The sequence below is a fragment of the Temnothorax nylanderi genome, unplaced genomic scaffold (genome assembly GCF_030848795.1).
Source record: "Temnothorax nylanderi isolate EJ_2023f unplaced genomic scaffold, tnyl_v1.0 TNYL_tig0130_pilon, whole genome shotgun sequence".
Taxonomy (NCBI): domain Eukaryota; kingdom Metazoa; phylum Arthropoda; class Insecta; order Hymenoptera; family Formicidae; genus Temnothorax; species Temnothorax nylanderi.
Window position 1 is genome coordinate 54,297 of NW_027249192.1, and position 63,204 is coordinate 117,500.

General features: G+C 38.6%; 5 protein-coding genes and 1 pseudogene across 22 annotated transcripts; 4 read left to right on the forward strand and 2 right to left on the reverse strand.

The window, feature by feature from the left end:
- The first annotated feature begins 18,658 nt into the window (after positions 1 to 18,658).
- LOC139776829 (transcription termination factor, mitochondrial-like) lies at positions 18,659 to 21,901 on the forward strand. Its single transcript, XM_071713799.1, has 5 exons — positions 18,659 to 19,869; positions 20,145 to 20,241; positions 20,338 to 20,491; positions 20,693 to 21,022; positions 21,114 to 21,901. The coding sequence occupies exons 1-5, from the start codon at positions 19,288 to 19,290 to the stop codon at positions 21,484 to 21,486; spliced, it is 1,536 nt and encodes a 511-aa protein (XP_071569900.1). The 5' UTR covers positions 18,659 to 19,287; the 3' UTR covers positions 21,487 to 21,901.
- A 16-nt stretch (positions 21,902 to 21,917) lies between these two features.
- On the reverse strand, positions 21,918 to 35,093 carry LOC139776828 (putative ATP-dependent RNA helicase TDRD12). 9 transcript variants are annotated; one of them, XM_071713789.1, is made up of 20 exons: positions 34,834 to 35,073; positions 34,628 to 34,748; positions 32,086 to 32,128; positions 31,799 to 31,989; positions 31,428 to 31,702; positions 31,154 to 31,356; positions 30,296 to 30,440; positions 30,129 to 30,213; positions 29,881 to 30,045; positions 29,273 to 29,428; positions 28,452 to 28,604; positions 28,135 to 28,378; positions 27,874 to 28,017; positions 27,576 to 27,757; positions 27,347 to 27,472; positions 27,123 to 27,271; positions 26,885 to 27,058; positions 23,770 to 23,938; positions 22,662 to 22,841; positions 21,918 to 22,587 (listed from the first exon to the last, which is right to left on the reverse strand). In XM_071713789.1, the coding sequence occupies exons 2-20, from the start codon at positions 34,673 to 34,675 to the stop codon at positions 22,366 to 22,368; spliced, it is 3,054 nt and encodes a 1,017-aa protein (XP_071569890.1). In that variant the 5' UTR covers positions 34,676 to 34,748; positions 34,834 to 35,073; the 3' UTR covers positions 21,918 to 22,365. The 9 variants fall into 9 exon arrangements, with proteins under 9 accessions (XP_071569890.1, XP_071569898.1, XP_071569892.1 ...); XM_071713797.1 differs by lacking the exons at positions 34,628 to 34,748; positions 34,834 to 35,073 and adding exons at positions 32,200 to 32,452; positions 32,996 to 33,244; XM_071713791.1 differs by lacking the exons at positions 34,628 to 34,748; positions 34,834 to 35,073 and adding exons at positions 32,666 to 32,867; positions 32,996 to 33,244.
- A 1,499-nt stretch (positions 35,094 to 36,592) lies between these two features.
- Positions 36,593 to 40,246, forward strand: LOC139776831 (probable ATP-dependent RNA helicase DHX37). 2 transcript variants are annotated; one of them, XM_071713803.1, is made up of 5 exons: positions 36,593 to 37,013; positions 37,090 to 37,291; positions 39,060 to 39,271; positions 39,351 to 39,448; positions 40,109 to 40,246. In XM_071713803.1, exons 3-5 carry the CDS (start codon positions 39,069 to 39,071, stop codon positions 40,171 to 40,173), a joined length of 366 nt encoding a protein of 121 aa, XP_071569904.1. In that variant the 5' UTR covers positions 36,593 to 37,013; positions 37,090 to 37,291; positions 39,060 to 39,068; the 3' UTR covers positions 40,174 to 40,246. The 2 variants fall into 2 exon arrangements, with proteins under 2 accessions (XP_071569904.1, XP_071569903.1); XM_071713802.1 differs by having other exon boundaries at positions 36,594 to 37,013; positions 40,094 to 40,246.
- Positions 39,455 to 43,803, reverse strand: LOC139776833 (probable ATP-dependent RNA helicase DHX37). 7 transcript variants are annotated; one of them, XM_071713809.1, is made up of 6 exons: positions 43,333 to 43,803; positions 43,162 to 43,282; positions 42,888 to 43,090; positions 42,616 to 42,824; positions 42,439 to 42,536; positions 39,455 to 41,910 (listed from the first exon to the last, which is right to left on the reverse strand). In XM_071713809.1, exons 4-6 carry the CDS (start codon positions 42,813 to 42,815, stop codon positions 41,834 to 41,836), a joined length of 375 nt encoding a protein of 124 aa, XP_071569910.1. In that variant the 5' UTR covers positions 42,816 to 42,824; positions 42,888 to 43,090; positions 43,162 to 43,282; positions 43,333 to 43,803; the 3' UTR covers positions 39,455 to 41,833. The 7 variants fall into 7 exon arrangements, with proteins under 7 accessions (XP_071569910.1, XP_071569911.1, XP_071569909.1 ...); XM_071713810.1 differs by having other exon boundaries at positions 43,172 to 43,282; positions 43,333 to 43,802; XM_071713808.1 differs by having other exon boundaries at positions 43,167 to 43,282; positions 43,333 to 43,796.
- A 3,266-nt stretch (positions 43,804 to 47,069) lies between these two features.
- Positions 47,070 to 49,870, forward strand: LOC139776830 (GTPase-activating protein and VPS9 domain-containing protein 1-like). Of its 3 annotated transcripts, XM_071713801.1 has the most exons (5): positions 47,108 to 47,321; positions 47,427 to 47,961; positions 48,439 to 48,650; positions 48,731 to 49,116; positions 49,186 to 49,870. In XM_071713801.1, the coding sequence occupies exons 2-4, from the start codon at positions 47,954 to 47,956 to the stop codon at positions 48,952 to 48,954; spliced, it is 444 nt and encodes a 147-aa protein (XP_071569902.1). In that variant the 5' UTR covers positions 47,108 to 47,321; positions 47,427 to 47,953; the 3' UTR covers positions 48,955 to 49,116; positions 49,186 to 49,870. The 3 variants fall into 3 exon arrangements, 2 of the variants coding, with proteins under 2 accessions (XP_071569902.1, XP_071569901.1); XR_011719201.1 differs by lacking the exons at positions 47,108 to 47,321; positions 47,427 to 47,961 and adding an exon at positions 47,070 to 47,084; XM_071713800.1 differs by having other exon boundaries at positions 47,108 to 47,961.
- A 2,538-nt stretch (positions 49,871 to 52,408) lies between these two features.
- LOC139776834 (uncharacterized) lies at positions 52,409 to 60,707 on the forward strand (annotated as a pseudogene).
- The last annotated feature ends 2,497 nt before the right edge of the window (positions 60,708 to 63,204 follow it).

The following is a 63,204-nucleotide window of genomic DNA, read 5'->3' on the forward strand; positions in this document are numbered from 1 at the left end:
ACTTTACTCCTGTAAAAGAATTTTGCGATCTATGAAGCCGTTTCAAAGAACGAGCTTTGACAGATATGTCGTACAGATGCCTCGTTAGACATTTTTAGATTTTTTTTAATTATCACTAATTTTTTTATATTCCCACTCTTTATTAGTACCTATACTTTACTCCTTTTTTTTTTTTTTTTTTTTTTTTTTACGCTGGAGAAATCTTTCACCACCGGGCCCGGCGGAGAAGGCCGGGACAACCAGTCACGACGCCCGATCAGGGGGCGCCCGCAGCAACCAGTCGCGGACCCTAGGATCCGGTCAGGGATGTTACGCAGCGGGCAACCAGTCACGAGCGCCGATCGTGGACTTACGTCCCGCCCCCGCGGGGACCCGGTGACCCCCCTTTCGGGGGGAAGACCCCCCACCCCCGGGGTGGGGCGGGGGAGTGTCGGATTCTACGGCCGCGCCCGTTCGATAAAGCGTGCGCGGCCATAGCCTACCGACTAAAACTCCAGCGAGTCGACCCTCCTTCGCGCTGTATGGGGGAGCCCTGGGAAACGCAATGATTACAGCCGCGAGCTCCCCCACGCGTTCGCTTCTAGCGAGAAATCTAACTTGTGGCGGTTGAGTGGTCGCTGCACTCAACCGTCCCCCTCCCTCCGGGGTTGCCATTACTGAGGCAATGGCAGCGGACGAGAGACTACCCCGGTCTCCCGCCCGCCCCCCGGGCGAGAAGAGGAGGAAAGCGACGTGCCGCGTCTCCTCTCCCCCCTCGCGCCCCACTAGGGGGTAGGCGGGCGCCGCCCCACGGTTGACGAGACCCGTCGGAGCCCCGCCACCGCGAGTCCGGCACCCTGCCCTCGCGGGCCGAGAGGAGCGCCTGTGGCGGAAACTCCGTGGAGAATCCGCCCGAGCCCCCCCCGGCACGCTCCCTCCACCGACCTCTCGGCGCCGGCAACTTCGGGAGGGGGGGAGTGCCTCCACCTCCGTAGAGGTTTCGGAGACACCCCCCCCACCCGACACCCACTCCCACTCTCTTCTAACGCGCCGCTTGACGGCGCCGGGGCTAATTGCCCCGTTGTTGTCCTCCTGTCGAAGGGTGACGGATCTTTTCTGCGATCCGCCCCCTCAATCACTGTCCGATTGAGGAGGGGCGGCTTCTCCCCTCCTCACCCGCTCATCCGCCTCCTTCTTTCGCAAGACCGCGCTAGCAAAGGAGGTGAAAGCCCTCCAATTATCTCTCCCTTCCTCTCCCGGCCTGACCAATTTGGCCACGACTGCCGGGAGGGAGAGATCCCCTCCTAACTGTGCCCGGAGGGCACGGCGCTCTTCTGTCCATTCCGGACAGATCTCCAGAGTATGTTGCGCCGTGTCCGCCCCCTCCGGGCAGTACCAGCAGCACGTGGTGCGCTCCTTCCCGATACTGTGCAGATATTTGCCGAAGCAACCGTGCCCCGACAGGATCTGCACAGCGTGGAAGGTCAAGTCGTGTGACTTGACACCCTCCACCCACTCCTCGAATACTGGCCGGACAGCCTCGGCGACTCTCCTTCCGTACTTGTGGCGGGGGTCCGCCACCCAAACCTTCCATCTGACCCTCAATGCCGCCGTGGCTTGGGCTCTCAGCGCCATCCTCATTTGCGGGGTAACTACCCCCACCCTGCCGCGGATCACGTATACGCTATCATACACTTCCGCGTACGATCGCGCGAGCAGGTGGACTGGGGGAATACCCGCGAGGATGGTCGCCCCCACGTGGGCGACGGTCCTGTACGCCCTCGCCACCCTGAGGGCGATCACGCGTTGCGCGCGTTCCAACTTGGCCCTCAGAGTGCGCGAGCTCTCCGCCTTGGCCCACCACACGGGCGCGGCGTACATAAGGATGGAATGGACCGTCGCCGTGTAGAGACGACGCACCCGACCTCCAGCCCCCCCCCCCCCCCGAGGTTTGGCAGTAGCCTGGACAGGTTGTTTGCGACCTGCCCGGCCCTCGGGGCTACGCTGTCGACGTGCGCGCCGAAGTCCCTTTCCGTGTCCAGCCACATACCCATATATTTCATCTGAGGAGTGGTCGGGATCTTCACTCCTCCCACGCGGAGGCTGAGTCCCGCAGGCGGTGGCCCCCGTTTCATCGGCCCCCTCCTATCGTAGAAGAGGGTCGCCTGCGTTTTCTGTGGGGCCACCTTGAGACCCAGCCTCTCTATGGAGCGCACCACGCTCGCTGCCGCCACATTTGCCAGCCTGAATAGCTCCCGCCATCCCCTCCCGCTGACTCCCAGGTATATGTCGTCCGCATATCCCGAGAGCCAGCATCCTATGGGGAGTGGTGTCCCGAGGACCAGGTCGTACGCGATGATCCACAGCAGGGGTCCTAAAACTGACCCCTGCGGGACCCCGCACTCCATTAACCTGACCCTCAGGACTCCGTCCCGGTCCGTGTACGTCAGTCCCCTCTCAACGAAGTAGTCCCTGACGACCATCACTAGATACAAGGGGACCCCGAAATCTAACAGAGCCCCCATTATAACCGGCCAAGAAAGGGAGTTGAAGGCGTTCCTAACATCGTAGCCTATACCCATGACAACTCCCCCCTCGGCTATCTCGGCCTCCGTCCGGGCGAGGACGCGCTTGATCGCGTCCACCGTCGATCTCCCGGCACGGAAGCCGAATTGGTCGTCAGAGAGACCTCTCCCCTCCTTTTGGAACAAGTGCTGGACGAGGCGCTCCGCGATGACTCGCTCCAGAATCTTCCCCACCTCGTCCAGCAGGCACACGGGCCGGTAGGAGGAGGGCATGTCCGGTGGTTTGCCCTCCTTCGGCAGGAGCACCAGGCTGGCCTCCTTCCATTTTTTGGGGAAACGACCGGTCTTCAGGCATGCGGTGAACACCTTTCGCATCCTGCCGGTCATTTCCCCTGCGGCCAAGGGCCATGCTCGCCCGGGGATCCCATCGGGAGCGGGGGCTTTGCCCCTTTTTACCCGCTTGAGCGCCCTCGATAGCTCCTCCTCTGTGACACCCCATTCTTCTCTCCATTCCGGCTCTGCTGCCGGGATGCCTATTTCTCCCCCGTTGCATCGGGGGAAGAGGGTGTCGACGACTTTCTCGACGAATGGGGGGTCAAGCGTCTCCGTTAGTGGGGGCGCCCAGGGTCTAAGCTTGGTTTGTAACAACTTGTACGGGCGCCCCCACGGATCCTCGTCCACGCCATCGAGGAGCTCGTCCCAGGCGAGCCCCTTGGCCTTGTGGATGGCTTTGGAGAGGTTCTGGCGGGCGGCTCGCCAGGCCTCTCCTGCCTCCTCTTCTGTCGGGCCGTTTCTGCCTTGACGGGCCCTCTGCCACGTCCTTCTGGCCCTTACCGAGGAGCGCCTTAAGGTGGTCAGCTCCTCGTTCCACCAATACACGCCTTTTCTAGGGGGGAGCGGATGGAGCCGGGGCATGGCCGCGTCGCACACTTTGACCATCGTGTCGACGAGCCCCCCGGCCTCCCGATCCACCCCCTCCCTTTCTATGGCTTCCTCTCTTTCCTTGCCCCAGTTAAGGGCCAGGGCCGCTGCGACAAACTTGTCGGCGTCTATCTTTTTTATGGCCCATCTCCGTCTGGACCTCGCAGCCCTGCGACGGCGGGCTAGCACCTCTGGGGGAACGACCCGGATTGACCACTCGATATATCGGTGGTCCGATAAGGTCTCCAGGTTCGTCATTACCCCCCAGTTGCGAATGTCACGGGCCACAGAGGGGGTGGCCCAAGTTAGGTCCACCACCGAAGAACCCCGTAGCCGCTCGCAGGAGCTTTCTCGACCCGAGTTAATCAGGTTCAGGCCGAGTCCCGCCGCCCAGGCCTCGGTGACGGGGCCCCTCCAGTTCGCTGGCGGGGGACAGTTCCACAACGCGGATCTCGCGTTAAAGTCCCCCGCCACGATCACCCGCCCCGACTAACAACCGCGAACGCAATCCTCCAACTCTGCCAACAGCTGCTCGTATTGGGGGCGGGTCCAGCTGGGAGGGGCATACACCGCCACCACGGAGATGGGCCCGCAGTCGACCGCGACATAACCTGTGCCGACCTTTCTCGTCGTGCACGATGGCGATGTCTCCGTCGCTCTCCATGTTATCGCGACGGAGCCCCCGCGATCCCCCACCCAGTTTCCTCGGGGGACGCAGTAAGGCTCCGCCGCGATTCCCAAGCCACACCCGCGCTCTGCCAGGGTCTGGCAAAAGAGATCCTGGGCCGCGCGGGCGTGGTTCAAATTAGACTGCAGGATCCGGAGGGACATAACCAATGTATCCTGGTCCTAAGTCCTCCGATCCTTCCTCTACGCTGGCGGTCTCTGCCTGCGGGGAGGTATCTCCCGTTCCCTCTTGATCCACCTTCGCCATTTCCGCGATTTCCTCCTTGTCCGTTATCTTGAGTGGATCTGGCGAAAGGGTTTCCGCTTCCTCCTGCAAGTCCATAGGCACCGTGGTGTCTGTTGGCTTATCCAGGGCCTTATCTCCCTCTTTCTTCCTCTTCGGGGGCCTTTGTTCTTTCGGTGGCTCCTCTTGAGTCACCGCCCCGATTATCCTGAGAGCATCAGACTTGACGAGTATCTTTGTGCCCTCCGGTTTTCTCTTTTGAAGCCTTTTATCCTTGGGAGGGTCCTGTGTGGTCACCTCTCCGGCTATCAATTTGTTCCCGTCTCTAACCTCAAAGTTCCTGACCTCCAGGTTTGACGTTATTTTGGGCTTCTTCCCACTACTCTTGTTTTTTGTGGGTTCCTCTCCCTTCTTTCCTGCCTCTTCTGTCTTTCCCCTCTTTCCCGGCTTGCATCCCTTGCAGGTGGGTCCCCCAACGCGGTGATCGTAAGGGAGCCCTTTATCCTTGCACACGGTGCATTGCACAGGAGCTCGACACTCTCTGGCCGGGTGACCGAGTTCCCCGCACCTGTAACAGGCCCCGGTTCGATCTTTTTCGCTGCTGCATTGAGCGCGCGTGTGTCCCACCTCCATGCATTTATAGCACTGAAGTGGCCGTTTGTCTAGTAACTCCACTTTCGTGGGCGACCACCCCAGTGCTATTTTTCCCTCCTTCACAAGGCTGTTGGCCACTGCCAACTCGTTAGTCATTTTCCTTATGGGTCCAACCTTGAAGTTGATGAGGCCGGTATTTCCTTTCCTCTCCAAGGCCTCGCCAATCTCCTCTCCACTCATTGATTCCTCGAATCCGACAAGTCTTATGTCAGCCGTTATCATCGGTCGGCTCACTCTCACTCCCTCTCTGCCGGCTAGTATCTCACTTATTTTACCGGCAAGGGCATCAGCTTTTCCGGCGTTGCCTTGCCCCGCTATCTCAAGGCTCATTGCCCCGGTGGCGGTACGCCTAACATTTGAGAGTTTTGTTATTCCCAGACTCTCCAGTTGTATCTTCCTCCTAACCTCTCCCATGCACTCCGCGTACTCCCCTTCGGGGCAGGTCAAGGTAACTGCTGCTGTGCGCGGTACTCTCCTTTTCTTTCCTTTCTGTGAGGGTGCAGGGGGCGGTTGTGTGTTTTTTCCCCCTGGCTTTCCCCCCTGTCCCGTCTTCCTCTCGGCATCCTTCTTCCCGGTATTCCTATCCGTTGATTTCCGTGATTGGGCCCGGGTCTGAGGTTTGGCCTGTGTTGGCTTCCCCCCGCTTTTTCTGCCTCTGGCTTTCACCTGGGTCCATTCCTCCTGTTTCAATGTCCCAGCGGTGGCGACCTGTGTTGTCTCGTTCCTTGCCCGTGAATGCACATCCCCCGCTTTCTTTATGAGAGTGGGGGCGGGCGATGACGTGGGCTCGGGAGTCGCTTTCTGTCCTAGTACCTGCGACCAGGGGTCTCTGCTCCCGGTCGATGTGGGATTGGACGGCGCTGGGTCCCCTTTCCGTCCTGGTACCTGCGACCGGTGGCCTTTGCCCTCGGTCGATGTGAGATCGGACGGTGCGGGATCCTCATCTCGTCCTAGTACCTGCGATCGGAGGCCTTTGCCCCCGGTCGATGTGGGATCGGATGTTATCTTCCCCTTCGCACCCTTTCCCTTTCCTGCTGCTTTCCTATTCGTCGCGGCGGGTGTCTCCTTCCTGTCGGGGGGGAGATCCTCTGATCTTTGTTTTCCTCCTTCCTTGGGATCAGTTGGATCAGATCTGCTCGTAGCTTCTCTTCCATTTTTTCCACTGTTTCCCTCACGCAGGTGACCAGCATAGTTGCCAGTCTACTCTCCATGCCGGGCGCGTTGTTCGCCTCCACATGGGGGGTTGGCTCCGCTGGTGCTACAGGTGGCCTCGCAGAGTCTATGATCGCCTGTTTCCCCTGTATGGGAGGTCTCTTGGCCTCTGGCATTCCCTCCCTTCGTATTTCCTCCAAGATCCTATTCCTCGAGTTCTTGGTCGTTCCCTCCTTTCCCGCCACGGGCTCCACTTCCATCTCCATTTCCATCTTCTCGTTGTATCCCGTGCGTTCTGTGGTATTATTATTCGTATATTGTGGTTGGTAAAACTAGCTAGTTAGTTATGTTGATTTTTCAAGTTTGACACCACTGATAATAAGCGACCTGCACGCCTCTCGTGTTAGATCGCATGGGCTACTTGCATAGATAGATACCTAAGTTGTTTTGTACCGCTACTGGATTTTCTGTTTGTAAAAGCCTTAATAAAGAAGGTTATTTTCACACTACAATTTTACAAACAGTAATAGATAAACGCGCGGTGACAGTATGGATAAATTCTTGAAGCCAGAAAGATTCGACGTGGAACCAACCTCAATCTCGGCGGATCAGAAATGGTCACACTGGAAACGAACGTTCTCAAATTTCTTAAGCCATATCAAAGACGTTCCAGAAGCAAGTAAATGTCAACTATTAATTAATCATATAGCCCCAAATGTGTACCAGTATATTAGCGAAGCGAGCACGTTCGCAGCAGCCATAGACATCCTAGATTCATTATATATAAAACCTAGAAACGAGATTTATGCCAGGCATTGTTTAGCCACTAGACGACAGCACGCCGGCGAATCGGTAGATCAGTATCTACAGGTCTTGAAACAAATGAGCAAGGACTGTAATTTTAAGAACGTCACGGCAGAACAAAATAAGAATGAATATATTAGAGACGCGTTTATTAGTGGTTTGATCTGTTCTCGTATACGGCAAAGGTTGCTGGAAAATCCAACGCTTACTATGGATGCTGCCTTTGACCAAGCCCGAGCGCTGGAACTGGCTGAACAACATTCGGCTTCCTACTCCGGACCTCTCACTACTGTGGTCGCGGCTATTAATGATGCAGTGAAACCCGACTCAGTAACGCCTGATGCAACGGTGGCAGGCGTGTCGAAGACTGAAAAGTGCTACTTCTGCGGGGAGAGTCGTCACCCTAGGACGTCGTGCCCGGCGAGGAACGCTGTATGTAGACTATGTAGCAAGAAAGGACACTACCAGCGAGTATGTAAATCAAAATTTTACCAGCCGGCATCGAATACTACTGCATCTGCCGACAGTGCTGGCACACTTGCATCTGTTTCTGCTGCTACTCTAAATTGTCTTAAGAAATCGATAGTAGATATAAAAATCAATGGAGTTAAGTTAAAGGCTTTAATAGATACCGGAAGCTCTCTAAGTTTTATCAACCACTCTTTTATGAAGAAATGTAACATCAAGGTACTACCGTATTTTGCCAAGATTACAATGGCCAACTCTTCTTTATCCACGGAAATAACAGGCCAATGCAAGGTTAATTTTGAAATGAAAGGCTGCTCATACAATAATATTGTAATGCTGGTAATGAAAGATCTTTGCGCCGATGTCATAATTGGTCATGATGTACTGCAGTCTCACTCCGCGGTAAGCATAGCTTTCTCCGGTAAACGACCAACACTCAACATTTGCAGTGTAGCAGTTGCGAAAGTGCCTCCAGTGTCGCTCTTTGCTAATCTTATTCCAGATTGCACTCCAATAGCAACTAAAACTATGAAACATTCCAAAGAAGACAGTCAATTTATAGCTTCAGAAATTAAAAGACTATTACAAGATAAAATAATAGAGCCTAGCAATTCACCATGGCGTGCTCAGGCTTTCGTGGTAAGAGAAGAAAATCACAAAGATAGGATGGTCATTAATTACTCCCAGACTATTAATAGGTTCACAATGCTAGACGCTTACCCTGCCCCGAGTATTCAAGATGTAATTGCTAAAGTTTCTGAGAATGAGGTATTCAGCACTATAGACCTCAAGAACGCCTATCATCAAGTGCCAATTTTAGAATCGGAAAGAAAATATACTGCTTTTGAAGCCAACGGAAAATTATACCAATTCCTGTGTATTCCTTTCGGGCCTACGAATGGAGTGGCCTGTTTCCAAAGAGCAATGGACGAGATTGTTGAAGAAGAAAAGCTTGAGGGTACGTATCCATACCTGGATGATATTACAATTGGTGGAAGGACTCAGGCGGAACATGATCGTAACCTAAAGAATTTCCTAGCTGCCGCTGAGAAGTACAACCTGACACTGAACAAAGACAAATGCAAGTTTTCTGTCAGATCTATCACCTTACTCGGGTACGTAATTTCCAACAAAACTATTAAGCCCGATCCTAAGCGTCTCCAACCTCTTATGGATTTACCAATTCCTGAAGATGCGGCCTCCTTACGGCGAGCTTTAGGCATGCTCTCACATTATTCTAAATGGATACCTAGGTTTTCAGAGAGAGTACGTCCTTTACTGGGGAAGAATCCATTCCCACTGTCGGATGAAGCGGCCTCAGCTTTCAAGAGCCTGAAAAACGACGTGGCCAAGGCGTCGATAGCTGCTATACAAAATAATGTACCACTCAGGGTAGAAACTGATGCTTCTGATTTCGCCATAGCCGCTACTCTAAGCCAAACAGGTCGACCCGTTGCATTCTTTTCTAGAACACTAAATAAATCCGAACAACAACACTCATCTATAGAGAAAGAAGCTTATGCAATTGTGGAATCATTACGTTATTGGCGACATTATCTAATTGGTCGTCACTTCGAAGTCATTACGGACCAACGCTCGGTTTCATTCATGTTTAACCAACAACACTCCAGCAAGATAAAGAATGAGAAAATATTAAGGTGGCGTCTCGAGCTCGCATGTTTTAAATTTAGTATAATCTATCGTCCTGGGAGTGAAAACGCTTCGGCAGATGCCTTCTCAAGAATAAATGCGGCTATGACCACCAATATAGACCTCGGGACATTACATGTTGCGCTTTGTCATCCAGGTATCACCCGATTGAATCATTGGGTCCGTGTCAAGAATCTACCCTTTTCTATGGAAGATGTTAAGAAAGTCACAAACTCATGCCAAATTTGTGCTGAATTGAAACCACGTTTTCACAAGTTTGAAGGAAAACTAATAAAAGCCACTTCGCCGTTTGAGAGATTAAATCTGGATTTCAAAGGACCCCTACCTACGAGGACAAGAAACCAGTATATTTTGACTATCGTCGACGAATTTTCAAGATTTCCGTTTGCTGTACCATGTGCGGATGTCTCAGCCGCCACAGTGATAAAACACTTGAAGCATCTTTTCTCCATTTTTGGAACGCCTGCATATGTACATTCAGACAGAGGAGCATCATTCATGTCGCAAGAAGTGAGATCATTTTTGACATCCCAAGGCATCGCAACTAGTCGAACAACTCCTTACAACCCTAGAGGGAATGGTCAAGTGGAAAGATACAATGGAATAATATGGAAAACTATCACGCTTGCACTTAAATCAAACAACAGGAAAACTGAGCAGTGGGAAGAGGTACTGGACTCTGCATTACACTCTATTCGTTCTCTTCTCTGTACGGTGACAAATGTCACACCACATGAGCGGATGTTTAATCACTCTAGGCGATCATTCAATGGGAATTCTACACCAACATGGTTAACTGAGCCTGGACCAGTTTTAATGAAGAAATATGTTCGTACCAGTAAATATGACCCGTTAGTGGAAGAGGTAGAACTAATAGAAGCAAACCCGGAATACGCTTACGTCAGATTCCCGGATGGTCGAGAAACTACGGTATCAACTAGATATCTTGCGCCTCGAGGAGAAATCCAAATAAAAACCGAAGACGAGAATGAAGTGGAATCACCTGAACATCAAGCAATCGTTTTCCAAGAGGAAAAGCCTGAAGAAGCAAAGAATGATGAACAACTACGGTCTTCAGAGATTTTGGACAGAGCACAACGTCCTGTTCGTTCAAAACACCCGCCCGCATATTTATCCGATTATGTAACAGATTTATAGAAGGGAGGGGTGAATGTGGTATTATTATTCGTATATTGTGGTTGGTAAAACTAGCTAGTTAGTTATGTAGATTTTTCAAGTTTGACACCACTGATAATAAGCGACCTGCACGCCTCTCGTGTTAGATCGCATGGGCTACTTGCATAGATAGATACCTAATAGCGTTTTTCACTGGCAGAGCTGGTGCGCACTCAGTGCACATTAAAGCCGTCGTACACAAACCAACGTAAAGTATATGTTTAATATAAACGGATTAAATCATGAAATCCTCAATATTCTTTATTGCACTATTTGGTAAAATATGTACTGGGTATTTTATCAGTCAAAATATTTGCATTTTACTTTAAATATTAGACATTAAATCAGTGTACAACGGCTTTAATGTGCACTGAGTGCGCACCAGCTCTGCCAGTGAAAAACGCTATAAGTTGTTTTGTACCGCTACTGGATTTTCTGTTTGTAAAAGCCTTAATAAAGAAGGTTATTTTCACACTACACGTTCCTCCTTCTCTCTCTCATAAGCATCTTCCTCGGAAGATGATGACGATTGAGTCAGGGGTAAAAGTTGTTTCCTTTTGCCACCTCTCTCTCTTATGTGCGCCGCTCGTATCTTCATGTCCCTCTCTGCTTTCAGTACTGTGACTTGTTCCTGCAGTTCCCCTGCTGAAAATGACCGATTGAATCCGATTGGTTCCGCATTAAACTTGGTGAAATTGAATCGGAATGAATGCGTTTTCAATCTGGTTAATCGGATGCCCGATTGGAAGTGAATCGGTTTTAATAACAAATCAATCGGAATCGTTTTTAATTCGGCATTTCCGGATTGATCTGAATCCGCCGTTATCGGTTTTAATCGTATTAATGCCAATTCATTTTAATCGGGTGAATAAATAAGACCACACGAATCGTATTGAATCCGCATCAATCGTAAAATTTTAATACAACGCCGGAATCGGATTTAATGCGATATTTCCGGATTCATCTGAATCCGACTCAATCGGTTTCAATCGTATCTGCGCTTAATCCATTTAAATCGAGTAATTAAAGTAGCTATGTGAATCGGATTAAATCCGCTTTAATCATTAAAATTGTATATAACACATAATTTTTACGTAATAGCCCGGGAAAAAATGATTAGATATAATCATATATAATTATATCTGGTATATATATAATTATATATAATTATATATGTTTTTATATGGGGTCATATCTAATTATACATGGCCACATGTGCAATCAGTGGTCCCATATACAACCAGATATAGCACCATATCTACTTGTATATAAATGTATATAATTTTATGTGAAGCCAGATATAATGATATGTGAGTAGTGCACTCTACATATAATTAGATATAGTATTATATACAACTATATATGCAGTCATATATTGCCAGATATATTAATATGACTAATCTGGCGCTATATACAACCAGATATAGCACCATATCTAATCGTATATAAATGTATGTGAAGCCAGATATGTTGATATGTGAGTACTGCACCCGACATATAACTAGATATAGTATTATATACAACTATATATGCAGTCATATATAGCCGGATATATTAATATGACTAATCTTGTCCTATGTACAACCAGATATAGCACCATATCTAATCGTATATAAATGTATGTGAAGCCAGATAAAATGATATATGAGTAGTGCACCCTACATATAACTAGATATAGCATTATATACAACTATATATGCAGTCATATATAGCCAGATATATTAATGTGACTAATTTGGCGCTATATACAACCAGATATAGCACCATATCTAATCGTATATAAATGTATGTGAAGCCAGATATAATGATATATAATGATATATGAGTAGTGCACCCTACATATAACTAGATATAGCATTATATACAACTATATATGAAGTCATATATAGCCAGATATATTAATGTGACTAATCTTGTCCTATGTACAACCAGATATAGCACTATATCTGTATAGATATAGATTCGCAAGTCATCATATATGCTGCAGATATTTAATCCTAAATTTAAAAATTTATTTGAATCGTTTTTATATATATTATAGATATTAAATTCAAAAATTCGTTACATAATATTATATAATTCAGTATTATAAAATAATATTGCAGGTCATGTGTGCGTATGGAACTTGCCCGGGAAAAGAAAATTATATATAATTATATATAAATATATATGATTATATATAATGCAATTATATATGAATTTTGTCTCTATATGATTATATATAATTATATATAATCATATATAATCATATATGACCATATATAGTCAATATATATTGGAAAAGAACTGTTAACTTCGATAATAAAGCATTGATAAATTAAGATGTATATTTTTTCAAAGGCTATAGAATCAAAAGTAAAATAATTTATTCCATATATTACAACTTGGCACTGCTTGACATGAGACAGTGCCATGTCTCTTGATACCGTTTTTATACCACTGTCCGTCAAATTTTAAATACGAGAAACGAATCCTATCGAATATATATATTATATAAAAAGTTTCACATACATTTTGACATGATTATATATAAGTTCATATAATTTATATATAAAGTATATATATAAGAATTAAGCATTTATCCATGTAGATTATATATGATTATATATAACCATATATAAACTTAAATTCGGATTATCCGATAGATGGCATCCGATAGGATTTATTTCTCGTATTTAAAATTTGACAAACAATGGTATAAGAATGATATCAAGAGACACGGCAGTATCTCACGCCAAGCAGCGCCAAGTTATATGTAAATCATTTCACTTTTGATTCTAGCTTTTGAAAAAATATACACTAAATTTATCAATGTTTTATTCCTTAATCGAAGTTAACAAAATTCTTTTTTAATATATATAAAATATTTATTATGTTAGATATAATCACATCTGATTATATATAAAATCGACATTAGATATAATTAGATATAAAAAATGGCCCGATATAATTGTATATAATTACATATAACCACATACAATTATATATAACCATATATGGTTATATAATTATATGTGGTTATATATAATTATATACAATTATATACAATTATATCGGGCCATTTTTTATATCTAATTATATCTAATGTCGATTTTATATAATCATATGTGATTATATCTAATCATTTTTTCTCGGGAGAGTTCTTACTACAGAATTTCCTTTTGGTAAAGTTATGAGTTCTATATTTGCAAAACTGTAAAATGTTTTTATTTAAATAAATACTGCACATTGTAATAAATTTGTAGTACAAAGAATGGAATTATAATAAAGTAGTAAATAATCCTGTTTATATATCCGGAATTCACGGATTCTATCAGTTTGAATCGGTCAGTCAATCCGTATAAATCATTATAATTTCGTGATTTCGGGGTTCACGAAATCATAACGATTTAAACGATTGACTAACAACCGATTCAAACCGATAGAAACGAGTGAAATTACATCCTTGAGTACGAATCCGTTTCAATCGTTTCCAATCGGTCTAATCGTTATGAAATCATGACGATTCAAACCGATAGGAACCGATTGAAATTACATCGTTAATTGATTACGAATCCGTTTCAATCGGTTTTGATCGGTGTAATCGTTACGAAATCATAACGATTCAAACCGATAGGAACCGATTAAAATTACATCGTTGAATACCAATCCGTTTCAATCGTTTTCAATCAGTGTAATCGTTTATAAAATCATAACGATTCAAATCGATAGAATCCGATTGAAATTACATCCTTGAATACCAATCCGTTTCAATCGTTTTCAGTCGGTGTAATCGTTATAAATCCGTGATTTCCGGATCAAGAATCCAGATTCATGCGGATTCAAAATTTTTAATCGGATTCAATCGGTCATTTTTAGCAGGGTCTTGCAGCTGTCGTTGCATCTGCGAGTTTTGGACTTTGACCTGATTAAGGGTCAACAGATCTTTCTCCTGGGCCGCTAGCTTTTCGCGAAGCAGTTCCATCTCGGCGTCTCTTTCCCGTCCGGTAACGGGATGCTCGTATCTTTCTACGAGCAGAGTCAGGGCGGCTTTGATTGTGCCCGCAGATTTATTGAGTCTGCCCCTGTGCTCTCCTTTTATCGTGTTGGCCTTTTCCAACACCAAGTCAACGCCGTTGACTGCCTCCATCATCACTACCGGCAGGATTTCCGCCGGAGCGTCTCTCAGCTCTTGCATAGCCAGCTTCTCCTCAATCCGCCTATTATGGGAGAGGGTCGCCGGGACTGCTGCATCCCTCAGGATTTTTATCTCCTGAGCCTTTTCCGTCAACTCCTTGCACGCCTTCTGGAGCTGTTTTAGGTAATAGCTCCCAGTTTCTGCTGGGCGGCCTCGTCCTCCTTCTTTTCTGGTACGCGACGACAGGGATGGGCAATCGTCCTTCACGCCCAGCTGTTTTATCGTAGCCTCCGTTTCCGCCATCATGCTCCTGACTTGACCCAGCTCTTCCTTCTCCACCCGCGTGGGTCTTTCCTCTTCCTTATTCACTATGATGACGTCTGCCTCGTCCTCGGGCTCGGTTTCGGTTACCTCCGAATCCCGATCCGTATCCCTCTTCGATCGTGGATGCGAACGTGTGTGGGACCCCTCCTCAGAGTCAGAGCTTGGAATGTTTCTGCCTCTGTGTTTCCTGCCATCAAGACTGGTCGCTCTTTTTGATCCGTCCTTCTTTCCGGGGGCGTCATTTCCCTTTCTTTGGGCTTGTTTCCCCTTTCCCTTACTAGGGGCTTTGATAGTACCACTCCTTGTGGTCATGCCCTCCTTGATGGCGATTCCTCTCCCGTCCTCTTCTCCCTCCGATTCACCGCCTCTTCCCTCCGTGTATTTCCTGGCGACGTTGGTTGTTCGGTCGTTTAGGGAGGACTCTGATCCTGCCCTCGTCAAGCCTCCCCCTCCGGAGGTTGTAGCACCCTTGTTTGCGGAAGATCGGGACGCTCTGTCCCTCTCTCTCTCCCGCCGAGCGATCGTATGTTCCTCGGTGCTACCCTTCCCAGCGCTCCCCGCACTCTCCGGCGCTGTACCTATACTTTACTCCTGTAAAAGGATTTTGCGATCTATGAAGCCGTTTCAAAGAACGAGCTTTGACAGATATGTCGTACAGATGCCTCGTTAGGCATTTTTACATTTTTTTCAATTATTACTAATTTTTTTATATTCCCACTCTTTATTAGTACCTATACTTTACTCCTGTAAAAGAATTTTGCGATCTATGAAGCCGTTTCAAAGAACGAGTTTAGACAGATATGTCGTTGAGTTCATCTTATCAACACTCTGCGTTGATTGGTTGGTTCTAAAAGTAAGAGCCAATCACGTTCGACTGCTACTCAGCGGCTTGGTCTGCTGAACGCGCCTAACGAGGCATCTGTACGACATATCTGTCAAAGCTCGTTCTTTGAAACGGCTTTATAGATCGCAAAATCCTTTTACAGGAGTAAAGTATAGGTACTAATGAAGAGTGGGAATATAAAAAAATTAGTAATAATTGAAAAAAATGTAAAAATGCGTAACGAGGCATCTGTACGACATATCTGTCAAAGCTCGTTCTTTGAAACGGCTCCATAGATCGCAAAATCCTTTTACAGAAGTAAATTATAGGTACTAATAAAGAGTGGGAATATAAAAAAATTAGTAATAATTGAAAAAGATGTAAAAATGCCTAACAAGATATTTGTACCACATGGGCCCGATTCTCTAACGAGAAACGTATGCGCAAACACTGCTCTAACAGAAAGGCTGCAAATTGATTGGCTATCGCACAGTTTTTAGCCAATAAGCTTGCAGCTTTTTTGTTAAAGCAGAGTTTACGCATACGTTTGTAGATAGAGAATCGGGCCCCATATCTGTCAAAGCTCGTTCTTTGAAACGGCTTCATAGATCGCAAAATCCTTTTACAGGAGTAAAGTTTAGGTACTAATGAAGGGTGGGATTGTAAAATAATTAGTAATAATTTAAACAAATGTAAAAATGCCTAACGAGATATCTGTATCATATATCTGTCCTGGTTCGATTGCTGTGTAGGAACCAGACAATGCAGCCAACCCCGAAACTGCCCACAGCTGCGTGCGCCATCGCGCCATCTCTCGCAAGATCCGTGAACTACTGCTGTGACATGATTGCTGCTCTGCGTGAATATTTTTGTGAAAAATATACACGATCGTTTCAAAGCTCTCATTTTTATTCCAGGCTTTCAATCTCAATTTCAAAGGTATGTACGTTATTGTTTGTGCACGTTTTCTGAAGGGTGGGAAAGTTTAATTTCGTACATATTACGTATACAACTGTTTATATTAGAAAATAAGGTTATGAGGTGACAGCATTTAAAAATGTTTTTCAATTATTACTAATTATTTGACAATCCCACCCTTCATTAGTACCTCTACTTTACTCCTGTAAAAGGATTTTGCGATCTATAAAGCCGTTTCAAAGAACGAGCTTTGACTGTAATTGTCGGTAATTTGAGTCACTTTAGCATCCCCTTAAGGGGATCCTGGAGTGACAGCGACAAGGCATAATCGGTCTAAGCAATATCTTTGAATTGGCTGAACAGAATGGAAAATCCTTTTACACGATTAAAGTACGCACAAAAATGTAGAGGGCTGTACATGATTTTTTCTAATAAACTAAAAAAAAAATTTATTTTTATAAATATTGTTTTCACCTGACGACAATATTTGCTTTATACAAAAATTCTGCAGTTTTTCTATAGAAAATAGTGATGCAGCCCTTTACAAAAAACTGTCAGGAATAATATCGTGCAATTAGAAGTAAGATTTGAAGCCTAAAAAAAAAGATATTACTTAGACCAGTGGAAGATGCAAGGTTAGGTGCTATCCTTGTCTATATCCTTGTCTATGCAAGGACAGATATAGTCGGTGAGCACTTCTTTATCGACGCTGATCGAGTTCGCCTGCGGCTCCAGCATCCCCTTAAGACGGTCTTGAAACAAGATCTGATTATGAATACCGGCCTTAGATTGGTTAACAGATGACGCGACGCGTGACGCGCACAGTGGAAACTCAGCCTAACGTCAATAAAGGCTCATGCACAATGCCGACAGGTAGCGGCGACGTCACTTGTGAAATGATCAATTTGTTAATTTTTTAATAAAAATGCAATAAATCATTAAAGTAATGATGGAGCAACGCGTAGCAATTAAGGAGCAACCGTTTTATGTTGGATATACTTGCAGAAGACTGTGAGATCGAAATGTATTTTTCCAAGAAAATGAACAGTTCTTTGTTAAAATATCATACAAAATTAATTATACGAATGGAGCAATTTAATATCCCAATAGAGCAAGCGAGAAACAGTTTTTCTACCAAAAATCAATAGGAAATGTTGATTAAACTCTTTGAGATATAGTTATAAACGATAGAGCTGTTATATTACGTTTGAATATTTCCGCCAATGGCTGCCGAGCCATATAGTTACAATAGGCGGCCAATAGATGGCGGTGGAGTCACTTGTGAAATGATCAAATTGTTAATTTTTTAATAAAAATGCAATAAATCATTAAGGTAATGATGGAGCAACGCGTAGCAATTAAGGAGCAATCGTTTTATGTTGGATATACTTGCAGAAGACTGTGAGAAATGTATTTTTTCAAGAAAATGAACAGTTCTTTGCTAAAATATCATACACAATTAATTATACGAATGGAGCAATTGAATATCCCAATAGAGCAAGCGAGAAACAGTTTTTCTACCAAAAATCAATAGAAAATGTTGATTAAACTCTTTGAGATATAGTTATAAACGATAGAGCTGTTATATTACGTTTGAATAGTTCCGCCAATGGCTGCCGAGCCATATAGTTACAATAGGCGGCCAATAGATGGGGGCGGCGTCACTTGTGAAATGATCAAATTGTTAATTTTTTAATAAAAATGCAATAAATCATTAAGGTAGTGTTGGAGCAACGCGTAGTAATTAAGGAGCAATTGTTTTATGTTGGATATACTTGCAGAAGACTGTGAGAAATGTATTTTTTCAAGAAAATGAACAGTTCTTTGCTAAAATATCATACAAAATTAATTATACGAATGGAGCAATTGAATATCCCAATAGATCAAGCGAGAAACAGTTATTCTACCAAAAATCAATAGGAAATGTTGATTAAACTCTTTGAGATATAGGCTGCGGTCCACTTGATGCTACAAATGCTTCGAAGCATTCCTCTTCTCCTTTCTTTCAATAAAGAAAGAAGGAGAAGAAGAACGCTTCAAAGCAATTGTAGCGTCAAGTGGACCACAGCCATAGTTATAAACGATAGAGCTGTTATATTACGTTTGAATATTTTCGCCAATGGCTGCCGAGCCATATAGTTACAATAGGCGGCCAATAGATGGCGGCGGCGTCACTTGCGAAATGATTAATTTGTTATTTTTTCAATAAAAATGCAATAAATCATTAAAATAATGATGGAGCAATAAGGAGCAATTAAGGAGCAATCGTTCTATGCCGGATTTAGTTGCATAGAGTTATTAGAAATATGTTTTTGAGTGAAAATTATAAATTTTACGTTTTTTTTTTAAATATCTTAAAAAATAATAATTTTAAAAGGGGAGCAATTGTTGATTCTGAGGGAGCTATTAGGGAGCAATCGTTTGAGCTATAGTTTATTAAAAAATATGAACTTCCAGCGCCAACTTATTTCCGGTGATATTTTCGTCTTTCGATTTGGATGTAAGATGATATGGAAAGTGATGGGAAGTAGCAGCAGATAGTTGCATATGTGGTATGCGCAAATTAAATTAATTGCTAAATTACGAACTGTATCAATCTGTCTAAATTCACTTGCGAATACATGTTACGCATGATTCACTGTAATATTTCTAAAAAGAGCAAGATACTCCGTTTCTTCGATATACATAGGTTATGAGTGCTTAGCAAAAAATTATGATTAACAAAAGTATTAAGATTAACAAATGCGACAGTAAACGTTCTGTAACATTTTCTACGAAAAATATTCAATGAAAGAGCATCTTATGATAAAGACGAGGTACACAAAGTATTTTAAGACAGAAGATTATGGCTAGGCAACTGATGCAACGGATGAGTCTTTTACTGAAACCTCAGCCTCACCAGTCACAGGTTTTGAAACCGGCTCTGTCATGTTATGTGAATTCGTTCTTCGTCAAGTCTGTTGCGCAAAGTAGAATGTTCTGCAAGCATGTGGACATAGTGGATCACACCTGCAAGATATCGAACTACGATGAATATCTCATGAACTACAAACCTGTTCAACGGATCTTGAAGAACACCCTCGTGGAGATCCTTGGTATATCAAGAATGGAAATTAACAAAATTGTTGAGGACTATCCGCAGCTAAAAAAGAGATCTAGGGCAAATATTCTGAATAATTATTACAATCTGATAGAGGCTGGGGTGCAAAAAAGTACTATCATAAACAATGTCTGGTTACTGGCGCATGAAAACAATAAACTCATTGATAAGCTTGATTGTCTCGAAGTTCTTAATATGGACAATAACCAGCTTGTACCATGGCTATGCTTGACTCAGGAGGAATTAGCAAATTATGTACTTTATACTCAACAGGATATGGATTCTTATACATATAACAGAATGGAATATCTTTCTCATAAATTAGAGGTACAAATAAAACTAATATAAGAGATATTGGGTTGTCAATTATGATTATATACAAATTGCATAATATTCTTAGTAAATAATATGTTGTAAATTGTTTTTGAGACATTCTATAGAAGATAATTCTTCCTTGTAAGAAAACTAACATTTCTTAAAATATAGAAGATAGAAGTTTGGTCGTTTGTGGGAAAAAACTTGAATTAAAATAGAATTTGTTAGATAATAATATATTATGTTTTATGTTATAATATATGCTATAAAATTGTATCTCTTTTCAGTGCAGCATACAACGGTTATGTGAAGTGACAGTACTGAATTCATTCTTGATGAAAATTCCAGTTTCCTCTATAGATAAGAAGTTGAACATATTGCATGGTAAGTTAATGTGTGATTAAATAATAAGCATATATATTTGAAATTGATAAAATCTGTAAAAAAGACTAATTTTAAGTAATCTCTCTGCTTTTGCAGAATATAATGTAAGCAATAACGATATACTAAAAGATGTATGGGTACTTCGATATAGCGAAAATCATATACGTCACAGATGTGAGTTGTATAAAGATACAGGACAGTTAAAGATAAAAACGTGGGCTATACGATGTCCGCTTAAAGTTATATCAAGGTAGATTTGATAATAAAATAAGATATAAAAAATTCGTATTTATAATTTTCCATTATATTTTGTTATGATATTCCTACATATCTTTTCATATTTATTTATTCTTTAATTTAAATAAAATTAAAAAAATTTGCATGAACATACTGTTATGCAAAATAAATGGATTTAAAAATAGAGTACAAAATATTATTTGTTCACGTATAGGGCCATTCAAAAGAATAAGGTAGAACGTAGCTTAATGCAACAATGTGAAAATGTTAGCGAATATTTGCAAAATAAATTGAAGGTTGACGAAGAAACACTCAATTCGGCTGCCAAGAAAGTGCCAGGTATTTTTCGAGTAAATATAGCGAAATTGGATCAGTTAATCAATATACTACATCAGAATGGAATTACTAGCGATGAAATATTACGGCATGCACGAGTCTTCTATTTCAATATAGAAACTGTGCAGAATCGAATTGAGATGTTAAAGAAGGAAGGTCTTCTTCCAAATCTTGCTGTGTTAACACAAGCTGAGCGAGTGTTTGAACAGTATGTAGAAATTATAAAAACAATAAATATATAGAAACTTAGTGTATAATATAAAAATAATTCAATTATTGACTATTTATTTTGTATACAGCCATATAGAGATGAGTAACCTACGGCGGAAACTATTGCAAGAACACGGAAGTGTTAAAAATTTCTTACTCGATCAATTAGATGTGGACAAAAAGCTCCTTGAAGAAGTAATTACAAAACATCCGTCTATCTTACGAGTAAAGTTTAAAAAAGTAATTGAATTGATCGATGTACTGCGACAAAATGGTATAACGGGTAACGACATAATAACACATCCAAGAGTTTTTTACTTTAATACTGAAACACTGCGTAAGCGAATTGAAATACTAAAAGAAGCCGGTATACCGCTAAGAATCAGTTTAATACTGCGTAATCGAAGAACATTAGATCGATATAAACTCAGATCACAAAATTCAAAGAACATTAATACATAAAAATTAATGTTTAGTATTTCTTCAATATTAACTATTTTTATAATGTACAAACTTGCAAAAAAACAGAAATATATCTATATGTATATATATATATATATATACATATATATATTTCTGTTTTTTTGTCTATATATATATATATATATATATATATGTCTATATATATATATATATAATTTCAACTACACAGCTAATATGAAATAAAAAGAATGAGAGAAAATCTGTTTACCTATGTTATTAATACAAACTTCGAATATATCGAATAAAGTGCGATTAATCATTGTTTATATCAATAATAGCATTTTTGTGTTTTGGATATACTTCACATATCCAAAGGTAGTACTCGAGTTCAGTTATTTCTTATATTCATTATTTGTGATCAATTTAAAGATTAAAACAGATAGTTTTGCATCCATTTTTTGAATTAATACTTATTTTCATTCACACTTGATACTTTATTTTTATTCACATTTATTAAGTTTTAATTAATACACAGAAATCTCAAAAAATTTACCCTCAACTGTGGATGTAAAATCCCTGGAATTCCTATTTATTTTGATCAATATTTCTTTTTTTCTAAAGAAATATAATTTGATTCTACACACAATACTGAAAAATATAAGAAAATAGAACAGCAAGTACGCATACAGAGAGAATGGAGACCAATTATATTTATTTCCCTTTATTTTTCACATCTAAAAGTTTATACCTAAAAGGAATCCCTAGAACTCTACATCCACCAGTATGCAATGTCCGCAGTTAAAAGAAATACAAAACAGACGAAAATATTGTATCAATCTTTTCTTATAAATATACGTTAAGAAAACGATTGACTTCCCGAAGTCACCCAATTTTTACAAATGATAGTAAAAGTCTGCTTCATTTGTGTGCAGCACTTATGTCGTGACCATTGATTTCTGTCAACCCACAGTTTCTGCAAAGTTTCAGCAGGCTCGATAAATGATTGTTGTTCCAAACTGCAAAATTCCCTAAGAGTAATTCCTTTTTTAAAGAAGATCCTATCAAGTCGGGGTGACCAATTAACTTAGTTCCAATTTTCAAATCGTCTAACCATATTGTATTTCCAAGGTGAAGGCAAATCTGCGAATAATTCATTCATCATATATTTCCCTTCTCTCGTATATTTTTCTCTTACTAATCTGACAAACTCTTACTTTTCCAATAATATAAGACCTTCCATCAAAATTTTCTGCGAACCACTTGTGCACCTGTTCGTTAGTATATTGATTCCACATATATTCCTCGTCCCATGGTACTACACCAGCTAAAAATATTTCGACAACATGCGTTGGAAGATTTAATAATTCCTCTGGGATGTGCATTAATTTACGTACCTAAAATAGCAAACAATTCGTTTATAACAAGAAGAAAGATTATAAATAACATACTTAGATCTACATAATCATATTTCATATTTAAGGGGTAACACCACACTAGCGCCCGGAAATTTTGACAATTTTTTATGGGAATATAGTGAATGGAATACAAAATCTGTTTAAAGGCCTTTATTGTACATACTTTAAAGTGTGTTCACAATTTTTTTCAATTTTTGTTTTTACAAAATGGCGGCGCCAGAGCTCAGCAAAGGAAGCCTCTAGTGTTCTGCGGCCGGAAAGATTTCTCCTCCAATTTTTGACCTGGAACAAAAAACCAAAAATTTTTTAGTTTTATATAAGATTAGCTCGAGAAGGACGTACGGAAATTAAAAAATATCATTTTTTGTAAAAATGGTGCACGTTTGAACAAAAATAAAACGTTTTTAAAAATGAAACGTTTTGTTCAAACGTGCACCATTTTTACAAAAAATGATATTTTTTTAATTTCCGTACGTCCTTCTCGAGCTAATCTTATATAAAACTAAAAAATTTTTGGTTTTTTGTTCCAGGTCAAAAATTGGAGGAGAAATCTTTCCGGCCGCAGAACACTAGAGGCTTCCTTTGCTGAGCTCTGGCGCCGCTATTTTGTAAAAACAAAAATTGAAAAAAATTGTGAACACACTTTAAAGTATGTACAATAAAGGCTTTTAAACAGATTTTGTATTCCATTCACTATATTCCCATAAAAAATTGTCAAAATTTCCGGGCGCTAGTGTGGTGTTACCCCTTAATATAAAACGTGATCATTTATATTATTTTTTGAGAAATATTCATGTTATTGAAAGAAAATGTTGAATGCAAAACTCGAACATAATATTAAATAATATTAAATAATATATATATTATATATATATATATATATATATATATATATATATAATCTTACATCAATATATTCGTGTATAATACCACTGTCGATACATCTCACATCTACGAATTTTTCATCTGAATAATTTCTGTCACATCTGACACGTCTAATCTGTACTCGTTTAAACGTGTCAATAGTTTCCTCCAAAACGCAAATATCACCTACATTTGTCGAGTTACACATTTTCCTATAATTAGATATACATATACAATAATTGTAAATGAAACAGGACTAATGTGATATACAATCAATTAAAGAGAAAAACGTCATTTACGGTCCAGACTGCATCTTGGTAGCCTAATGATAATAATTGTTCTAATGATATTGTGTGAATTTTGTATACTTTTTCCAAACTCAGAAAATTGCGCCGACTTTTTGTCGGTCTTTAAAACACAGCTCTTTGTTGGAACAGTAAATCCACATATTTTAATCGATAATCCATTTAAATTTTGATGCTAATAAGCTAATAAGCATCCTTATTAAATCACTGTAAAGAATTTATTGCGAAAAATATGACCCTAATAAGGGTTCGAACCTGGACCTCCCCATTTCGTAATAAGAAAACTGCGCGCCGATTTTTTATCGATCTTTAAAACACAGTCCTTTTGGATATACAAGGTATTTCTAAAGTCTGACCCAGCCTCCTGGATTTCGAAAACGGCTTTAGATATGAAAAAACGCTGAAACACGTGTTCGATTATGCTTATTTTATGCCAAAAAAAATTGTTTAGCCCCCAGGGAGACGGGAACGTGCAAATCAAAATTTTAAATAGGAAGGAGGTCAAATTGTAGCTCGTTTTAACCCTTAAAGGACACACTACCTGTTTGAGACATAAAGTACACACTGGGTCATTTTGACCCAGCGCTACTTTGCGTAATTACCACAAACGGGGGATCGATTCTTTTTGGCTGAAATTAAAAGGGTGCATTCTTGCAACACTCAAAATGAATGTGAGATTGTTTGTGAAGGGTTATTAATAAAGCTTTATGGTTCAAAAATTCAAAATATGGTTTATAAACCAAAAAATTATTTTTTACGAAATATTCAATAACTTTCTAAATTTTCAATATTTTTACGTGAAAATTTAACTGCATACTCTCTGGATTATATACTTTAAGGTAAAAATACGCGCGAAAGCTTACATTTCAAAAAAGGACCCGTGATTTTCGGAACGTTTGACGCGGACGGCAGCCAGACACAGCCGGACGCCTGCTGACTTACAGCGACTGTACCGCCATCTAGAGAGAGGTTAAAACTACCAAGAGGTGGCGCGACAGATCCCGATTTCAGCGTTTCAATGGTAGATAATGCGACACAATTTTTTTACTGGGTCATTTTGACCCAGGGTGTCCTTTAAGGGTTGAAGGCCTAGTAAAAAAATTTTTTTTGTGAAAACCGCAGGTCGCTACAACCCCCCTATCAAAAGTTATGGGGGGGGGGGTCAAAGTTACAAAAGGGCCTTTCTCGATTTTTTACTCATGCTAAAAGAAACGAACTTTGCGGCAAAATGTTCCTCTTAGTGAATACTATCAAAGGCATTCTTTGGATTTTATTTTAAGGTTCCTAAGAGATTCTGGGGGCTCTAATTAGAGGTTCCGGCCTCCTTCCCAATAAAAATTTTTTACTTGCACCCCCCCCCCCCCAGGAGGCTAAGAGATTTTTTGGCATAAAATAAGCAGCCCCTCCAAATAATCGAACATGTTTCAACGTTTTTCCATATCTAAAATCGTTTCCGAGATCCAGGGATCTAGGTCAGGGACTTCAGAGATACCCTGTATATACAGGGTCTTATTTTAATCAACGCACTTGAATTTCTCCGAAACCGATACGAGATATCAAATTCCTGTTTTTACAAGGTTGTATGGTATCAAGGGAGGACATATTTGATAAAAGAAATTTAACCTTGAGTAGAAGCGTTATGATTAAATAAAGATTAATTTCAATTTTTAAATGGCAACATAATTTTTTAAACACCTACGTTTGTAGCCCTTCTCATCACGAACTCAACGCGCTATGACTCAAGGTCGTCAAAAGTCAAATGACCAAATACGAGCTTACAATATTATTGCCTTTGTGCATATTTGAACTGCCGTTCCTAGCTACGAATAATATTAATTTTTACATTTGCAATTTTGTAAAATTGAATGCGTCTACAAGATGCAAATTTTTTTAAATAATTTTTTATTTTTTTACAACAATCGATTTCTTTCATTATTCTAAGTATAAAAGTATCAAGCTCATCAAAAAGTGAATACTTTACGAGATATTTCATATTTATATTAAAAATATTGACAAAATTGAAATATCAGAAAATTCTTAACGAAAGAGAGCTTTATTATAGTGTTTTAAAAACGTCTCAATAAGGGCTACAAGAATACGCAATAAAAAATAGGGAGTTCCATTTAAGAAAACATCGATCATATTGACCTAGCCTTGAAAAGGTTACTCAAGGTCAAGTCTATATTTTCATCATATAGCCCCCTTTAAACCATGCAACTTTTGTCTGAAACATTATTCCGTATCTTCCATATTTTTCGAAATATTTGCTTGGGGAAATTAAAATGAAACACCCTGTATATTTTAAGGCTCCCGGTGACTCAATCGCCAATCCGCGTACACGCTTAGCAGAACTGTGAACTATAAAGCGTGAAATAAAAATAAATAAAAAATAAATTATTCTTGTAATGTACAGCGTCATTTTTCGTTTTAGTGCAGTTTTTGTATTTTAAATAATTGTCATAATATTAAAATGTGCCGAAGATTCTTAATTATTTTGTTACAATTTATAATATGTGAAAGCAAATATTTATTTCAATTCAGCAGGTGTCAAATAGCCTGTTTGCATCCTTGATTATGCATAATTCCAATTTAAAAAGTTTTCGGTATATTTTGCAAGTCTGTTTTATCGATTACAAACGCTATTTTATTGAAAAACATTTTTGTTTTTTTTATTTTTATATTTAATATACGTTGCAAGAATTTTCATAATATATTTTTTCGCTTCTGACGCCATCAATCCAAGATAGCTGGAGTGAGTGAATAGGAGCCTTAAGAAAGTATATACCATAGAAATTCAAAGAATATATAAGAACAAATAATATCAAGAAAATTGTGAATATGCTCAGTACATACCTATTTTCAATATTTCCGTAATAATTTTGTATTTTAGCTGTAGTTTGCATGTACTCAACGTTGGAGTACGTTATTTTTTTCGATTCATCGGAATGTGGAATATGTTCAATAATTCGCGCAGAAAAATGCGTCGTATCGTGAACATATAATACCATCAACTTCACCTTATCATTGCTGTAAAAATAAGATCTTGAAAACATTAAATAACAATACGATGAGCTAATAGAAAATTACTTACATCTGTATATTTGTTATTGGCGCATCGATTTCAGGAAGGATACAATGTCTGAATACACAGGTATTTTGCTCTTGGCAGAAGCCAAATGATTTCACATTGTCACATAGAGCATAGTCTTTCTTATCCCTCTCTAATGTAATTGCTATTCGCTAGAATCATATTTCATAAATAACTAAAAACCGTAATAAATTGATATTTTGAGGAGTAACATCTTGTTAGCTTACCTGAACGTAGTCTAACATTTCCGGAGATATTACAGTTTTCATTCGCTGCAGTATTCTTATTATACTTCGAAATTGTACATCGTTGTTCTCGTCAATAATTATACTAATTTTACAGTTAGTAGCATCCTTAAATTTAAAATAGTATTAGTTGCAGAAATAAATATAAGTTTAATATAATAACCTGCTCAGTAAAATAAAAAAGCAATCTTATGTCCATTTTAATAATTACCTGTGACATATTATCTAAAAGTAGAGAAAACCTATAATTGAATTGATTTCTGAGTTTTAATAATACAGAATAATGTATCAGCCATTGAATATTAGTAAAACTAAGGTCAGACAGTACTGGATCAGTACATATCAATACTGGATAATAACCGTATACACATGATATCCAACTTTCTCGTAAAGCTGCAAATACACGAATTAATATATAATTTTCAAAAAGATAAAAAACACTAATTAAACCAATATAAATTTAGATAAAAAATAAAACATTTCTTAATGTGATTAAAATGTCATTGTACCTCGTATATCGAGCGATTTCATTTTTTCATGAATTAGCAGAGTTTTCTTTGTCAAAGTTAAAAAATTATTTAACTCTTCGGCTTCTTTGGCGTTTACACATACTATTGCTGTTCTCAATGTGGTGTAATCATCCTTCAATAGATCTAACATTGAAACAATTCAAAAATACATCAGAAATCTAATATTTTATGTATAATTCATATAATTAATCGACATTGATACAGCCAAATTTTCATATTTTATTTGCAGATTTTTCTTACCTAATATTTTTTTATTCTTATATGTAGACTTCAAAATGTAAAGTTTCGGACATATAGACTTAAAAACAACAGCTTCTATAAATGACGCGATGCATATATACGGATTATACATCGCGAGATGTACAAATTTCTTAATCTGAACTGTCCAGTTTGTGGCAGATATAATTATCTGCAATATCGGCCTATCATCACCTCGTGGTTCACGGTTCTCGATTATCTTATGTTTTTTGAAGAGTTCTCCCACCTATTAAAAAATTGAAAAAAATTCTAGAAATTTTCTATGGCAATTAATCCTAGGTATAAATGGTTTCACTGACCGAGTTGTAATATTTATCCAAAATTATGTCGGCATTGTCAAGCACTAAATAAGAAAGTCTATCGAATGACAATAGATTTTTGTACTCATTCAAGAATCGAGCCAAGTATCGCGGTGTGGTCACTAAGATTTGACAGCCGCTATATATCATTGCCTGAAAGAAGCAAAAATGAAGAGTTCCTTATCTTCTACAGCTACACCTTTTCGGTACAGTAAATATTCGCCACTTAGCATTATTAAACGACCGATGAGACGCGATAGTACTTACGCAGTTACGCGAAAACCCTATTTCTTTTTAACATTTTCTGAAGTTAATTTTTATTTATTGATAGTAACATATAGCAAAGATATTTAAAACATATTTAGATAAGAAATTAAAAGTTATCATAAAATAATAATTATTTTCTAAGTAGAAAAACAAATGAGTAGAATTCAATTTAGGAAAGTCTGATTACGGTAAATTTCGAAGCGTAGTACTAAGCCCAAACCAATATTACATTTTCTACAACATTGTGTGCTGTCTTTTGCAATTTTTATTACAATGCATCTTAACGGATTTCTCCTTTCAGACCTTTTGTCATTGTTATACACAAACACAGTGTCTTTTTTTTTTAAGAAAAAAACTAATAACAACAAGTATCTTTTTAATAGATAATGAAATAAAATGAAAATCAATAGCAACGCCAAAACATACTTTATTTCAAATCAAACAATCGACATACGGCCATAAACGCTTAGTGGCTATCGATTTAAATCGACGATTATACCGAAAAGGTTAAAAAGATATTCAATTTTCGTAAAAATATAGGTAGATAAATTTACCGCTACTGATTTATCCGATTTGCCATTAAATGCTGCGACGGATCTTATATTATTAAATGACCGCAGAAATGACTGGCACAAAGATTGAACAGAGATTACTTCAAATGACGAGGCACATAAAATTAATGCTAACGGACGAGTTGCACTACGTGTTTCCTGAAACAGATATCATTTATATCGATTAACATGTTCCATCCTGGACTTTCCATTCAGGCAATTTGATATTTTAGCTTTTCGATTATTATTATCGATAATAAGCACTTTCATATTAAATGTTAATATTAAATAAATGTTTAATAAAAATATCTACTTTATTTTGCATTGCATTAGGCCCTTTTCTTTATAAGTTTTTTAATTTTGTAATTATTATGGAACACTAAATGAGCAGAGAATAAATCACGTAAAATTAATCCGGTACGGAATGTGTTAATAAAAGATTTTTTTATACACATGCATGTATGTATGTATGTATTATGTATGTACATATATACATATTTTATTGATATAAATTTGTAAGAAATATTTTGCTTACGCTATGCTTAGAAAGCCTGATAAAAATTTAAGACATTTTGTTTTTTATAATACTCGTATAAACAAAATTTCTTTACCTCTTTACGTATAGCTATCTGACCACAAACAGCCATTACGCATCCGCTCGTTTTACCACATTGTGACGATCCAATAGCAACAACGTTTAATCCATTGTTTATAGCTGGCCATATATAAGATTGAAGTTTTCTTGGTCTAGTAGAGTTGATGCTCTCAGTCCAACCCTAAAAAGATATACTTAAAATATATTTTTATTACACTCTTAATCAATCGAATTACTGTCAAATGCATTTACTGGATTATATACCTCATGTATTCCATTAGGATATCTAAGGTCTGTAATATCACTTAAGACATCACAGTCTATTGAGCTCTGTACCAAAATCTTCTCACTGATAACAAATAGCAAAAACATAAGAAACATAAATATTTCTATATAATCAATTATATATATACTTATGTAAATACTTTTACCTGAGAAAAAATTTTGTGTGAGATTTATTAAGTCCATTAATACATGTTGCGTTGTTCCTTCTTTCTCTATCTCTTGAAAACTTTACATGTAAAATGTACCACTGTTCTTTAAGTTGTGTGGACGTTTCAACAAGCTTCAATAAATCTATATACCAATTAAATTATAGATATTGCATATCATTCAAATGTTATTAAATTTATTTTAAGAGTTAATAAAAGTGACAGATAAAACAATTTTTGAGCAATTGAATAAGAATGTTAAAAAAATAAACTAAAATCAAACTTGTTTATTGAAAAGTTACAAAAAACAGTTAACGTTTCAAATTCAAACCCTACTTAGACGTCTTCAGAATATTATAACAAAAAACTACAAGAAATTACATTAAACAAATAAAATGAAATAATTATATCCTACAGATAAAAGAAATCAGGTTCACATTTAAAGCGTTAGAATAATTAAGTGGAAAACCGAAATCAAAATCGAACATAATAATTAGTCAAGGATTAAAAATTAACCGAGATGTCAAAAGTAACGTAACACTTCTATGATGAGAATCCATCAAAAATAACCGTAGTAGCAAACACATTCTTCGTTGGAAAGTACAAAATGTAAGTCCAAAAAGTAAAAAAAACTATTGTTAGTAGATTATATGTTGTAGTAATAAAAGGAACTTGTGACCAAATTTAGTGGAAAATAAGTAGTAAAAATTCAACGAAGAGAAATAATACAAAAATTGGCTATTAGCACAAATATCCGATTAGTGCGAAGATATGCGACTAACTAAATCTATTTTAATAGATAATATTAAATTTTAATAGATTCATTATAGGAAAGTCTCACTTGAGATATTTACATACCTCCTTCTATATAAAGTGCATGATAATTAATGAATAATGCTTCACTTAATAATATGACAGTTTTATCAATGGTACAATAAAACTCTCCGTATTCTCTTCCATTACTTTCGTCCGTGACTAAATGATCGAAGTGTACAATTTCAGATGTGCTGAGAAGACGTTTTGTAAACTGAATGGCTTCTTCGGTCCACTTTTCTACAACACTTTAAGTAGTTGCAATTTCTTAAACATTTTTGTAAAGAAACAAAATAACTGTAATTGAAATAAATCTTACACTGCCGTAGCGTTAGAATCATTTGAAACGACACCATTCTTTTTCATACAAATCGGCAAAACACCAAATACACCCACGGTTTTCGTTAAATACGCATCAGGGACAACATCTTGTGGAAGAATATGAAATTTATCCCTAGTTAATTCAATGCTAGTACCATGATCCACTAAAAGAATACAATATGTTCCATCCTTTTTAATACAAGTTATTAAACCACGGCAAACAAATGATGGTAAATTTATTCCATCTTGACGATTAAGTTGTATAAAAACCGTCTGCAAGATAAAGAGTATCTTAGATTACAAGAAATGTAACTTGTATAAGATATCAGATAATTATAACTCATATGCAATAGAGAACATGAAACTTACGTCACCAATTTTGGCATTTTTCTCATCTCTTTTCTTCTTCAAATAAGTATGTGTTTTCATAAAACTTATTAACTTTGATTGAATCGTACAGAGTGTCTCTTTGTGCTTTTCAACTTCACACGCTCTCATGATATATAGATTTTGTACGTTTCTTACTCTTATTGCTTTGGCTGTAGGAGGAATGGCTGTATCTGAAATTAAATAAAGATTTAATAGTTGAGTAATTTAATTTGTCTAATGTATCATCGCTATAAATGAAGTATGAACATTATTAATATGAACATTACCTTGATGCTTACGAAACTTGTTCATGTTTTGAGAATTATTGCCCTGAAATGAAGAGATTTGTAATATTTTACAATCATATCTAAAAAATTCTTGTATTTATTTGGATCACTAACAATCTATACTCCATCCAACGAGAGATCATAGTTGATCGAACATAAATAACGATAGGGCACAGAGCCGCAACAAGGTGTTTGCGTTAAATTATTTTTATTTTTAATAGATATTGTCCAACACTATTAGGCGATATTTGGCGATCGTTTGGTATGGCTTGGTACATATACCAAAGTCGCTATCCGTGGCTGCTATTGGTTCTGGTGAAGTTTGGTACCCGTTGGTTGCTTATACCAGAGTCACGTCAAAAATCGCCTATTAAAACTAAAAATAGGTAATACTAAGGGCCGATATCACAGTCTCCGATTAACGTGATCCTCCGATTAAACTCACTCTGCATCTCTTTCTAACTGTCTTTTCGTCTCTTTCTAGGGGGACAGTTAGAAAGAGATGCAGAGTGAGTTTAATCGGAGGATCACGTTAATCGGAGACTGTGATATCGGCCCTTAAGGAGAGCTCCTTCCTCACCGATTTCGCTGAATTTAGGCTTAATCGACGCGTTTTTGCACAAAACGAACGAATCTGGCAGAAAAAAGTCCCGCTCTGCCCCGCGAAGCGAGATATTAACTGTTAACTGTTGACGACTATCAGGTTATGAAACCTGTTACACCGACGCTATGTAGCGACTGGTTTTGCACCAAGGCTGACCAAGGTCGGTAAATGGCGCGCGCTACATATGGTCTGTTCTTTACAGCTGAACTGGCTGCACTAGTTCAGAGTTCATCCTTTTCCTTCCAATGTGGTGTAAAAAAGATAAACTCTGAACTAGTGCAGCCAGTTCAGCTGCAAAGAACAGACCTATAAGGTCTTCCGCTGCACTTTGAGCTATTTGGATCCAAAATGGCGACCACAACGCTCAGCGTACACCATCAGCGCGAATGGCGAACTACGCACACAGTAACAACTATTAGTTGCTTTCCATTTACATCAAAACTCAGATAAATCTCACTTCTGTCTTTCTTCAACATTCATGTTGAAGAAAGACAGAAGTGAGATTTATCTGAGTTTTGATGTAAATGGAAAGCAACTATTGTACGATGTGCACTAAAGGTATGATTTCACGATGACGCTCGACGCTGGATTCGAGCGTCAAATCTGGTCACGTGATTAGATTCAGAGGGACGCGAAATATAACCTAACCACTGGATTGGCTGAAATGAGCGTCGAGTGTCAAAGCTAAACACAGTTTAGCTTTTTGACGCTCGAATCCAGCGTCGAGCGTCATCGTGAAATCGCACCTTAATGCTGCGTTCCCACTATACGCGTCGCGCGTCGCGTCACGACGCCGCGTCATGAGTTGTCCAATCAAAACGTTTCATTTTATGGCAAGATCTCGCGTCGGAAATGACGTCATAAAATGAAACGTTTCGATTGGATAACTCATGACGCGGCGTCGTGACGCGACGCGCGACGCGTATAGTGATAACGCAGCATAATACACAGTCACTGGATTCAAAATGGCGGCCGTCGGAAGACCTTATGTAGCGTCGCTACCGACGCGCCATTTACCGACCTTGTTTTGCACTTGTTTGAAACATACATTGTTTTTTTTTACATATTTTTTGCTGGATTTTTTTTTCATAATGTGTTTTTCGGCATCGAAATATGCGATTACTTGTATCAATTATTAATTTATCACCACATTTTGAACACTGTATTTCTTTATTTATTAAATAAGGCTCGATATATCCATTAATAATCATATTACTGTGTTTCGTTAACCTCAACGCTTAATATCTGTAACAGAAATAATTTGTTAAAGCAGAGAATAGTTGATATATGAAAAGTACATATTTATGTGTACTTTTCATATACCAACTATTCTCTGCTTTAACAAATTATTTCTGTTACAGATATTAAGCGTTGAGGTTAACGAAACACAGTAATATGATTATTAATGGATATATCGAGCCTTATTTAATAAATAAAGAAATACAGTGTTCAAAATGTGGTGATAAATTAATAATTGATACAAGTAATCGCATATTTCGATGCCGAAAAACACATTATGAAAAAAAAATCCAGCAAAAAATATGTAAAAAAAAACAATGTATGTTTCAAACAAGTGTAAAACCAGTCGCTACATAGCGTCGGTATGACAGGTTTCATAACCTGATAGTCGTCAACTTTAACAGTTAATATCTCGCTTCGCGGGGCAGAGCGGGACTTTTTTCTGCCAGATTCGTTCGTTTTGTGCAAAAACGCGTCGATTAAGCCTAAATTCAGCGAAATCGGTGAGGAAGGAGCTCTCCTTAAGTATTACCTAAAAATAATTTAACGCAAACACCTTTTTGCGACTCTGTGCCCTATCGTTATTAATGTTTGATCAACCATGATCTCTCGTTGGACGAAGTATAGTTGCCTTTCTGTTTCTTACGTACAGTCCATGTTTCTATTTTGTTTGTACCTATCTGTCACATTTTACCCTACCTTGTGATTGAAATATGCACTTGCTGATTTTTCGAGGAGAACTGGCATCTTTTCTGATAAATTTATAAAAAAATATACTTCTTTAGGTTTCTTCTCTTTAGTGAGCAGGACTTCAGTCGATCTGTGTGTCAGTTTTTAGAAACCAAAAATCATTAAAATGCTAAAAGATAACCTACACGAGTTCTTCACATGAGACTCCAACTTACCTTTTGAAAGATAAAAGAGAAATGTATCCTTCTTCGACAGTAAAGGCTATTCTACAATTGCGTAAACGTGGTCGTAAATAGTTGTAAGAGTGTTGTACGGCGTGGTTGTAAAGCGGTACTCAGCGGTACTGCGGTTGTAAAGTGTGTTGTGGAAGATGGTTGAACTTCATCTTTCACGACTACGCCAGATGTGAACGTAAGAGCCAACCAATCAGAGTGCATTCGAAATACACTGCACTCTGATTGGTTGCTTTAATCAAGTTTACAACGTATCGTTTATGCCCGTATCAGACTACGGATTGGGATTGAGATTGGATTGAAATTAGACCAATCAGAGCAAAGTTTACTAAACTTGAGATCAGTTTTCTCTATTCTGATTGATTAAATTTCAATCCAATCTCAATCCCAATCCGTAGTCTGATACGGGTTTTACTCTATTGTAGATTGATCCGTTGTACAAGATTCACGACTACTACTACTGCTACTCCTACAACCCTACGTTTACGCAATTGTAGACACTCTAACTCAGGAGAAACTTGAATCGAGACGTCGAGAGTTTGGTTTAAGTGATCATTCGCGTAATCCGAAGCTGCAGAGCAAGATAATTGTTGTAAACAAAGAGATAATCTAACCTCAAATTAGATCCCCGCCAAGAATACTTAACCGCCAATATTCAAAGATTCACTGATTGTGAGTGTGAGATTCACTGCCAGTACTGAAAATCTATAGTTTATGTTACACTTTCCCATAGATATAGGAACACAAATTCAATCTTTTTCTTGATCCTAATACTGGGTTAGATTTATAGACTTCTATACAAGGTGTCTCAAAACTCGCGGATACGGAGTACAGGACGCGATTTTTTATGCCAAAAGAAACAACTTTTTCCTTTAGCAAAAGTGCGTCTGACAAGTAAAGGCTATTCTACAATTGCGTAAACGTAGGGTTGTAGGAGTAGGAGTAGTAGTAGTCGTGAATCTTGTACAACGAATCAATCTACAATAGAGTAAAGCCCGTATCAGACTACGGATTGGGATTGAGATTGGATTGAAATTTAATCAATCAGAACGGAGAAAACTGATCTCAAGTTTAGTAAACTTTGCTCTGATTGGTCAAATTTCAATCCAATCTCAATCCCAATCCGTAGTCTGATACGGGCATAAAGCTGGCCACACACACTTTTTCGTAACAGTAACAGTAGGATTTCGACCTATCGCGTTGCTCCGTACGCCGTACGCGTTGCTTACGGCCGTACGTTCCCAAATCGAGCAACGCGATTGGTCGAAACTCTACTGTTACTGTTACGAAAAAGTGTGTGTCCGGGGCTTAAAGGGCCATCTACAATGAGTCGCAGTCGTAAGAGTCGTAAGAAATTGACCAATCACAGTCTATTATTCTCCTTGCGGTCGAAGAATAATGGACTGTGATTGGTCAATTTCTTACGACTCTTACGACTGCGACTCATTGTAGATGGCCCTTAAGGCCCGGTCTACAATGGGTGTTGTAAGTCGTAAGTCGTAAGAATTGACCAATCACAGTCCATTATTCTCCTTGCGGTCGAAGAATAATGAACTGTGATTGGCCAATTCTTACGACTTACGACTTAAAACATCCATTGTAGATCGGGTCTAATGCTGGGTCTACAATGCGACTCACGACTTTGCGACTCGCATTGTAGACCCAGCATTACAACTACTTACGACCACGTTTACGCAATTGTAGAATAGCCATAACAAATAGCACTGACAAGATCGAGATAACCCTAAGAGCACAGTTGACGGAAAGTCGACGGCAAGTCGACTTTTATAAGTCGACTTCTAGTCGACTTCTAAAAATGGCGGAAAGTCGACTAAAAGTCGACTTCTAAATAGTCGACTTCTAAAAATGGCGGAAAGTCGACTAAAAGTCGACTTCTAAATAGTCGACTTATAAAAAGACGGAAAACAGTCAAGCGGCGCGTCATGCATCATCAATATGGCGGCGAATCTCGAGGAGGCTGGAGGACCAGATGAGTGGACCAGAGTTTACGCGAGTGCGAGGAATACGTGCCGCGAGACAGGACACGATAAGACGCCAGATAGTTCTTGCAGGTATGGCGGATCAAGTCGCGAGAAAGGTTTTGCCCGACGAGGTAAAAGAGGATCAGGATAAGGCCAAGTGGAAACATGCTTACAGGTTAGGTATGGTGTGTTATTAATTATCATCGATAATTAAGACCTATTGAATGCGACCTCTCCATTCTGTATCATCTTTCAGAACACCAGAAATGAAGGAACCTGTGTTCATGCATTCTTCGTGCGTTCTACGGAAAATCAGTCCGGAATAGGTGGTTTATAAAGAGGTGTACGAAACGAATAAGATGTACATGCGAGGTGTCACGGTGATAGAACCCGAATGATTGCCGAAATTCGCCCATGCTATGCCATCTTAGTGAACCATTGGTTGATCCACCGCCAAGGTATTTTTATCACAATTGTTGCTTTATAATGTTTTTCCTACTTATTTATAAAGATATTTATAGATAGGTAATTCTTCAGTTTAGCTACCTCAGCACAGAAATCGATGCAATTAGGCTTAATCAACGCGTTTTTGCACGAAACGAACGAATCTGGCAGAAAAAAGTGTCGCTCTGCCACGCGAAGCGAGATATTAACAGTTAAAGTTGACAGGAATCAGGTTATGATTCCCGTCATACCGACGAGATGTAGCGACTGGTAGCGACATAAACATGCCCCGCGGGGGCATATGCGCATGCTCAGTGGCCGCACGCGCATGCAAAACTGCGCCAATTTTAAATATGATGACTGGTCAATCATGCGGAATAATCAAGCGTCTTAATTCAAGCAGTTAGGTATCACGCTGAGAGTTTGTTTAGTTTTATTATGCGGGGGAAGGGGTTCCGCCGCAGGCTACTTCTATGTAAAAATCACAACTTCTATAAAGCAGGGCATATACACACGTGTGTATGCCCTGCTTTAACGGAAATCACAACTTCTATAAAGCAGGACATACACACGTGTGTGTGTGTGTGTGTGCCCAGTACATGCGTGGGCGGGGAAATTTTGCTCTCCTGCACCCCCCTCCCCATGCATGTACTTTATAATTTCGCTTTACAACTTAGCATGTACTTTAAGTTGTAAAGCGAGTTCCACGCTGCCTACCGGCGGGGTGGGTGCGGGGGAGGGGGGGGCCGAAGGCCCGCCCCTCGCACCCCCCCGTTGTGTGTGTGTGTGTGTGTCCACGCGAAACGAGGTGCCACATGGGTTCATGACGCGCTTTACAACTTAAAGTACATGCTAAGTTGTAAAGCGAAATTATAAAGTACATGCATGGAAAGGGGGGTGCAGGGGAGCAAAATCCCTTCGCCCACGCATGTACTTAAACGAGCTTGTAAAGCGCGTCATGAACCCATGTGGCACCTCGTTTCGCGTGGACACACACACACACACACACACAACGGGGGGGTGCGAGGGGCGGGCCTTCGGCCCCCCCCTCCCCCGCACCCACCCCGCCGGTAGGCAGCGTGGAACTCGCTTTACAACTTAAAGTACATGCTAAGTTGTAAAGCGAAATTATAAAGTACATGCATGAGGAGGGGGGTGCAGGGGAGCAAAATCCCCCCGCCCACGCATGTACTTAAACGAGCTTGTAAAGCGCGTCATGAACCCATGTGGCACCTCGTTTCGCGTGGACACACACACACACACAGACGTGTGTATGCCCTGCTTTATAGAAGTTGTGATTTTCGTTGAAGCAGGGCACACACACGTGTGTATATGCCCTGCTTTATAGAAGTTGTGATTTTTACATAGAAGTAGCCTGCAGCGGAACCCCTTCCCCCGCATAATAAAACTAAACAAACTCCCAGCGTGATACCTAACTACTTGAATCAAGACGCTTGGTTATTCCGCACGATTGACCAGTCAATAGTCATCATATTTAAAATTGGCGCACTTTTGCATGCGCGTGCGGCCACTGAGCATGCGCGTGCGGCCACTGAGCATGCGTATGTGGCCGCAGGGCATGTTCAGTGTTGCTACATCTCGTCGGTATGATGGGAATCATAACCTGATTCCTGTCAACTTTAACTGTTAATATCTCGCTTCGCGTGGCAGAGCGACACTTTTTTCTGCCAGATTCGGTTGTTTTGAGCAAAAACGCGTCGAATAAGCCTAATTGCATCGATTTCTGTGCTGAGGTAGCTAAACTGAAGAATTACCTTATAGATATAATCAATGAACCGGGAAGATCATTTGCCGCGTGTCTGGTACATTCGGAAAGGCCGAATGGGCACTACCATCGATGGATATAGAGCATCCGTGGACGGTGTCAAGTGGTTAGCGTATTTCTTCTTGGAGGGTCAAGTGTGCCCTAAGCTGAAACGATTTGTCCCGTCGCTGCTGACGACACCTGGGAGCATCACCAAGTCATGGGCCAGGTAAATCGTTATTCTATCTCCTTTTGATTTCACGTTGATTCATCGAATAGATTACATCAATTCAATACGATTTTTTCAGGTTGATACCACGCACTCAAGCAATAGTACAAACGCTGCAGTCGCAGGGAGTCGTGTCCAAACACAAACTGCTAGAAATCTGGGGTTCGGATAAAAAATGTGAGATTTTAATTTATAAAATAATATTTAGATATTATCATAGACTTCTATACAATACTAGACCGCTGACAGACATCTCGCCCGTGATGCTTGCCGCCATGTTGATTTTAGTCAAGATATGCTATATTACTATTCTATACAAGTGGTTTTATACAAGATTTCTATACAATAGTCTGGCATATACAGAATGTCCAAAAGAAAGGGTTTAATACTACAGGAGTAGTGGTTCGATTTCGGCATCCAAGTACGCTACACGTCGAAGGCATGACTTACAAACTTATTGATAACATGTACCAATATTTAACACAAAAACATTCGCCTGCTTCGTTATGTACTGTAATAACGAATGCAGATAAACGCACATCATGAGCAACTGAACACCCGATAGTGACTTATTGTTAATTCAATATGGCCGCACCCTTCACTAACACTTGCACCTTGCACTCGCATCAGCTTTTCGGCAGTGCGTCCATAGATGTTAGTGGTCTAGTATAAAAGTCTGTGGATATTATATATTTATAATAATATATATATATATATAATATTATTATATATTTACAACATTATGATAATAATATGATATATATTTATATAGCTAATTTTGCATATTGTTTCGCGATTAACGCTGGAATGTTTTAATTTTAGTTCTGTTATTGTCAGCTTACCAGAAGTGGCTGCCGGAATCCGCGCACGCAGAAGTGGCACAGATATGGCCGCCTTTGTAATTAAGAATAAAACATTAGGATTGTAATTATACAGTTTTTTAGATAATTAAATTATTTTATATATGAAAAAAAATCGAAATGCATCAGTTTTAGCCCTCCAGCAAGGGGTCGATTGTGTATCTTGAAATAATGAGGTAAAAATTACAAAAGTGAGAAAATTCATTAGCGTATCTACGATTTTATTTATCAAAATCTAATAAAATCTGTTAACTTTTGTTATTTTTACCTCGTTTCAAGATACACAATCGACCTCCAGACGTACGCGGCGGTTTATTTTATCGACTTTAAAAGTTGGCGGGAAGTCGACTTTTCGTCATGACGGGAAGTCGACTTTTCATCATGACGGGAAGTCGACTTTAAGTCGGTGGTTTTTGCGACATTCGCCGACTTCAAGTCGACTTAAAGTCGACTTTCGTCCTTAAAAATGTCGACTTTTCTGCCAAGTCAGTTTCGGTAGAAGTCGACTTAGGCTGCGTTCGGGGAGCACGCTATTAGCGCTATTGCATCATTCTATCTTTATCGCTCATCAAGTGTAGAACAAGGATAGAATAAGCAAATAGCGCTAATAGCGCGCTCCCCGAACGCAGCCTTAAAGTCGACTTTTTGCTCTTAGGGAACTGTCAGGGTGCCATTACATGGAGCGCGGAAACGCGGAAACGCGGAAGCGCGGAAGACAAAATTTACTAGATTTCCGTCGATCCGTTCCGTCTGTTTTGAATGCCTTATATTACATGGAGCACATTTTGAGCGGAAAAGCGGAACGGAGAATTATAAAATATTAATTTTTAACGGTATTTATTGATTAAAATGCTTGTATTCAATAGATAAGCTGAAAAGATAAGCATATTAATAAAAATTGCAATGAATTAAGTAAACACAATTTTAAGAAATGAATACAAATGTCTATTTGTCACTATACTGTTCCGCTTTTCCGCGCAAATTGTGCTCCATGTAATATAAGGAGAAACAAACTCGCGGAACGGACGCGTCAAATGTTCGTTCTTTTTCTCTGTACTGTTGCACGCAGATACCTCAGATAGGTTATGTATTTTTATAATATATTCTATCCCGCTTAGAATATTGTGGATATTTCTCCGTGAAATTGGAAAAGTGATTTAATTGTTATAAACTATTCGGTAGAACAAGCGCTAATGCATAACCCTAAGAGCAAAAAGTCGACTTTAAGTCGACTTGAAGTCGACTTCTACCGAAACTGACTTGGCAGAGAAGTCGACTTTTTTAAGGACGAAAGTCGACTTGAAGTCGACTTGAAGTCGGCGAATGTCGCAAAAACCACCGACTTAAAGTCGACTTCCCGTCATGATGAAAAGTCGACTTCCCGTCATGACGAAAAGTCGACTTCCCGCCAACTTTTAAAGTCGATAAAATAAGCCGCCGCGTACGTCTGGAGGTCGGTTGTGTACCTTGAAACGAGGTGAAAATGACAAAAGTTAACAGATTTTATTAGATTTTGATAAATAAAATCGTAGATACGCTAATGAATTTTTTCACTTTTGTAATTTTTACCTCATTATTTCAAGATACACAATCGATCCCTTGCTGGAGAGCTAAAACTGATGCATTTCGATTTTTTTCATATATAAAATAATTTAATTATCTAAAAAACTGTATAATTACAATCCTAATGTTTTATTCTTAATTACAAAGGCGGCCATATCTGTGCCACTTCTGCGTGCGCGGATTCCGGCAGCCACTTCTGGTAAGCTGACAACAGAACTAAAATTATAAATATATAATATCCACAGACTTTTATACTAGACCACTAACATCTATGGACGCACTGCCGAAAAGCTGATGCGAGTGCGAGGTGCAAGTGTTAGTGAAGGGTGCGGCCATATTGAATTAACAATAAGTCACTATCGGATGTTCAGTTGCTCATGATGTGCGTTTATCTGCATTCGTTATTACAGTACATAACGAAGCAGGCGAATGTTTTTGTGTTAAATATTGGTACATGTTATCAATAAGTTTGTAAGTCATGCCTTCGACGTGTAGCGTACTTGGATGCCGAAATCGAACCACTACTCCTGTAGTATTAAACCCTTTCTTTTGGACATTCTGTATATGCCAGACTATTGTATAGAAATCTTGTATAATACCACTTGTATAGAATAGTAGTATAGCATATCTTGACTAAAATCAACATGGCGGCAAGCATCACGGCCGAGATGTCTGTCAGCGGTCTAGTATTGTATAGAAGTCTATGATAATATCTAAATATTATTTTATAAATTAAAATCTCACATTTTTTATCCGAACCCCAGATTTCTAGCAGTTTGTGTTTGGACACGACTCCCTGCGACTGCAGCGTTTGTACTATTGCTTGAGTGCGTGGTATCAACCTGAAAAAATCGTATTGAATTGATGTAATCTATTCGATAAATCAACGTGAAATCAAAAGGAGATAGAATAACGATTTACCTGGCCCATGACTTGGTGATGCTCCCAGGTGTTGTCAGCAGCGACGGGACAAATCGTTTCAGCTTAGGGCACACTTGACCCTCCAAGAAATACGCTAACCACTTGACACCGTCCACGGATGCTCTATATCCATCGATGGTAGTGCCCATTCGGCCTTTCCGAATGTACCAGACACGCGGCAAATGATCTTTCCGGTTCATTGATTATATCTATAAATATCTTTATAAATAAGTAGGAAAAACATTATAAAGCAACAATTGTGATAAAAATACCTTGGCGGTGGATCAACCAATGGTTCACTAAGATGCATAGCATGGGAGCGAATTTCGGCAATCATTCGGGTTCTATCGCCGTGACACCCCGCATGTACATCTTATTCGTTTCGTACACCTCTTTATAAACTACCTATTCCGGACTGATTTTCCGTAGAACACACAAAGAATGCATGAACACAAGTTCCTCCATTTCTGGTGTTCTGAAAGATGGTTCAGAATGGAGAGGTCGCATTCAATAGGTCTTAATTATCGATGATAATTAATAACACACCATACCTAACCTGTAAGCATGTTTCCACTTGGCCTTATCCTGATCCTCTTTTAGATCCGCCATACCTGCAAGAACTATCTGGCGCAGCAATTTCGCTTCCATGTCGGTTGGTAACGGCATTCTGTAACAATTTTTGTTGTAGATAACCATCTCAAACATATTGCAACGTACATACAGTCAAATTCCAGTATTCTGATCTAATCGAGGAAGTCAACGGGAAGACAATGATGACGAGGACTGTGAATGACGACGACGACGACGTTTCGTGGCGGTGGTTGATAGCGCGGCGCTTTACGACGTCTTATCGTGTCCTGTCTCGCGGCACGTATTCCTCGCACTCGCGTAAGCTCTGCTCCTCCAGCCTCCTCGAGATTCGCCGCCATATTGATGATGCAAGACGCGCCGCTTGACTGTTTTCCGTCTTTTTATAAGTCGACTATTTAGAAGTCGACTTTTAGTCGACTTTCCGCCATTTTTATAAGTCGACTATTTAGAAGTCGACTTTTAGTCGACTTTCCGCCATTTTTAGAAGTCGACTAGAAGTCGACTTATAAAAGTCGACTTGCCGTCGACTTTCCGTCAACTGTGCTCTTAGGGAAGTGCTCTATAGCCGTGACTCCTAGTGCAGGCTAGTTGTGGCACGTGCGAAAGACTCCAAATATATATAAATATATATATATATATATATATATTCTATCGATTACAAATCTCGGAAGAAAAAGTTATTTTGTACTTCGTGTATTTTATTAATTATTTTAAAAGTATATCATGGATCCAAATATCATGTTAATGATTATTATGAAGTTTCTCATACAAGCAAGAGATGAACCGATGAGACATGCAGAAATAACAATGAAAAAAGTGACTTCAATGTATTATTTGTACTTGCGTTACAAGAAATTGGAAGACAAAAAGAATCGAAGAATATGGGTACGACCTATTTTTACCGAAGAAAGAAGACTTGCACAAGGTGACAGCAACAATTTACTTGTAGAGATGAGATTGACAGATCCCGAAAAATACTTCAACTATCTCAGAATGTTATCAACAATCTTCAATGAGTTACTCAAGCTTGTATAAAATATTGTATATGTATTTAATATCTTGTATTTAATATCTCAAGCTTGAGATATTAACTGTTAAAGTTATATACTTGATGTTTATTGTTTAGCACTTCTTGGCACACACACACACAAAACACGCATGATTTCCGCTGTTCCGCTCAAATGCGATTGAAAGAAGCGACGGAAACGCGGAATCTAGTTACTTTCTTTCCGCGTTTCCGCGCTCCATGTAATGGCACCCTTAAAGACCGTCGGTCCTTAAGCCCCTTGCACAATGCCAGGCAACAGGCAATAGGAACAGAAAATAACAAAAAAATCGTTAATTACAACCTACAAAATTCGAATGCTATGATTGGTTGGCAACAGGCAATAGGCACAGAATTTCCAACGTGACGGAAACTGTGTCTATTGCCTGTGTCACTGTTTATTCTGCATTTATACATGATTTCTAATTTCTATTCCCTGTTCCTATTGCCCACGGTCTTATAGGTCTGGAAACTCCTGTGTTTTTAAGTGGTGGGGGGTGTCACCGTTAGGCTGAGTTTCCACTGAGCGCGTCACGCGTCGCGTCGTCTGTCGTTAACCAATCTGAACATCGCGTCACAAATAATGTAATAAAATAAGATGTTTTGATTGGTTGCGATGAATGACGCGACGCGTGACGCGCTCAGTGGAAACTCAGCCTTAAGGTGCCATTTCACGTTGACGCTCGACGCTCATTTTCAGCGAGCAAAAATCTTCAAATATAATATATTTTATTTATGTATATATATAAATTTACTTATATAATATAAATAAGTAAAAAATATTATTTCTAGGGTCATGTGGTTTCGCTTTGACGCTAGCGTCAAGAAATAAAGCTGAATTTATTCAACATCCAGCTTTGACGCTGAATCGTCGTTGATCGTCTCAGTACAATCAAAAATAGGCTTCAAAATACGTAAAATATTAATTATTTTCAAGTAATATCTTTAAGTAATAATATTTTACGAATATATATATAAATAAAAAATATTATTTCTGAAGATTTTTGCTCACTGAAGATGAACGTCGAGCCGATCAAGCGTCAACGTGAAAAGGCACCTTAATGCTGCGTTCCCACTATACGCGTCGCGCGTCGCGTCACGACGCCGCGTCATGAGTTATCCAATCAAAACGTTTCATTTTATGGCAAGATCTCGCGTCGGAAATGACGTCATAAAATGAAACGTTTTGATTGGATAACTCATGACGCGGCGTCGTGACGCGACGCGCGAAGCGTATAGTAGAAACGCAGCATTAGTGAGGCACGTAGACCCCATTCGTATGTATTTGACCGGAAATGAATGTCCGGTAAAAGAATCTACATATGAAATCGTTTGTATTTCGTATGAAGACTTTTGAAGTGCAATTGAAAAGGTTTGTGAGTCATTTAGTTAATTGTAATTAATTAATCATTTTTTCACCATGCACTTAGCCGGAATAGATAAATTAAACAAAGTTTTTGTATCGAATCGTTTGTATTTCGTATGAAGAGTTATGAAGTGTGATTAAAAAGGTTTGTGAGTCATCCAGATAATTTTAATTAATTATTTATAAACCATGTACCTAACCGAAATATAGATTTTTAGTTATTCATGTTAAAAGAAGAAGGCGCTAGTGTTTCCGAAGGTCCGTCTGCAGTCAGAATTAATATAAACGTTTTACAAATTATTTTATACTGAAATAAATAAATAGCTATAAGCGATAGTTGCTAATTAAGTTTGTCACTCATATATTTCCATTTTGCAGAGGACCTCCGTAACGAGATCAAAGATGTACCAGCTGTGCAGGGTGAAGAGGTTATTTCAAACGCCCTGCCACAGCCCAAGAGCGACTCAAATGTCATTACCGCTGAGAAGTAGGGGAGACCGGGGCTAAACCGCCAACGGGGTTGAACCTCCAAATCAAATATCTCGGAACCTGTATATTGTGCAAACTCGCTATTAACATTGTAAACGCTGCTTATGGTACCCATGTGACCAACGGAGTTTCGGCAGGTTACCTGCCGTGTTATGATTTTTACGAGGGCAAACGTGTTTTCGGAAGGTGAAAGTGAAATTTTCTGCGCGTGGAAATATTGTAATATCTGCAATAATATTTGCTCTCCAAATCTCGAGGTACGTGATTATAAAGAGTAATGCATGCTGAACACGAATCCAGTGTAGTTTTTTCATTATCGTTGATGTCTAATATTTCGTGGGCGATCAAACCTGAAACTTATGTTTGGGGCTTATCCGCCAGTAAGCACCCGGGGCTGGTCCGCCAGTCTCGTCACTGTGGCGTACCGGGCGCACGACTTCAGCTCACGGCGATTTCAGGTTAGGTTTCCCTCGAGCGTGATTCTGTCTTCCCTTGCACGTGCGTCAGTTTGTGTAGGAGGGAAATGGTACGCACGTATCGTCGCAAAACGGGTGTTTTGGCCGACCGAAAAGATGGCGGACCGTTGTTTTCGAGATCGCTCACGCTCACGGCACGTCGGCGAGGTACGGCGAGGCACGGCACGGCTCTGAGATCCCGCGATTTCCGCGCGAGAGTTGACATGCCGCGCGCGCGGTAGATCGTCCCGACTCCCGGCCGCGGTAAATCGTCGTTGTTGGTCGTTGTGTCAGTGACAGTCGCGCGTGCAACCGCATCGTCCAGCGTTCGCCGCATCGTTTCGGCGTCATTGTCGCCGCCGTTGTAGTGGTGGTGGTGTCGGTGGTGGTCATCGTCGTCGTGGTGGTCGTGGCCGTCGTCGTCGTGGTGGTCGTGGCCGTCGTCGTCGTGGTGGTCATGGCCGTCGTCGTCGTCGTCGTCGGCGGCGCGTCGAGGAATCGGCGCGAGGACGCCGTCGAGTCGGTAAAATGGTCGCGCTCTACCGCGAGCTTTTCTAACCCCCCTGTCGCTATTTATCGCTCCCCCGCGAGAAACGCGGCTTGGTTAGGTTGCTCGAGGATCCGCGCTGATCCTATGGCACCGGAACGCCGTCACGCGTATTCCCCGTGGTAGCCCGCGTTGACAATGTGACGTGCCGTTGGGGAGTTTACGATTTGGTTAACCTCTGTATTCACGTGCCTAAATTGTTTTATGGAATAGGTAAAACAATTATTTTTTAATAATGTTTTGCATAAAAATTTTAAATAAATTTTTATATTTTTCTCTTAAAAAACAATTATTAAAATGTATCCTATCATTTTTCAGGATTAGATGTACGTATATGTATTGAAAATGCAGTGTGGCGGATTAGCCCCGGGGGGGTGGCGGTTCAACCCCGGCATTTTTGAGATTTCAATTTTTCCACCGTTGTCGTTTTTGCTCTATACCGGTTAAACAAAGCAACATATATAAAAATTTCCTATATAAATTTTGTAGCTAAAGGTTCACTCTTTACAGTGGTATACCACATTTAACTAAAATTATTTATTTTCTTGTTAAAAATCGGCACCGAAAAAAAACTGGCGGTTTAGCCCCGGTCTCCCCTACTTCTTGCCATTTGAGTTAACATGTCAGAGCAAGTCACCGCGGATTGTGGTGACAGCACTGGACTGCCTGCAGAAGTTAATCGCATATGGCCATCTCACTGGCAATGTGCCTGATTCAACGGAGCCTAACAAGCTGCTGATTGTGCGCATTGTCGAGAATTTGCGGTTGCTTCACCGGTCCACAGACCGATGAGGGTGTGCAGCTGCAGATTATTAAAGCTCTGCTGACTGTAATGACAAGCCAGCATGTGGAGGTACACGAGGGTACGGTACTGTTAACAATTCGTACTGTTTACAACGTTTACTTGGCGTTGCGCAACCTGGTGAATCAAACAACAGCCCGTGCGACTCTCACGCAGATGATCAACATGATCTTCGCGCGAATGGAGACTCAGGCGGAGGAAGAGACATCGTTTTTATAACTACAATTAGCAGAAGCTATGAACCTGCAGGATAGGGCATTAATATCTCATCTTCATGAAACTTTACGTTTCGTGCGTCTATTTAATGACGATGGATGTAGAAAGCTTTTTAAATCACTTCGAGAGGATTATCAAAAGCGATCTCCTTATATCGCATATTTAATCAGATGTCGTCAGGGATTGCTGTCAACATTAGCTCACTTAGATAGATACTGTTTATATATAAATATCATCTTTGTATGTAATGTATAAGTAAATGTAAGATGTTTAAATGTAAGATGTTAACTGTTTAATAATAATATTTTCCAGATTATGCGTGCGAGTTAAGTGCGATCGGGATGCTATCAATAATCATCTTGTATCCGTTTGTGTGAGGGTATTTTTGGGAAAAAAGGAGGCTTTCCTCCTGCATTTCTGCGAAGAGTTTAAAAAGCTTACGCTAGCTGACGAGAAACAGGATCTCGTGGATAATTTTCTAGGGAAGGTCCACGCGGAAATGGACAACGATCCGATCTGGCAATGTACATGAATATAATTATTTATCTCGCAATTGATCTTAGCGGAGTGATCAGAGACGTCTGAACTTACTTCTTACTTTCAGCGGCGAGCGCCAACCAGTTAGATTTGGCGAGAGTCGTGGTGGAAAGAACCGTCATGGCACGGGTATACCACAATGCGCTCTATCCAAATGGAGATGGAGATGTATATAGGGACCAGCTTCTTCACGATCACATCAAAAAGTTGGCGAAGGTCGTAACTCCAAATCACAAGGACCTACGCATTCCAAAGGTTTATCATTACGAATGCCCCTGGCCATGGGCGTAGGCTGAATTGGCTGTGATATCGGCGTATAAGACTCCTAGGGATAAGTTGCAGTGTGTATTTCGTTGCGCGACTACTATCATGAATCTCCTCTCCATGGCGTCGGAAAGAGGCATACCTGCTGCCGACGATCTGACTCCCGTGCTGGTCTATGTCATAATCAAGGTATGCGATTGAAAAGAGAATATGTGATTTTAGAAAGAAGAGTGATTGTTAACGTGTGCTTAATTTCAGACTAATCCGCCGTCGTTGTTATCGACTGTTCATATGTAGACAGCTTTTACGGGAATCGATTTGAGGGAGAGGAACAATATTGGTGGACGCAGTTCTGCGCCGCGATCGAGTTTATTAAGACAATGGATTAACAGTTTCTCAGAAGTATCACGATAAATAAGATTAGATTCGATGCTGGTGATAATGTAGAAATGTATCATAATCATAATTTGACGATTTCATAAAGAAGAAGACCAATATCTTGTGTAAAGCTAGCTGAACAGTTTTATGCTTCCAGTATCTTGATTAAAATTCTTAAATAGTTTAACTGTTGGTTCTTTCGCACGTTATTATGTAACTATTACTACGTTTACGCGAGCTTTACTTCTGTAGTAACTTACGATAATTCCTTCGCGTAAACAGGATTTTTCTTCGCGTAAACGGGATTTTGTAGTAACTTACGATAATTTACTTCGCGTAAACGAGTGATTTATCGTAAGTTACTACAGAAGTAACGCTCGCGTAAACGTAGTAATTAGCAAAGACTGAATCAGATTATACGTAAAGTATGGCTTTATCTTTATTTGTAACTCTATTGTACAATTTCACAGGACATCGAAAAAAAAAGAAACGTTTAGATATTGTATAATTTATGTGTAAACAATACAGAACTTATAGAGAATTGATAACCATTTAGCAGGATAAACTGTGTTGGCGTACTCTTTCTACATGCGCACCTTCCCCAAGAGTCGAGACTCGAACCAGATCCGTGAAAAATATCGCCACTTTCGTAGAGCTTTTGTACAGTTTTACTCTAGGATTATGTATCAGGAATATCGCGAGAGAAAGAAAGACTTCGGAGATTTTTATCTGAATCGATCAACATAAAGAGAGAGCATAGTAAAGAAGCTAGCTTTCGAGAATTTGAACGCATAATACTTGTTAATACTATGAGCGAATTAGTTACGTCACTCTTACTACGTTTAGGGCCAGTTTCACCAACGTCGATTAACTGTAACCTTCGATTAAACTCACTCTTCATCTCTTTCTAACTGCCCCCTTAGAAAGAGACGAAGAGTGAGTTTAATCGAAGGTTACAGTTAATCGGAGATGGTGAAACCGGCCCTTACGCGAGCGTTACTTCTGTAGTAATTTACGATAAATCACTCGTTTACGCGAAGTAAATTATCGTAAGTTACTACAAAATTCCCGTTTACGCGAAGAAAAATCCTGTTTACGCGAAGGAATTATCGTAAGTTACTACAGAAGTAAAGCTCGCGTAAACGTAGTATCTGTCAAGCTTTAATATTAAATTACTAATAATATACTACGTTTACGCGAGCGTTACTTCTGTAGTAACTTACGATAATTTCTTCGCGTAAACGGGATTTTGTAGTAACTTACGATAATTTACTCCGCGTAAACGAGTGAATTATCGTAAGTTACTACAGAAGTAACGCTCGCGTAAACGTAGTAATATATCGATATCAGTAGTTTAATAATAATACATTTAAAAGCGCTCAATTTAAAAGCAGGGCAAGAAAGTGTATCAATTTTGTGATCAAATGCTTATTACGATTCCTTGAAATAATTAATGATTAATATTGCGATATTAATATGGCTAATCGTACTGAGGATATTACCTAATTCAACATAAAATAAGAACATGGTCACATGTACATATTACGCGCGCTTTTACATGAGAATAACGGAAAATTTCATTTAAAAAATGGGACATTAAATGTCTATCTGACAGGGAAAATGTATATGAGTGACAAACTTAATTAGCAACTATCGCTTATAGCTATTTATTTATTTCAGTATAAAATAATTTGTAAAACGTTTATATTAGTTGCTTTCCATTTACATCAAAACTCAGATAAATCTCACTTCTGTCTTTCTTCAACATTCATGTTAAAGAAAGACAGAAGTGAGATTTATCTGAGTTTTGATGTAAAAGGAAAGCAACTTATAATTCTGACTGCAGACGGACCTTCGGGAACACTAGCGCCTTCTTCTTTTAACATAAATAACTAAAAATCTATATTTCGGCTAGGTACATGGTTTATAAATAATTAATTAAAATTATCTGGATGACTCACAAACCTTTTTAATCACACTTCATAACTCTTCATACGAAATACAAACGATTCGATACAAAACCTTTGTTTAATTTATCTATTCCGGCTAAGTGTATGGTGAAAAAATGATTAATTAATTACAATTAACTGAATGACTCACAAACCTTTTCAATTGCACTTCAAAAGTCTTCATACGAAATACAAACGATTTCATATGTAGATTCTTTTACCGGACATTCATTTCCGGTCAAATACATACGAATGTAGACCCCAGTATTGCAGCCAGGGGGTGGAAACTCCCATTAAAAAAGTAAGAATAGTGTTTCAACGCCATCTGGGCTAATAGACCGGTTTCTTGACACTATAAAATGTAAACTCGCGGGGCGTCGGTAATGTGTTCTGAAGGTAAAGAGAGTATCAATAGAGGTGAATAGATGAGATTATTTGCATATTCGTATTGGAATAGTTAGAAATATTTATAATGTGATCTAATGTGAGAAAGGGTAAAAGTGGTGAAAAGTAGTGAACGCAGTAGTGAACGTAAAAGTAGAAAAACCGAGATTTTGAGCACTAGCAGCAACTGGCAGTGAACGTATAGCCTCTACCACATATGTGGTTATTTCTAATTTTCGTTACTTTTAATTTAATTTACATTTAAATTACTAATAACATTAAATACTGTTAACATTTGTTACAAGTAATTTTCACACTAAGGCTGCAATCCACTTGACGTTCTAAAATTCTAAATGCTTCGACGTATTCCTCTTCTCCTTCCTTTCAATGAAGAAAGAAGGAGAAGAAGAACGCTTCAAAGCATTTGTAGCGTCAAGTGGACCGCAGCCTAAATGCAGTACTTGTTAGTCCATAAGACCATCTCTTACTTTTTCAATTCTTTGACAAGTTGATACAACTACTGCGTTCACTACTTTAACCCTTTCTCACATTAGATCAGATTATAAATATTTCTGAATATTCCAATACGAATATGCAAATATATATAACCTCATCTATTCATCTCTATTGATACTAGAGGTTATACGTTCACTGCCAGTTGCTGCTAGTGCTCAAAATCTCGGTTTTTCTACTTTCACGTTCACTACTGCGTTCACTACTTTTCACCACTTTTACCCTTTCTCACATTAGATCACATTATAAATATTTCTAACTATTTCAATACGAATATGCAAATAATCTCATCTATTCACCTCTATTGATACTCTCTTTACCTTCAGAACACATTACCGACGCCCCGCGAGTTTACATATTATAGTGTCAAGAAACCGGTCTATTAGCCCAGATGGCGTTGAAACACTATTCTTACTTTTTTAATGGGGAGTTTCCATCCCCTGATTGCAGCGAACCTATCGGACGGACGGGAAACTGAGCCGACCGTGACCATGTTCAAATGGTGGTAATCGTGTGTGCGTCAAAAATCAAAATCAGTGAAAATTGTTAACATAAATTGTAAATAATAAAAAATTATTAACAATTGTTTAAATTGTTAACATAAATTGTAAATACAATGCCAAAAGCGTGCATTGTGCCGAATTGCTGGAAGAAATTTAAGGACAATACAGAAAAATGTTCCGTTTTTAAAGTGCCTCAAAACGAAGAATTGCGTAAAAAATGGGAATCTGCAATTCCTGGCATTGCAGTATTGAAATCGTCGCAACACGTGTGTGAGCGTCATTTTGAGCCAACGTGCATCGTGCGAAAATTAGAGAAGCGTAGTCCAGATGGAAAAATTCTCATTGATGTAAGTGTGAATTATATAAACAGTTTTGTCGATTGCATTTTCGCATTTGCATAAGGTAAAAAACTGTGCAACATCGTTCCCAGTAAAAAATTTTTCATATAAAATTATGTATAATATAGAATTATATAGAATTATATAAAATTATATATCAATATGTATATATAATATATTTCTATATATTTCTATATAATCCTATATAATTCTATATAATTCTATATAATTCTATAGAATTTCTATATAAATTTTCATATAAAATTATGTATTAATTATATAGAATTACATACAACTAGATTTTCGTTTGTACTCGTTTATATCACCGCCAGTTTTGTTTGTACCCTTAAGGGGGTGATTGTACCAAATTTTCAAAATTGGAATAAGAGCTATCTTCGCCATTTTTAGAAATATTTTAAATCCATAAGCGGGTGCTGTTTCGGAATCGAGTACAAACGATTCCGAAACAGCACTCGCTTGCGGATTTAAAATATCTCTAAAAATGACAAAGTTACCCTTTACGAATTTTCGATATCCCGTATTTTCACCCCCTTGTATCTCCGGAATCGTGCCTATGCTCATCTTAAAATTTTACTGGGATTAATGTTTCATCTAATAGTACTATTTGGCATAAAAAAAAGTTTGAAATTCAAGGTTCCCAAAAAATGGGCGAAAAAACAGCCATCAACAAAAATATTGCCATCACTCTTTTGGCACCGGTTTCAAGAAAATCGATTCATTAATAAAAAAATTAAACTTATCCTCTAAAAATTAAAAAAATTTTAGCATTGGTTTCAAGAAAATCGGTCAATTAATACTCATTATTTCTCGAAATTTGAATAATTTTCAAACCGTTTTCCAAAAAATCAGTAAAAAAAATTATCTATAAAAATTATCCATAAAAAAATTATCCATAAAAAATTCAGCTTGATATCTCAAAATTTGCGGAAATTGGAGCAATCACGTACATTTTTTTTTTAACAGAAACCCCTTTACTATTAGCAATTTTTCTAATTCAATTACATTTTTTATTTCTTTCTACCCCTATCTATATACATATATAAATACCTGACGTCTGTATGTCTGTCCGTCCGACCGCGAACTACTTGTTATTTCCCGAGGAATTGGAAAAATTTCGTAACCGGTTTCAAAAAAGATTGGTAACGAAAAATTATAAACTTTATCCCGGGAAATTATAAACAATCCCCGGGAAATTCTACCTCTACTTTATATACAATTCTTTGAGATTCGGTCAATTTTATTTCCTGAAAAATTGGAAAAATTTCGTAACCGGCTTCCAAAAAATCGGTAACAAAAAATGGTTATAAATATTCCACGCTAGATTAAATTACACCATCCCCGAATCACTCAACGGGTGGGCGCTTTTATTCGCGGCGACGAAAAGTATTTGCTACTTCTTTTTCCCTCTCCCCGCACTCCCCGGAAAATTCTACCCTTACTTTATATACAATTCTTTAAAATTCGGTCAATTAATTCCCGAAAAATTGGAAAAATTTCTGATACCGGCTTCCAAAAAAATCAGTAACGAAATATTATACACTTTATAGCGCTCCCCGGAAAATTCTACCACCGTTTCATATGTAATTCTTTGAGATTCGGTCAATTATTTTCCGAAAAATTAGAAAAACCAATTTCCAGAAAATCGGTAACAAAAAACTATACACATCATGGCACTCCCAGGGAAATTCTACCCCTATTTCATATACTTTTGGTAAAAATTCGGTTCACTAACGAATGAGTAGTTCACGGACAGACGGACAGACAGACAGACAGACAAACACTCGGGTTTTATATTATAGTATGATTATATAAAATTATATATCAAAGGTATTATATATCAATGTACAAACCCACTCGGCATGTAATATTTCAGAAACATTTCTGCAAAATTCCATTTGAAATATTACATCTTTCATTAATATTTCAGAAATATTTCACGACTGTTTCTACATCATTTCGACAATGTTTCAATGTCCGAAATTATTTCAAATGCGACCATGCTGAAAGATTTCGGCAAGATTTGATAATATTATGAAATATTTCTCAAATATATCTACGAAATATTGCAGAAACACTTCAGAGATATTTCAAATACATTTTACACTGAGAAAAATGTTTCGTATTAGCAAACAAAATTTTCTTACTGACGCAAAAACTATTTGTTGATATGTGAAAAATAAAATATTTTATTACCGGAACAAAAAAAATATATTAAGCCGTATGTGCGTATAGCCGTCGCGCGTTTGTCCGAAAAAATCCGCTCTCTCAGCCAGTCACCCATCCAAGTAGTATACCGGCGCCTTGTCGCTTGACATCGATGATCGAACAGGGTAGTGGTGATCCTCTGACTCTGACGCTTCTTTCTTTCTTATACTTGCTTATTTTAGTGAGCATAAAGCTATCGCATAACAATATTAACAATACAGATATACGAATAAATCTTTTGCCAGTCAGCGTCGAATATTATTTTATATTAAATATTATTAAATATTTTATATTTTATATTAAAAATGCCATATGACAAAATTTGGAATATCAGAAAATTCTTAATAAAAGAGAAAAAATGCAATAATTATATAATAATAAATTTAATTTTTGATAAGTTCTAAAGTCTGTCAGCAACTTTTCGGAAATATTACAAATGCAATGTTGTATGTGAAACATTCAAAAATATAACGCGTGCAATGCAAACGTAATAATAGTTTTATCATGTATCAGAAATGTTTCTAAACCATTACATCTGCAATATTTCTCCCGCAATATTGTAGAAAATTCACTGCCTGCAATTCAATTTTTTATTACCGACGCAATCTTTCAGAAATTTATCACAAATATTTTAAATGCAATGTTGCGTTTGATATGTTACAGAAATATTATTCGTGCAAAGTAAACGTAATAATACTTTTATAATGCTTTAGAAATGTTTCTGAAATATTGCATCTGCTACATTTTTTTTGCAATATTACAGAAACTTACCAATATTGTAAACAACTTTCTGAAAGATTTCAGACATATTGTTAATGCAATATTACAAAAAACATGGTGCAGGTACATTTTTGAAATATTTTAGATGTATAGTTACAAATGAAATGTTAATGAAATATTTCTGCATTATTTCCGAATATTTCAATATTTCAGCAACATAACATGCCGAGTGGAAGGTATATAATATGTATATATATATGTATATATACATATATACATATATATATATATATATATATATATATATATATATATACATATATATATATATACCTATATACATATATATATATATATACCTATATACATATATATATATACACGAGACAATTTTTTTGACAGATTCTTTACAAGCGTCCCCGTTTGCTGGAATCTGTGGTTCCATCGATTTTTGACTGTGAATATCCATCGCATGAACCAAGAACAGCATCCTTTAAAGCCATCGATAATGAAGAAGAGACTGTAATATCAGTAGATGAAGCAGAAAATATCAGCAGCAATGATCAATTTTTGACATTTTCTGTGACAAAGAATTCACAAATACATTTTCAAATCGGCGACGATGTTTGTACAGTGACTGTGCCGAATTCATGGAGTATCATTGAATCATCAACAGAACAAAAGCTTCTGATGTTATCTCAGATTGTCTCGAATGCTGCAAATAACGGTGATATTGCTGTAATTTGTAAAGGTATCATGATTGATGATAAGAGAAGAATTAAGTACGCGGTCCATGGAAAGCTTATAAAGTATGACGTACCACAACTTCCACAAGAACTGACTGACCCTCGAATTTTGCCGAACATCTTTAGCGAATTTCATGATCTGCATGTTTGTGATGAATTGGGAGATGCCAACATAAATCTTGTACAGAGTTTTGTATATAAAGATAATATGAACATGAACCGATCAACGAAATGCATGTTAATTGGAAATACAAAAATTTGCAATTTTTGTGCGCGACTCAGGAAGACGTTACAGCAAAAAAATTCTCGTTACACAAAACGTGATAAATTCAAACGATTTGCTGTTTTGTCAAATCCTGTTGATCAGATGAAGTTTAACGCTATGCGGCTGAAGATTAATCGTGAGAGACGAGCAAAATATCGTCGAACGAGACGGGTGAAAATACTCTCAGCGTATTTAAGACAGAAACAAGACGAATTAACTGCGATAGAAGATAATTTGCTCGAAGAACGGTGTGCAATGTTAAACATACCAGAAGTGCAAAAAAATGCATTGCGGCAAATAGTCGCAGCAGCAAAACAAAAAGATTTGAGAGGACGACGATACACCAAAGACTGGATAATGACGTGCATGCTGATGAACATACGATCTCCAGCTTATTATGAATTTATAAGAAAAAATCAAATACTTCCTCTACCATGTACAAGGACTGTTCGAAATTACTTCTCTCTGATTGATTCGAAATGTGGTTTCGACAACAAATTCTTCGAGTTGTTGAAACTGAAATTCCAATCGAAGGATCCAATGCAGCGCCATGGTTTGTTAGTTTGCGACGAAATAAGTTTACGGAAATCACTCGCCGTTTCATCAAAGGATCTCACATACACCGGCTTGACAGATTTTGGAAATGATGGACCGAGGGCTACGGACATAGATGATCAGGCAACACACGGCCTCGTGTTACTTTTTCAACCTCTTGCTGACAAATTTACTCAGCCAATTGCAGTTTTCGCCTCCAAAAATCCCGTTAAGGGTGATGAGCTAGCAAAATTGATGGTGAAGGCAATATCTCTCTTGGAACAATCCGGTGCTCTCATTCATGGAATTATAACCGACGGTGCACGAATTAACACCAAGATGGGCACAATACTTGGCATCGACAGGACGATAGACAATTGTAAATCATGGTTTACACATCCATTGGACAATGAGAGACGAGTGTTCGTTTTTTCAGACGTACCGCATCTGATCAAGAATGTTCGAAATCGTCTTTACAATAAACAGAAACTACGGGTATTATATATCACAACAAGTCTTAATTTTTTTTTACATACAAATGTAGGACACAAGGACCTAAAACTATTTGACAATACTTAAGTTTATGCATAACGATTGCCTGATATCAAGACATGTATAATTCTGTTTGTAGATTAACAGCAACGAGGGTTACGTCCAATGGCAATATATATTTCAAAAAGCTGTTCGACACCGACACAAAACTACCCGGGAATGCAAGAGTGTGCCCAAAAATCTCCAGACGACATATCGATCTGGATAATACTAGCAAAATGCGTGTCCGACTAGCAACTCAGATAAATGTCAAAATTTCTATCGATCCATTTACAAATTACTTTAAATAAAACTGTTTTTTGCTTTGTATAGATATTCAGTAATTCAGTTGCCGATGGGATGAAATTCTATCTTGAGCAGAAATACGATGGTTTTAGTGGATGCAAAGAAACCATAAAATTTTGCAAGCGCTTAAACGATCTCTTCGATGCTCTCAACCGCAAAATGCCCAATCAAGGACACCGGACACCAAAGATTTCAAGGTATGAAATTTGTTTCTTGCAGCAACTTAATATATTTATATTTTTAATATATTTAATATATTTAATATATTTAATATATTTAATATATTTAATATATTTAATATATTTAATATATTTAATATATTTAATATATTTAATATATTTAATATATTTAATATATTTAATATATTTAATATATTTAATATATTTAATATATAATATATTAAAAAGTATGAGGCCCTAGTAGACGTCTTCACGACGTCCCTAGAAAAATCCAAACTACTGTGCAAAGAAGAAAAAAACGTTTGAACCCCAGTACGCGTTTTCACAACGTCCCTGAAAATCTAAAGTATCTAAAAAAAAACATCGATCCCAGTACACGTCTTCACAACGTCTCTGGGATTCTAAAGTAAAAAAAAAGAAAAAGAAAAAAAATCGATCCTAGTACACGTCTTCATGACGTTGTAGGGAAAGTAAACTATCCTAATAACGGTCCTAGGAAACTGAAGTATCTGAAAAAAATAATTTTGTCCTGCAGACACTAATGGATGGATTTTACAGATTATACAAACATCTCTAGAGTGGTTGGACAATTGGGAGCGGGCAAAGATAAAGGGGGACGTGACGAACGACGAGTTTCTCACGCCAGAAACTGCAAACGGACTACGGTTGTCTCTCCATTCCACGATGGGTCTTTGTCGGTACCTGATCGAAAAGCACAATTTCCAGTATGTACTGTCCGGAAAAATCAATCAGGATAACTTAGAGGTAATATCGCATGGTTGTGACCATATGCTTTTTAAACTGATACTTGCGCTCTCGTCCCCTCTTATTGTTTCTCATGCAATTATTTTTCGTTACAGAAATTTTTCGGCACTATTCGTCAAGCGGCAGGCAGCAACGACCATCCTTCCTGTTCAACGTTTTTACAACTATACAAACTGTTATCCGTCTATAGCGTAATCAAGCCTCCAATTTATGGCAATTGTACAGTTACTGATAGGAAGCCTCCCGAAATTTTAGTATCGGTCGACGATCTAATGAAAATTTACGGTCGGACCGAGTCAAAAATTTCTGAAATAGCGAAAAAACTGCAACTGAAGTTAGATGAATTAGTCGAGTACGAAGACTGGGAGATTGATGAGCTCCAAGACCATGATTATTCCCTACCTCGAGTCCTTGATTGCATAATTTATTATGTCACAGGTTTGGGTGCTCTATATTCATACTCGTCAGATATTTGACCCTTTACTTGTCGATGAGATCAGTAGCTAGTTGTACCTCTTTAATGCGATAATACAGAAGCGCGATTTTATTTCACTCATACATAATCAATTCATAATTTCATGAATTATCATATTCAATAGGAGGTATTAACACGGTTTTCAAAGTTAGTTGCTTTATGCTGTAAACGATATACTAACAATAATATTCTTTCTAGCTGTTTATGTGTCCTACGGCTTGTTATTTTTCGTATTTTATCGAGTATAGTTGCACATATCTACACAATAAACTACAATACCACTGAACGCTGATATATGCCTCGTACACACTTGCATATACTTACAGACACTCACGCAATAATATATAGTTGCTTATAGCACTCGTAGGCACGCTCAGACTTCATGCTGGCTACGTGAGGGTGCGAAGCCACAATAACCTGCTAGTATTATAGCATGTTATATAATTATTATATGTTATTATTAACATGCATGTTAATGTGCTATCAAAAAAGGTAAAAAAAAGTGCCAAGTACACGCAATGTATTTTGTAAATTCAAAATTTAACCTAAGTGGTAGCTTTATATCTTTTTCACAAAATTATATTATCTAACTTAACTCAAGTGACATGTATTTCAAAAAAAAAGATGTAAAATCTTTAATTTCTTCTTCACAAAATTATATTACCTAACTTAACTCAAGTGACATGTATCTAACCTAAGTGGTAGCTTTATATCTTTTTCACAAAATTATATTACCTAACTTAACTCAAGTGACATGTATTAAAAAAAAAGATGTAAAATCTTTATTTTCTTCTTCACAAAATTATATTACCTAACTTAACTCAAGTGACATGTATTTCAAAAAAAGATGTGAAATCTTTAAATTAAATTGCGCCAATTGTAAAGAGAATATGTATATTGCTTTGAAAGATAATTGTTATGCAACTACTTTAAAGAAATAAAACCCAAATGGTATCTTCGTATTCCTATTCAAGGGTCTTCCTATTCTAAACCCAAGTGATAATAGCTTCTTAATTCTCTTTAACAAATTTTTAATATTACAAAGAATCATTTTAATTACAAAGAATTAAAGAAGTAACAGTACAAAATAAAAATATTTAATTAAAACAAAATAAATAAATTTTTCTTGTAAAAAAACTTGGCGCTGTTAGACTTTGAAATTTAAACATTAAAATTTAAACATTAGTACTAATTTTTGATTGAATAAAAAACAATAAACATAATTTAGGGAAGAATGCGACAGGAGTAAAAAAGCAGCGCCAAGTTTTTTTACAAGAAAAATTTATTTATTTTGTTTTAATTAAATATTTTTATTTTGTACTGTTACTTCTTTAATTCTTTGTAATTAAAATAATTCTTTGTAATATTAAAAATTTGTTAAAGAGAATTAAGAAGCTATTATCACTTGGGTTTAGAATAGGAAGACCCTTGAATAGGAATACGAAGATACCATTTGGGTTTTATTTCTTTAAAGTAGTTGCATAACAATTATCTTTCAAAGCAATATACATATTCTCTTTACAATTGGCGCAATTTAATTTAAAGATTTCACATCTTTTTTTGAAATACATGTCACTTGAGTTAAGTTAGGTAATATAATTTTGTGAAGAAGAAAATAAAGATTTTACATCTTTTTTTTTTAATACATGTCACTTGAGTTAAGTTAGGTAATATAATTTTGTGAAAAAGATATAAAGCTACCACTTAGGTTAAATTTTGAATTTACAAAATACATTGCGTGTACTTGGCACTTTTTTTTACCTTTTTTGAAAAAGGTAATTTTGTACTGATATCACCTATTTTGTAGTGTTAAGCAAGGATCTGCAAAACATTTTTATTTTTTATTTTTTAATTATTCACAAAATTAGCAATACCAACAAATACATAAAAATTAATAATATTTAAGTAAAAGTAAATTATACATTTCTCACAAAAATTGAAGGAACACTAAATTTATCTTTAAAAATGAATAAAATTTAAATTTCAAGCTTAAAACCTCTACTTCCGAAAGGTTACTATTATTCGTCCAATTTTTATTATGTCTAGACATAATTTTAATTCAGCGAATTTTTATTATGTCATGACATAATTTTAATTCTGCCGCTAGGGAATTTTTAAGTCGATTCTTATAAATCAAGCTTGAATTTGATGTCTAAGTGTCCCAGGTTGCCGATAACGAGGTCCACATAGTGCGCTCCATAGTTTTCGGTGTCCAGGTGTATTAATACCTTGAATTCGATGTCCACGTGTTCCAGGTTGCCGATGACGGGTTCCAGATAGTGCGCTCCATAGTTTTCGGTGTCCAGGTGTAATAATACGTTGAATTCGATGTCTAGGTGTCTCACGTTGCCGATGACGAGGTCCACATAGTGCGCTCCGTAGTTTTCGGTGTCTACGTGTATTAATACCTCGAATTCGATATCTACGTGTCCTACATTCAGATTTAAAGTTATTAATACACCTAGACACCAAAAACTACAAAGCACACTATGTAAACCTCGTCATCGGCAACCTGGGACACGTAGACATCGAATTCGAGGTATTATTACACCTAGACACCGAAAACTACGGAGCGCGCTATCTGGACCTCGTCATCAGCAACCTGGGACACCTAGACATCAATTTCAAGGTATTAATACACGTAGACACCGAAAACTACGGAGCGCACTATGTGGACCTCGTCATCGGCAACCTGGGACACCTAGACATCGAATTCAACGTATTAATACACGTAGACACCGAAAACTACGGAGCTCACTATCTAGACATCGTCATCGGCAACCTGGGACACCTAGACATCGCATTCAACGTATTATTACACCTGGACACCAAAAACTACGAAGCGCACTATGTGGACCTCGTCAGCGGCAACCTGGGACACCTAGACATCGAATTCAACGTACGATTACACCTGGACACCGAAAACTATGAAGCGCACTATCTGGATCCCGTCATCGGCAACGTGGGACACGTGGATATCGAATTCAAGGTATTAATACACGTAGACACCGAAAACTACGGAGCGCACTATGTGGACCTCGTCATCGGCAACCTGGGACACCTAGACATCGAATTCAACGTACGATTACACCTGGACACCGAAAACAATGAAGCGCACTATCTGGATCCTGTCATCGGCAACCTGGGACACGTGGACATCAAATTCAAAGTATTAATACACGTAGACACCGAAAACTACGGAGCGCACTATGTGGACCTCGTCATCGGCAACCTGGGACACGTAGACATCGAATTCAACGTATTATTACACCTGGACACCGAAAACTATGAAGCGCACTATCTGGACCTCGTCATCGGCAACCTGGGATACCTAGACGTCGAATTCAAGCTTGATTCATAAGAATCGACTTAAAAATTCCCTAGCGGCACTTTCTGCCAAGCGTAGAGAACCTTCTTTTCCGGCAGCGGTGGTAATACGATGTAAGGATACGAAATCTCTCCAGA

Excerpts from the sequence above, each read along its gene's own strand:
- LOC139776833 (XM_071713809.1), bottom strand. The coding sequence starts at position 42,815 with ATGAACCGGAAAGATCATTTGCCGCGTGTCTGGTACATTCGGAAAGGC. Across the intron at positions 42,537-42,615 it reads ATCACCAAGTCATGGGCCAG|GTTGATACCACGCACTCAAG; the intron begins GTAAATCGTTAT and ends CGATTTTTTCAG. Across the intron at positions 41,911-42,438 it reads CTGGGGTTCGGATAAAAAAT|TTCTGTTGTCAGCTTACCAG; the intron begins GTGAGATTTTAA and ends TTATAATTTTAG.
- LOC139776829 (XM_071713799.1), top strand. The coding sequence starts at position 19,288 with ATGGCTAGGCAACTGATGCAACGGATGAGTCTTTTACTGAAACCTCAG. Across the intron at positions 19,870-20,144 it reads ATCTTTCTCATAAATTAGAG|TGCAGCATACAACGGTTATG; the intron begins GTACAAATAAAA and ends ATCTCTTTTCAG. Across the intron at positions 21,023-21,113 it reads GCTGAGCGAGTGTTTGAACA|CCATATAGAGATGAGTAACC; the intron begins GTATGTAGAAAT and ends TTTTGTATACAG.
- LOC139776828 (XM_071713789.1), bottom strand. The coding sequence starts at position 34,675 with ATGCCAGTTCTCCTCGAAAAATCAGCAAGTGCATATTTCAATCACAAG. Across the intron at positions 31,703-31,798 it reads AAAATGCCAAAATTGGTGAC|ACGGTTTTTATACAACTTAA; the intron begins GTAAGTTTCATG and ends TTTATCTTGCAG. Across the intron at positions 22,842-23,769 it reads TTATACACGAATATATTGAT|GTACGTAAATTAATGCACAT; the intron begins GTAAGATTATAT and ends TTGCTATTTTAG.
- LOC139776831 (XM_071713802.1), top strand. The coding sequence starts at position 39,069 with ATGAACCGGGAAGATCATTTGCCGCGTGTCTGGTACATTCGGAAAGGC. Across the intron at positions 39,272-39,350 it reads ATCACCAAGTCATGGGCCAG|GTTGATACCACGCACTCAAG; the intron begins GTAAATCGTTAT and ends CGATTTTTTCAG. Across the intron at positions 39,449-40,093 it reads CTGGGGTTCGGATAAAAAAT|TTCTGTTATTGTCAGCTTAC; the intron begins GTGAGATTTTAA and ends TTTTAATTTTAG.
- LOC139776830 (XM_071713800.1), top strand. Across the intron at positions 48,651-48,730 it reads CAACGATCCGATCTGGCAAT|CGGCGAGCGCCAACCAGTTA; the intron begins GTACATGAATAT and ends TCTTACTTTCAG.